Source organism: Ranitomeya variabilis, chromosome 6, assembly GCF_051348905.1.
Source record: "Ranitomeya variabilis isolate aRanVar5 chromosome 6, aRanVar5.hap1, whole genome shotgun sequence".
Taxonomy (NCBI): domain Eukaryota; kingdom Metazoa; phylum Chordata; class Amphibia; order Anura; family Dendrobatidae; genus Ranitomeya; species Ranitomeya variabilis.
In genome coordinates, this window is record NC_135237.1 from 72,692,536 (window position 1) to 72,764,624 (window position 72,089).

The window sequence follows — 72,089 nt, forward strand, 5'->3', positions numbered from 1 at the left end:
TATTATGATGTTCTGCAGCAGCTGGAGTGTGTATTATAAAGTTCTACAGCAGCTGAGTTGTTTATTATGATGTTCTGCAGTAGCTGAGGTATGTATTGTATGTATTATGATGTTCTGCAGCAGCTGAGGTGTGTCTTATGATATGTGTCTTATGTGTATTATGAAGTTGTGCATTAGCGGAGGTGTATAATGAGAATCTTCAGCAGCTGAGATGTGTATTATAAGGTTCTGCAGTGACTAAGATGTAAGATAAGATAAGGTTCTGCAGCAGCTGAGGGGTTTATTACGCTGTTCTACAGAAAATGAGGTTTATGTGTGGGCTAACAGACATATACATATATACACATACTGTAGTTACACACACATATACTTACACTCTCGCACACACATGACTATAGACTTTTCACTTCACAGTAAGTCAGGGGTGATGTGGGGGACATGTGATGGCTGTGCCACCGCTGTAGATGTGATGTGGAGGGCATGATGTGGATGTGATGTGAGGTAGACTATTGCAATACAGTTGAGGACACAGAATTGCTCCACTGTCACTTCCAATGCTGAGATTTAGTGATGGATTTTTTGTGAATGAACCGAGACAAAGTGCCAGCTGACGACTGTGAACGATGGGAGCTGGAACCCCATTGAGAGCCACTGAATTCTCTAAATGGCTCTCACTGGGCGCAAAATTCCGGTGTTCTGCGGTCATAATTCCACCCACCTGGCCCAAATGCCACCCATTCATTATTTTAATTGGCTACCTGTAAGTGGGTGGGGTTTCGGCCATTGGTGGGCGGAGTTTCGGCCTCATTCACTTTTTAAAATACATATTTAATAGAGATCCATTTAGGATCCAAAAAGAGCAGGACTGCCCATCCCCACGTGGGATTGCAGGGGTGAATGACAGAGGTCAGTGCTTGGGAAATACTAACAGTCAATGAGTGTGCAGTGGGTGGGAGGAGGGCGGTGCTGGACACAGGCTGGGGGCTGTGAACTTAGGAAAAAAGCCCAGTTTGCTGCCTGGCCTACAAGACCAGATGTAAACTGAGTACAGGGAATGAAGTGAAATTCAGGAGGAACAAAAGGTAGAAACAAAAAACTAAATTAATAGGGGTGTTGTATATTACAGCACAGCACAGATTAGTTAAAAATAAAAATTTGGATTTGGGGGTCGGACAACCTCTAACAGTAGAACAACAATTGAACTATATTAAATGCTCAATCTAAACCCCGGAAAAGTGAAGCTCCTTTCATTAACTCAGCCATGCTTTATACTTTTAGCCTTGGGTTCAGAGTTCTAATATTTTAGAATATTTACATAGCAATTCGGCAAATATGAGGTGGGTGATAGTGTAAGGGGTTGTCTAAAACTGTGATATACGTGCCTTTAATCTATGTTAGGCTACTTTCACACTAGCGTCGTTTGGCCTCCGTCGTAATGCGTTGTTTTGGACAAAAAATGCATCCTGCAAAAGTGCTTGCAGGATGCGTTTTTTCTCCATTGACTTGCATTAGCGACGCATTGCGACAGATTGCCACACGTCGCATCCTTTGTGCGACGGATGCGTCGTGCTTTAGCGGACCGTCGGCACAAAAAAACGCTACATGTAACTTTTTTTGTGCCGACGGTCCACCATTTACGACCACGCATGCGCGGCCGGAACTCCGCCCCCTCCTCCCTGGACCTTACAATGGGGCAGCGGATGTGTTTAAAAAATGTATCTGCTGCCCCCGTTGTGCGGCGCTTGCACAGTATGGTCGGTACGTCGGGCCGACGCTAGTGTGAAAGTAGCCTTATGTATATTTAATGTTGATTAAAATTTACTGTATGATTTTTATATGTTTCTAAATACTACAAATGTACTGTTTATAATATTTCTGTAGGGAAAGCGTAATACCCTATTTGGCCCACTAAATGGGGATATAGTGATGCTCAGAGTGTAAATAGTTAATGTAGGAGGGGCTAGCTGTGGTTAAGCCGAGGAGCATCCGGCATTTCTGTCAGTTGGGCCAGGGAGCCCTGACAGGGAAGGCAGCCCCATAACGTTTTAAGACAGGAGCTTGCTACATGGACAGATGCCCTTTTGTCTGGGGTGAACTGAAAGCATTGACCAGCCCAGAGGAACCCTGTTGTGAATTTGGATTCTGGGCTCCCCCGGTGGCTACTGGTGGAATTGAACTGGTGTCTTCATCTTCTCTGTTCACCTGTTCCCATCAAGATGTGGGAGTCGCTATATAACCTTGCTGCTCTGTTAGTTTCTTGCCGGTCAACAATGTTATCAGAAGCCTCTCTGTGCTTGTTCCTGCTCCTAGACAACTACTAGATAAGTTGGACTCTTGTCCATGTTTGTTTTTGCATTTTTGTTCCAGTTCACAGCTGTAGTTTCGTTACTGTGTCTGGAAAGCTCTTGTGAACAGGAATTGCCACTCTGGTGTTATGAGTTAATGCCAGAGTTTTAAAGTAATTTCTGGATGGTGTTTTTGATAGGGTTTTCAGCTGACCATGAAAGTGTCCTTTCTGTCTTCTGCTATGTAGTAAGTGGACCTCAAATTTGCTAAACCTATTTTCATACTACGTTTGTTATTTCATCTCAACTCACCGCCAATACATGTGGGGGGCCTCTGTCTCCTTTCGGGGTATTTCTCTAGAGGTGAGCTAGGACTAATATTTTCCTCTGCTAGCTTTATTTAGTCCTCCGGCTGGTGCTGGGCATCTAGAATCAACGTAGGCATGCTACCCGGCCACTGCTAGTTGTGCGTTAGGTTTAGTTCATGGTCAGCTCAGTTCCCATCTTCCAAGAGCTAGTTCCTATATATGCTTATGCTATGTTCTCTTGCCATTGAGATCATGACAGTTTGACCGGCCTGCAAAGTGTTAATTGTTTGGGCTGAAGCAGGAGTAAAAGAAGTGTTGAAGGGAAATTTTTTTTTTTTTTTCTTTCCCCTCAGAGTTTTGCTGCCTAGCCCTTAATTGCTGTCTAGCTGCTTCTTACCTCCTCTTAACCCTTGAATGGCTCTGTGTCCACCTGTTTGTAATGGATCTTCAGAGTGTAACTGCAGGTTTGAATAATCTCGCCACGAAGGTACAAAATTTGCAAGATTTTGTTTGTCATGCACCTGTATCTGAGCCGAGAATTCCTTTGCCGGAATTTTTCTCGGGGAATAGATCCGGGTTTCAGAATTTTCGAAATAATTGTAAATTATTTTTGTCCCTGAAATCTCGCTCTGCCGGAGACCCTGCACAGCAGGTCAGGATTGTGATTTCCTTGCTCCGGGGCGACCCTCAAGACTGGGCTTTTTCATTGACACCAGGGGATCCTGCGTTGCTCAATGTGGATGCGTTTTTTCTGGCCTTGGGGTTGCTTTATGACGAACCTCATTTGGAGCTTCAGGCAGAAAAAACTTTGATGTCCCTATCTCAGGGGCAAGATGAAGCGGAAATTTACTGCCAAAGATTCCGTAAATGGTCTGTGCTTACTCAGTGGAATGAGTGCGCCCTGGCGGCGACTTTCAGAGAGGGTCTCTCTGATGCCATTAAGGATGTTATGGTGGGGTTCCCTGTGCCTGCGGGTCTGAATGAGTCCATGACAATGGCTATTCAGATCGATAGGCGTTTGCGGGAGCGCAAACCAGTGCACCATCTGGCGGTGTCCACTGAGAAGTCGCCAGAGAGTATGCAGTGTGATAGAATTCTGTCCCGAAGCGAGCGGCAGAATTTTAGACGGAAAAATGGGTTGTGTTTCTATTGTGGTGATTCTACTCATGTTATATCAGCATGCTCTAAGCGCACTAAAAAGCTTGGTAAATCTGTTTCCATTTGCACCTTACCGTCTAAATTTATTCTATCTGTGACCCTGATTTGCTCTTTGTCATCTATTACCACGGACGCCTATGTCGACTCTGGCGCCGCTTTGAGTCTTATGGATTGGTCCTTTGCCAAACGCTGTGGGTATGATTTAGAGCCTTTGGAGACTCCTATTCCTCTGAAGGGGATTGACTCCACCCCATTGGCTAATAATAAACCACAATACTGGACACAAGTAACTATGCGTATTAATCCGGATCACCAGGAGATTATTCGCTTTCTGGTGCTGTATAATCTACATGATGATTTGGTGCTAGGATTGCCTTGGCTGCAATCTCACAACCCAGTCCTCGACTGGAGAGCTATGTCTGTGTTGAGCTGGGGATGTAAGGGGGCTCATGGGGATGTACCTGTGGTTTCCATTTCATCATCCATTCCCTCTGAAATTCCTGAGTTCCTGTCTGACTATCGTGACGTCTTTGAAGAATCCAAGCTTGGTTCGTTACCTCCGCACCGAGAGTGCGATTGTGCCATAGATTTAATTCCGGGTAGTAAATACCCAAAGGGTCGTTTATTTAATCTGTCTGTGCCTGAACATGCTGCTATGCGAGAATATATAAAGGAGTCCTTGGAAAAGGGACATATTCGTCCATCTTCATCTCCCTTAGGAGCCGGTTTTTTCTTTGTGTCAAAAAAAGACGGCTCTTTGAGACCATGTATTGATTATCGGCTTTTGAATAAAATCACTGTTAAATATCAATACCCATTGCCGTTGCTGACTGATTTGTTTGCTCGCATAAAGGGGGCCAAGTGGTTCTCTAAGATTGACCTTCGTGGGGCGTATAATTTGGTGCGAATCAGGCAGGGGGATGAGTGGAAAACCGCATTTAATACGCCCGAGGGCCACTTTGAGTATTTAGTGATGCCTTTTGGTCTTTCTAATGCTCCGTCAGTTTTCCAGTCCTTTATGCATGATATTTTTCGCGATTATTTGGATAAATTTATGATTGTGTATCTGGATGATATTCTGATTTTTTCGGATGACTGGGACTCTCATGTCCAGCAAGTCAGGAGGGTTTTTCAGGTTTTGCGGTCTAATTTTTTGTGTGTGAAGGGTTCTAAGTGTGTTTTTGGGGTACAGAGGATTTCCTTTTTGGGATATATTTTTTCCCCCTCTTCCATTGAAATGGATCCTGTCAAGGTTCAAACTATTTGTGATTGGACGCAGCCCTCTTCTCTTAAGAGTCTTCAGAAATTTTTGGGCTTTGCTAACTTTTATCGTCGATTTATTGCTGGTTTTTCGGATATTGCTAAACCATTGACCGATTTGACTAAGAAGGGTGCTGATGTTGCTGATTGGTCCCCTGATGCTGTGGAGGCCTTTCGGGAGCTTAAGCGCCGTTTTTCCTCTGCCCCTGTGTTGCGTCAGCCTGATGTTGCTCTACCTTTTCAGGTTGAGGTCGACGCTTCTGAGATCGGAGCTGGGGCAGTGTTGTCGCAGAAAAGTTCTGACTGCTCCGTGATGAGGCCTTGTGCCTTCTTTTCCCGTAAATTTTCGCCCGCTGAGCGGAATTATGATGTTGGGAATCGGGAGCTTTTGGCCATGAAGTGGGCTTTTGAGGAGTGGCGCCATTGGCTTGAGGGGGCCAGACATCAGGTGGTGGTATTGACTGACCACAAAAATTTGATTTATCTTGAGACCGCCAGGCGCCTGAATCCTAGACAGGCGCGCTGGTCATTATTTTTCTCTCGGTTTAATTTTGTGGTGTCATACCTACCGGGTTCTAGGAATGTTAAGGCGGATGCCCTTTCTAGGAGTTTTGAGCCTGACTCGCCTGGTAACTCTGAGCCCACAGGTATCCTTAAGGATGCAGTGGTATTGTCAGCCGTTTCTCCAGACCTGCGGCGGGCCTTGCAGGAGTTTCAGGCGGATAGACCTGATCGTTGCCCACCTGATAAACTGTTTGTTCCTGATGATTGGACCAGTAGAGTCATCTCTGAGGTTCATTCTTCTGCGTTGGCAGGTCATCCTGGCATTTTTGGTACCAGGGATTTGGTGGCAAGGTCCTTCTGGTGGCCTTCCCTGTCACGAGATGTGCGAGGCTTTGTGCAGTCTTGTGACGTTTGTGCTCGGGCCAAGCCTTGTTGTTCTCGGGCTAGTGGATTATTGTTGCCCTTGCCTATTCCTAAGAGGCCTTGGACGCACATCTCGATGGATTTTATTTCAGATCTGCCTGTTTCTCAGAAGATGTCTGTCATCTGGGTGGTGTGTGACCGTTTTTCTAAGATGGTCCATTTGGTTCCTCTGCCCAAGTTGCCTTCTTCTTCCGAGTTGGTTCCTCTGTTTTTTCAAAATGTTGTTCGTTTGCATGGTATTCCTGAGAATATCGTTTCTGACAGAGGGACTCAATTCGTGTCTAGATTTTGGCGGGCATTCTGTGCTAGGATGGGCATAGATTTATCTTTTTCGTCCGCTTTCCATCCTCAGACGAATGGCCAGACCGAGCGGATTAATCAGACCCTGGAGACATATCTGAGGTGTTTTGTGTCTGCTGACCAGGATGATTGGGTTGCTTTTTTGCCATTGGCGGAGTTCGCTCTCAATAATCGGGCCAGCTCTGCCACTTTGGTGTCCCCGTTTTTCTGTAATTCGGGGTTTCATCCTCGATTTTCCTCTGGTCAGGTGGAATCTTCGGATTGTCCTGGAGTGGATGCTGTGGTGGAGAGATTGCATCAGATCTGGGGGCAGGTGGTGGACAATTTGAGGTTGTCCCAGGAGAAGACTCAGCTTTTTGCCAACCGCCACCGTCGTGTTGGTCCTCGGCTTTCTGTTGGGGATTTGGTGTGGTTGTCTTCTCGTTTTGTCCCTATGAGGGTCTCTTCTCCTAAGTTTAAGCCTCGGTTTATCGGCCCGTATAAGATATTGGAGATTCTTAACCCTGTTTCCTTCCGTTTGGACCTCCCTGCATCCTTTTCTATTCATAACGTTTTTCATCGGTCATTATTGCGCAGGTATGAGGTACCGGTTGTGCCTTCCGTTGAGCCTCCTGCTCCGGTGTTGGTTGAGGGTGAGTTGGAGTACGTTGTGGAGAAAATCTTAGACTCTCGTGTTTCCAGACGGAGACTCCAGTATCTGGTCAAGTGGAAGGGATACGGCCAGGAGGATAATTCTTGGGTGAATGCATCTGATGTTCATGCCTCCGATCTGGTTCGTGCCTTTCATAGGGCCCATCCTGATCGCCCTGGTGGTTCTGGTGAGGGTTCGGTGCCCCCTCCTTGAGGGGGGGGTACTGTTGTGAATTTGGATTCTGGGCTCCCCCGGTGGCTACTGGTGGAATTGAACTGGTGTCTTCATCTTCTCTGTTCACCTGTTCCCATCAAGATGTGGGAGTCGCTATATAACCTTGCTGCTCTGTTAGTTTCTTGCCGGTCAACAATGTTATCAGAAGCCTCTCTGTGCTTGTTCCTGCTCCTAGACAACTACTAGATAAGTTGGACTCTTGTCCATGTTTGTTTTTGCATTTTTGTTCCAGTTCACAGCTGTAGTTTCGTTACTGTGTCTGGAAAGCTCTTGTGAACAGGAATTGCCACTCTGGTGTTATGAGTTAATGCCAGAGTTTTAAAGTAATTTCTGGATGGTGTTTTTGATAGGGTTTTCAGCTGACCATGAAAGTGTCCTTTCTGTCTTCTGCTATGTAGTAAGTGGACCTCAAATTTGCTAAACCTATTTTCATACTACGTTTGTTATTTCATCTCAACTCACCGCCAATACATGTGGGGGGCCTCTGTCTCCTTTCGGGGTATTTCTCTAGAGGTGAGCTAGGACTAATATTTTCCTCTGCTAGCTTTATTTAGTCCTCCGGCTGGTGCTGGGCATCTAGAATCAACGTAGGCATGCTACCCGGCCACTGCTAGTTGTGCGTTAGGTTTAGTTCATGGTCAGCTCAGTTCCCATCTTCCAAGAGCTAGTTCCTATATATGCTTATGCTATGTTCTCTTGCCATTGAGATCATGACAGAACCCTTACAGGAAGTCAATGCCGAGCTGGATCTTTACCAGCAAGTGTCAGAGTGCAACACCGCAGTCATGAAAGAATTCTGTGGTCCCGGGACAGGTGTGGCCAGCGTTCCAGAGCAGAAAAGTGGGAGTGCACCTTGGCCCTTAGAGGGATGTTCTCTGTCTCAGCCCCTCGCTTTGGAAGCTGCGGTACGGCCCCTCATTTCTAAAGGGAGGTCTGCATCTCAATCCTGGACCCCAGAGGCCCAGCCTATCTCCAGCAAAGCCATATCCCTGGGCACCTCCCATTTCCACCACCCAGTGGAGGGCCCTTTCCCTACTCCTGAACAGGTCACTTGGATAGATGAGGTCATTAAAATGAAAAAACAGCGGGAGAAGGAAGTGTGGGCCAAATTATGTCAACCCGGAGGGGGCGCTATGGCTGGCTGACACACCCACGGGAGGCTTGTTTATACTGACATTGACCGCGGATATGGTTTTATCCATGAGGATGGTACCAACGCAAAAATTTATGTCAACTCTGCATCTGTGAAATTCAGAAACCATTAGAAAGGGACCGGGTTTCCTTTTTCAAAGAGGACTGCCCCTGGGGCTATTGAACTGGGCATTACGAGGGCCCAGAGCCGACTCAGTCAGCACCTTGTACCCGGGCCGCTGCTAGGCTTAACCCTGTCTCAGCCACATTTTGGCAACCTACGACTCTTGTGGCTGCAGAGTTGCCCTTGATCCAAACCCGGGTATGGGATTCAGATACCGACAAAGCACGGCACGGGATGCGCGCCATTGAACTGTCACTATTGCTGATTAGAGGACATTGTGTTCATTGCATCTTGTTAATTTCAAAACTGTTTCACGTACCTATGGGCAAAGGAGCCCTAGAGCACCCCTGGAGTCGGGTGCAGTACGACTGGACGGCCAGGAGTGAATGTTAATTTTTTATTTTTTCTTTTCTCTCTTTTTTCTTCTTGCTGATTTTGTTGCGCCAGTTGCGCCTTTTCTGCTGGATAGCAGAACTTTCCCCTTGCAGAGTGACAGGTCCTTGGACTAATGGACCGGCTGTGGCTGTAGCAACAGACTATGTTCTAGGCCCATGCAGCACACACATGGCTATGGGACCGTACTCTACGCAAAGGGAGGGGGATGCCTTCTCCTAAGGACTGTTGACCTAATGAATAGGTCACATGGTTGTACATATGATTTTATCCAGTGGACAGCACCGGATGGGCTAGGAGTGTGACCTGGGGGACTGTGAACCAGGCACCCAGAACCAAAATATGAACTCTTGCTTGAGATGACTCGGCTCGTGTTAAACCGTATTTCTCCATGTGTGGAGTATTGTTTGTATCTAATAAAAATTTTGCATGGCATGGTCGGGGACGACCACTGTTAAGGAGTGTGGGAAATGTAATGGGTTGTCTAAAACCGTAATATACATGACTTTAATCTATGTTATGTATATTTAATGTTGATTAACGTTTACTGTATGATTTTTATGTTTCTAAATACTACAAATGTACTGTTTATAGTATTTCTGTAGGGAAAGCATAGTACCCTGTTTGGCCCACTAAATGGGGATATAGTGATGCTCAGAGTGTAAATAGTTAATGTAGGAGGGGCTAGCTGTGGTTAAGCCGAGGAGCATCCGGCATTTCTGTCAGTTGGGCCAGGGAGCCCTGACAGGGAAGTCACCCCGTAACATTTTAAGACAGGAGCCCAGACATTCAGGGCCTGAGAGCCACAGATGGCAGCACAGATTACAGCAGCGCCGATTATAACAGCGCAGATGGTAGCGAGACAGCTAACAGCAGTACAGGTCATTCATCATGTGGCAGCTTGCTACGTGGACAGATGCCCTTTTGTCTGGTGCGAAGCAGACAGGGGAGTATCTGAGTGTTGTGAAGCTAGACAGAGAGGACACTGTGAGGCCGGACGGGACGACCGGGGTACATGCTGAGGGACAACAGGGAGAGCACAGGGAAAGTGAAGGAGACAAACTGTGTGGAACCCGAAATGTATGCTGTAATTGATGTGAACAGACTGAGAACAGATAATAGTAAAGTTACCCGTTTAAAGTTTAAGCTGGACTGTGTCTCTGTTTCTGAACAAGTGTCTGGAGGAAAGCCTCACCCACCTAGAGGAAACCCTAAGGGTGTGAAGAATGTCAGGTATGCTTACAGAATCGTGAAATGTATGTGAAGGGAGACCAGGGCATGTTGGAGCCGTTTACCTCAGGCATGACTACAGCCCTGGTCGACCCTCACACTAGAACAGGGAGACAAGGGACGATAAAGGCCAGGTAAGGCTAGTTTCACACTAGTGTTTTGAGGAGCTGCGGAGGGTTGCGGACTTCCTCCGTGAAGCCCCGCCCTTGGCCGCTAGCTCCGCCTACTTCTGCATGTGGCCTGCGTATCTATCTTTAACATTAGGTACGCAGGTCGTGCCGCTGTATGCGGATGCTTCTGCATGCGTCGTTTTGACAATGCGGAGAAAAAACAAAATTGCTACAAGCTGCGTTCTACGCTGGTCACCGCATCATCAAAACGAAAAAATGCGGAAGCATCCGCATACAGCGGCACGACCTGCGTACCTAATGTTAAAGATAGGTACGCAGGCTGCATGTAGAAGTAGGCGGAGCTAGCGGCTGAGGTACGGCCGAGGGCGGGGCTTCACAGAGGAAGTCCGCAGCTGTCCGCAACGCAAATGTGAAACCGGCCTTAATTGTACTTTAGTTCAAATCAGGATGATTTCTTAGTTTGTTCTACTAGATGTTGATCTGCTTACCCTGTAAGGCTACAATTTGTCAGCTTGGATGTTACAAAAAAGTCCATGTGAAAAGTTTTTATTGCCCTTTTACAGAATTAGCCATGTGAATTTCAGACACGTTGTTCCTCTGAACTTGACAAAACACAATAAAACAGCAGATAAAGAAATGTTGTGGGCACTTGTCAGTTGTATAGATCAGCTGTTATGTGCTCAGAAAGGTGTGGGCTCAGCATCGGAGCCTGCACCAAACAGGGAGTCCGGCATCAGCATACTATTACATCTGATGTCGGAAAGGGGTTAAATAGAGCCCCAATGGAAGGACCCTACATATGCAATATTTATGGCATTTACTAAGCACATATCATACATGTCAATTGTTATGAAAATCCTTTGAAGCTTCGTATGATGTATCTTGTCCCTTTAACAGCTAATGGAATCGGCCAGTTCAGGTTTTAGAAATGCTGCACAGGTTTTCATATGCAGCTAATGAAATGCATAGAAATATTTCTCCCCCATGATCCCACAAGATCTCAAAAAACTGTAGACCTGAGGCACTTTAGAAACCTCAAGGTTTAGTGGTCAGTCATCTGCAAAGTTTCAATCTGCATAACCGAATTGCAATTTTCCGTGTAAAATTTAAGAAAAATATTTCCTGCCATTGAAATGTCATTGCAGATATTTGTCATCAAACAGATCAATTTCTATTTGAGAGCATTATGGAAAATGTTATTACGTGTCCCACATGAGTACTGGAGCCAAGACCCTAGCAGAACTTGGCAGAGATGGCTTTAGTAATCGAGGAAAAAAGCGAAGCGAGAAATATACACTCCAGATGGGAAATAGTTTTTACAATTTAGTTTCTCACCAAATATTACAAAACAAATGTGTAGGATGAGTGCTCCATACTGCAAATGGTTTTGGACCAATTTAGCTTGAAATCATTTGTGATGCTTTTGAAAATCCATGACAGATTGACAACATTCTCATACTTCCTGCAAACTGTATCAGAATTAATCTGCACATTGGCGCCTTAAAGGTGGAACACATGGCAGATTATCCTATAGAGACATTTCTGCATACAGTATTTACTACAGTGGATTTTCTGCAAATTTAGACAAATACTGAATACTCGATAAATACAGGACACAATGGATATAGAAGGATAAGCATGACTATTGCATTGTGCTATTGGTACACATTGCAACATATAGAAGTTTGCCAGGCTTTCTGCCAACATAGGGAAGATCATCTTGCCTTTTGACCAAGCAGATAAGCCTCACATGGTGCTAGTAATCCATTCAACAGAAGTGATTTGTTACTGCCCATTCCCAGCAATGACATTATCCAACCATATTCGGCACAAGTAGAGGAAATTATATGAAGGAGTAAGCCCTTCACATGTCACATTTTGGCAGAAAGCAAAGATACCGATGAAAGAGTACTCTACTTGGTCCAACATTTAAAGGCAACAGCCTGAAAAGCTAGAAGTTACACCAAGGCCATGAAGCTTGAAGTTGTCCAAAAGTCCATTTGTAATATAAGAAATGGCACAAGATATGTGTATCAAATTGTTACTTATTACCTATTGTTGGGCTAACAAATATTGGCCAAACAGCCACCTCCATTGTTAGGTCCCTGTCCTGATACCTTTCCTCGGCAAGACGCCTACAATTTATGGGGCAGGAGGGAACCACCTAACTACTTAAAATCACTTGAGGCTGATGGGAGTAGGAGTGCACATGTCAAAAAAGGCTTGCTACAAATAGAAGAAAATGACCTGCACATCCAAACTAGTGTGAACAGGTGCAAACTACAAAAATATAACTATAACTTCAAAAGGAACCTGAAGACCCACCTCTTCCGAAAAGCCTACAACCTGCAGTGCTCTTCAGTCTACTGAACCACTGCATGACCAGCACTTCCTTCTCCTAGTGTATTCTCACCCATCTCCTTTAGACTGTGAGCTCTCGCGAGCAGGGTCCTCTCTCCTTCTGTACTTGTCTGTGCATTGTATTGCTCATGTTTGTTGTACTTGTCTATGTATGACCCTTTCCACATGTAAAGCGCCATGGAATAAATGGCGCTATAAAAATGAATAATAATAATAACTATAAAAAAAGATTAAGAGCAGTACTATGCGCTAACTACCTTCTTTTTTACTGTAATTTTTCATAGCAATTTAGCAGTTTCATTTTCCCAATATGCCATATATACATAATGTAGCGTTTTCCTATCTTAGTAATGCAGTTCTAATGTTCTATAGTTATCATTCTTAGCAATTCAGGGTGCAACCTAATCTTTTTCTATAGTTATATTTTTTTTAGTTGCCATGTGTTACCACTAGTTTGGATTTGCTGGCCCTTTTCTTCTGTCGGTTCCATTTTTGTTAAATATTTGTATCTCTTTTGCTACAGTATTCTGACTCATAAGTAAATCTTTGCTGATTTTCTTTTAGCCATCGCCTTTCTTATTGAAATAAATAATTTTCTCAGGACTTGTTACATTTCTCTTCCACATGGAGCCATTGCTGATAGGATGAAATGGGAAGGGGTTTTCATCTGGCGAAGAGTACGCATCATAAGGTCACAGTGCATGTCGTGACGCTGTTGCGATTTTACAACGTCCTTGGCCTGGTCGCAGCTGGAAGTCCCAGCTTAAAATGCATGACTAGGCCTGGGACATCTCTGCACTTACGCGTTGTAAAGTTGTGTGCCTGACTTTACAAAGGGCACTTTATTCCAGCCTTGTGTGAAGATGCAGTATGCGGCGGCAATAAGAAGATGCATCCAGGACCACATGGGGGATAGTGGGCAGCAGAGTTGATCGGTGAACTTTTTATTAGTTGTGGGTTTTTTTTCAACATCTTATGTTTATTATGCCCTAGGATCTTTCCACACCCCAGAGCAATAACAAGAGACATTCAATTTGTGGAGAATAAATTCACAGCAAATCAAATTTTCCAGTAAAATTTGCATGATTTGTTGAATTCTAATCTCGTCAGATCCTCTCATCTCTAATATCAAGTGAAAAAGCTTTTTGTGGAATAATAAAGGTACAATGATTAATGATACATTAGCAGCGCCAATGTGACACCTTGAGCTTCAGTTTTTTTGTATAGCCGCTACCTCTTTGACATTCAAATATTCTTGACTCTTGAAAGGCAAAGCGGCTTAATTTCAAAGTCTTCTATGCCTTACCTCTGCGGCACTACATCACTTGGAGATGAATCCTTGTAAAAAGAAAGCAACTCAAGATAGAAAGTACTAAAGTGGGTTGAATGTTCTGAGCAGCTTTCATGAATTATGTTAATAAAGTTGACATATTTTACTTAGAAAAGCTTCATTTGATGTGTTCCCCTGGCATAGCCCAACAAGGCTAGAACATGTGCTAGTATGACATATTCCCATACTTCTCTATGAGCGTTGTGCAGATACAACAGTGGCATCTGTGGCTAGAACATGCAAAACAATAAGTGTAATCCTTTGGAATAATTTATTAACATACTATATGTGCAAAATAAAAGATCATCATCCAGTGTTGATCTGCTACATCATCTATATAAAGCAAAAGAATAAGTATCTGACAACTGAGGAAAGACCACTGCGGTTTCTTAGATGGGACTATGGAAAAATATAATAATAATAATTTTATTTCTATAGCGCCAACATATTCCACAGCACTTTACATTTTAGAAGGGATTTGTACAGATAATAAAAGACATTACAGAATAACAATAATCACATAAATCAACAGAGGAATGAGGGCCCTGATCGCAAGCTACAATCTATGAGGAAATAGGGGAGACACGAAAGGTGGAAGGTAACAATTGTATTGTACGTTCCAGCCATCAAGATAATTGAATAAATACCAACAAATGAAACAAGATCTCGCATTTATGAACTATATGAAGATATATGAAGAATCCCAACCATTTATAAAAAGAAAATCTTGTACATACAGTACAACAAATATTTTACAATAACAACATACGATATTTAGAACACAGTGTAAGGCATAGTAACATTCAAAATATACCTGAGTGTTGGCTACTGGATCACTCCATCATAACCACCTTTAAAGAACAAAAGCCACCAATACTTATTCATATCTTTAAGTCACTGATGATTTGCTTCCTAAAGCCTTGTTCAGACATTCTCCTAATTACTAAATATCCATCAAGAAGAGCTGAAGGGCAAGCCTATCCTTGGATAGACATTTATTAGCGCTAGAAACATCCACTAAATTATAAAATGGTATATGCTGTGCATAAATTGCTCACGAAGAGTCATCTGGGTGGTGTTATTGTGGTGAAGAGTCACAATGGCCGGGCAGATAGCACGCCCAATTGGCCTTACATATCAAAAACGTGCAGCAGCGCACTGTAAGCGCCAAGATATATGCAAACATTTAATATACGAGGAGTAAACTGCTTTACTTCTATATACTTACAAAACTGAGATAATTAACGTACAAATGGGCCAATTAGTGTGTGCCCACTAACCACTACTAGATGACATGGGCATTTGACATAAGTACAGTACTAGTTCTGCCAAACAGGACATCAATCAAAACAGAATGGGTATGCTGCGACATAGGGACATAACTATGGTGGATGAAGTTGCCGAGGGTCGACCCAAGAGGCCCATTAAGCCCATAGGAGAAGACCAACACTATTAAATGGAACCTGTCAGGTCCGAGAAAGTGCTAAACTGCAGGTTAATAGCATTATGAAGTGGCTCAACCTCTGTACTGAAAGCGTGTCTGACCCGGGGGAAAATGAACTTTATTCCTCCTGGGAGTCACTGGCTTTCAGTCGCGTTTGGTGTGGGTACAGTGATAGCTCATTATACTGTGATCTATGGCTGTAAGCACGCCCTGGCACTTGGACTAACAGTCGGCTCTTCCCTAATGCACTGGATAGCCGGCAGTCAGTCCAAGTTCCGGGGTGTCCTTGTAGCTGCCATCCTCCGTATATTAGCCGTCACAGCACGCCTGCATGACTGAAGGCCATTGGCTCCCTGAAGAATAACATTAATTTTCTCCTGGGCGCTGCACCTTCAGTACAGCCAGCCACATTCATAACGCAATTAACCTGCAAAATAACAACGTTATCAGACATGACGCGGGGGGTACACTTGACTCATAACCGCCTTTGACGTCTACACCTTCCCCCAATCCCTTTTTTGAAACAACCTTCCCAACTCAAGAGAGATTTAATTGCAAACACCCAATGAATGACATGAGACCAAATTTTGGATTAAATGGCCACAGCAGCCTTTTTATTAACATACATAACAACAAATCAACAATATTCCAAACCTAGGAAGGGGTGGTCCTCAAAGCCACAATTAAGCATTGCCAATGTGCAAATTTCTTTTTCTTTGGCCTCCAGGCTTAGTCTTACCCCCAGCCGCAAAGCACCAGCTCGGAGGCAGATAGTGACCAGCCCGGCCAAACCAACCAATTGCCAAGTCCCCTAATCATCCGTTCCACGGAATGATCTACCACATCCAGTCCAAATCCACTCAGGGGGAGTCCAGGACCAATAGAGATCCCCCCCCCCCTGCAATCCGCAGTCCCCCTTTCCACCAACTTCGAGGACCTCCCTCCCCCGCCACTAACATAAATATTCTGACGCCTCAAACATTTATGTCCCGCCACACTCTCAAGCCTGTTTAGATACCCTCTTGAATGGCCAAACACCACATGTCAGTACCGATCGCGTTCAAGTGGACACCATCTGACCTCCAATATTCGCCTTCTCCCGATTCTAAATTTACATGGCGCACCACCAATGCTCCGTTTCTTGACATAAAGTGCAAAACTGCTCTATTCACTTTTATTCTTGCCTTGTTTATGCCTTCAATAGAGCGCGCCCCTCGCCACACTTTCTTAGGGACAATGTCGGACTAAATAACTAGCACTTTTGGAACAAAACCCATAGCCATAACATGTAAAATTTCACGTCCCTTATCAATTCTCTACAGGGCCTATTACCCAAATCATTCCCTCCCAAGTGAACTACCACAACATCCAGAGCCCGATCTAAACGTACGAATCTGTGAAACTCCAGCAAAAATTGATTCCAGACCACCGCAAGATCGCAGTATCTCTCGGGAACCCCAGCTGCCGCCCATCGGGCCGAACTGCTGCCCTCAGTGCTGCCCAAAAAACGAAGGAATGGCCCATAATCCAGACCAGCCAGTGTTCACCGCCTGAAACAAATAATAAAACATTAAAACAAAAACTTCACACGACTAGCAAACTCTTATTAAACTAGATTAGGGCGAATGTAAGATCTGAATCTGATCGATTCCCACCGCCCAATCCTCTTGACCACATCTTCGCCCAGACCTCTCTTAGCTGCCTCTGTCGCAGCCCCAATCCTAAACGAATGCCCGCTATAATCTCTGGGCAAAATTCCTCCCGATACCAAACACCGTTTGAATACCGCGATGAATTCAAAACGGGATAAAAATGAGCCGTCTTCATGAACCAAAAAGGGGTTGGATAAAATGCCGCCTCGTCTCATGAAATTATTTGCACACAAAACTGGACACATAGGGGAACCCGTTACCGAAAACAAGGCCACTTTACAACCTTTACCTTGAACATCGGTCTTAGAGGATCGTATAAAAACCTCCAATCTATCGCTAAACACATTAACGTCCTCCCTCCGTACACCCCCCTTCTTTAATTTAGAAGGGCTAACCAATTCCCCTAAGCGAAATGCTCCAAAGAAAGCTAGCGCAAAAGCTGCCCTAAAAAGGTCAACTTCCCATTGTGATAAACAAACTGTTGACAACTGTGCACCTATAATCAGTAACACTTCATAAGAAACAGGGCATCTCATGTCCTCAACTTTCCACCCTTTTCTCTACCCTTTTAATGCCTGAATCACCAAAAAAGACTTAGTGAAATCCCTAATACCACGGGCCTTAAAACCAAAAGCTAACCCTGCTAACATCTTATTCAATTTTGACACGGACCAGCCCGTTTCTTTAAGGTGTCCGATCAACAATAGCAATCTGGGTTCATCCTGCAACCCCTCTCCTAAATACCCCTTCCAATCCTCCCAAACACCCCATGCTTGATCATATTGTCTCCAGAACCTAACGGACAAAGTGTTCACCAACAAATGATCTACAGCCCGCCAGGAAGATTCCACAATTCCGCCGGGCATTCCAGGCTTGTTGAATCCGCTTGAGGCACCAGCTCTCGAAAACGGTCCTCCTGGAGATGAGAAAGAGCAACAACAACCAAGTTACACACCAATGACCTGACTTCAGCCACAATCCACAAGTTAAAAGATAAACCCAAGAAAACCAGGCGCTGCAGAATTTTAACCACCAATTGGGAATCCGCTGACAAGGAATTTATCACCGTTGCCACCCCCTTTGACAAGCATGGAAAGCAGATTTTTTTATTCGCGATTTCCTTGCCCCACAATGATAAAGCTACCACAATAGGAAGCAAATGAATTAGCACACGATTCGCCAACCATCCTTGTTCTCTCCAAAAATGAGGCCACTCCGCCAACAATCAAGAGCCATGAAAAAACAAACCAAAACCGCGTCCATCTATCACTGCCACGAACAGACCCAAAGCATCCGCATCCACCACCGGATCGATCCATATGGATTTACCATTGTAATCCTCCAATAATCTCGACCAAACTGCCAAATCTTCCCGTAACTCCTTTTTTAACCTGATGAAATGAACAGGAGATTTGACACCTGCCGTTGCTAACGACAGCCTCCTGCAAAATGCTCGGCCCATCGGCATGATCCGACAGGCGAAATTCAACTTTCCTAATAGAGATTGTACCTCACGTAACCTCAATTTCTTTGCAACGAGTGCTTTAAAACACCTCTTCACGCAAGGCGCTAACTTTATCTCCAGGTAATCTACAAACCATTTCAATCGTATTAATTTCAATACCTAAAAAACTCAAAACAGTAACTGGTCCCACTGTCTTATCTCCCGCTAATGGGACCCCAAAACTCTTTGCCACCCTCTCCATGGAATGCAATAACAACAAACAGTCTGCATTCTGAGCCAGACCTATAAACAAAAAATCATCAAGATAATATATACATGACTTTAAACCTGACACATCTTTTACCACCCATTCCAAAAATGTGCTGAAGGTTTCAAAATACGCACAAGAGAGTGAACATCCCATGGGAAGACAGCGGTCAACAAAATATCCCCCGTTCCAATAACATCCCAACAACTGCATACTATCAGGATGGACAGGTAGAAGCCTAAATGCCGCTTCAATATCTGTCTTTGCCAACTTGGCACCCTGACCACAAAAACGAACCCAATCCATGGCTGCATCAAACGAAGTATAAACAACTGAACATAACTGAGGATCAATACCATCATTTACCGATGACCCTCTCGGAAAAGACAAATGATGTATCATCCTGAATTTATTGGGTTCCTTTTTTGGAACTATACCTAAACGGAGATACCCTCAAATTATGCATGGGAGGAAATGCGAACGGACCAGCCATCCTACCCAGCTTCACTTCCTTCTCTAACTTTTCAGTAACTACCTCAGGAAACTGCAACGCTGATTTTAGATTTTTCTTAGTAAAATTAACTGCCGCTTCAACTGATGGGATTCGAAAGCCCTCCCTAAAACCGTCTTCCAGAAAACTGGCCGCTGCCCTATCAGGGTATTTATTTAGAAAATGCACCATCTCTTCCAGCCGAATTGGTGTTATTCCTTTTCTCAGCTCCTTCTCCTCCCTTTTGTCTGCTTCCCCTAAAACATTTTGATGATCCATGCGTGCCTCGGCACGATGCACACTCGTGCTTGAATTTGCATTTTGCTCCAAATTTACAAGTCCTCTCTGCATGGCCGCTGAATGACCTGACTGGTTTGAACCCCGGACGCTCCCTGGAAAGGACGGAGTTCCATACCCTGTCCGTGATGGGACCATCACCCACATCCAGAGGGCTATATCTTTATGGTCTCACCGAATGCTAGGCCTAACTGCCTTCCTCTGGCGAAATTGCACATCATATCTCAACCAACCTTGGCCCCCATACACTCTGTAAGCTTCACCTATAGCGTCCATATAACAAAAAAGGCCTGAACAATTCTCAGGGGCCTTTTCTCCGATGACACGGGCCAGAATGGCGAATGCCTGTAGCCAATTCTCAAAAGTTCTCGGAATTAATCTATACCTCCTCCTTTCCTCATCTTCCTTTTTTGACTCGTCCTTTCTCAATCTATCCAAATTAAATCGTTCCAGAGGTAACAGAGAAAATATTTCAACGTATTCCCCTTTCCATATTTTCTCCCTGGTCTCGTTTTTAAGATGAGCCCCTAAAGGGCCCTCAAAACAAACATAGACCTCCCCACGTGCCGTATCGTCTAATCTCACAGAATCTTCCTTTTCTTTCTCCCCATCCCCTGCCTGACTAGCCATTGATACCGAACCTGAGGGGGCAGCGACCCCTGCCCCTACACTCTCATTCCTTGAACTGTCTGATAATATGTCTATCACAGACACATTGCAGCCCTCACCAAACATACCCCCATGCCCGGAAATCCTCTCAATATTCCCCAGCCAGGCAGCAGACGGGGCCGCCCCTGCTTGCCCACCCCCGGACCACAAAGTCGGTAAATCTCTAAGCCCGTGCATAAGTAAGCTCAACCCCCCGCTAACCCCCCCTGTAAGCATATCATGACTACCACCCTCAGGCGAGGTTAACAAAGGGGATATGATAAAAAGGGTTATTCTCACCAAGCTGCCCGAGCGCTGTGAACCCGGCAGCCGACGGTCCTGTAGCCTGGGGTCATCTTTCTTCCTCTGTTATCCTTCCGTGCTGCTCATTAGATCCTCAAGCCAGATGAATGTTGCCTTGCATCGCCCATACCAATGGAGCAGAAGGACCTGCAATTGCCTGCTCTGGGTTCTGGGTGACTGAGCCGGACGGAGGTTTTTCGCGCTGAGTATCCCTGCTGACTTGAGGGGGGGATGTGGCGTGCGCTGCACTCCCTGCTGGCCTATGCACTTGCACCACAATCAACCCTGGGATGCTTTGCTCTGTCCCAGGCAATGTGCCGCTGTCTGGGCCGGCGTGGCACCGCCCGTGCTGCGTTCCCAGCTGAGGGGCCTGAGGATCAGGCCCCTGTCATGTGGCTCTCCCTGTCACTGCGCGCTGAGCCGGCTCACCTGACCTGGTGCTGCCAGCCATTCCTGCTCTGGGTACCACACATGCTCTGGATGGTGCAGAAGAGACCGACGCCTCTCCCTGCTGCAGGCTCCGAGTGGCTGGATTCCTCCCACCTCTGCCGCGAGACACGGCTGTCCCGCGGCACATGCCACCAGCTGGAGGGTCCCTGGAGGGGCTCCTAAGATGGCGCCAAATCCGGGGGGTAGCTTCGGGGCTCAGGCGCGCCGGAGGCCTGGACCTCCATGGCCGGCGCCTTTCTGGGGGAACCTGGGTAGGTCCCGTCGCCACCCCACTCAAAAGGCTGCTCACAGACTGTTGCAGCCATGCCATGCCCTGCGTACTCGCCGCCTCACGAAGGCTCTGCAGCAAAGCATCAACCTTCATAGTACCGGACCGCTGCAGCTTCGCTTGCTCAGTCAGGTGAGTGCTCCCGCAGTGTACAGCAAAATTGGGGGTTTCTTGATAACTGCCCTAAACCCACTTCCCCTAACTCCTCCTAACCTCCCCCTTTTATCCCGCCCCCCCATTTAAAAACTAACAGCAAGGATTTTAACCCCGTCTTGCCCTATTCATCCCTAAGGCTCCTGTATTCGCACGTGACCCCGTCATGTCGGCCTCCCTTGATGGCCAGGGGCCCAGTACGGCCTTTCTTGACATGTTCCCTTTAAAGATTTGAGATTGTTGGGGGCCCTGATGAAGATGTCGCCTTGGGGGCCAATGAGTTTCTAGCAGATTGTGACTCCTCATCACTCCTGAATTACCTAAACTCTTGTTTGGTGAATTATATATAGATTGTATAATTTTATAACACAGAGGGAAAGCCCTGTCAGTCCAGCAGAGCTGTGAGGGGAGAAGCAGATGGAGACCCGCCCTGTTCACTAGTTCTCAGTCTTATTTTTCCTGACCCCTGTGTAAAGTAATGCATGTGTATTAAGTATTAACATTATTTTATAGTTTTTCTAACTTCATCTATTTTACTTCAAGGATGTATGATTGCCTGTGCCTTTTCTATTTATCTATTTTTAATATAGAACCAGTACAAGTTAGTTTACAATTGGCTTCCTATATTTTTGGGGAGTCCTTGCACTAGTGAGATATTTCATCTGTAATTCACTGATAGTGGTGGGCACCTTACTCTTTCTCCGCAGGCAGTGCTTGAATACATAAGAATCATATATACCATGTCAAACGCATCTCGTCAACATTTGGGAATTGTCTTCAGTAATAGAGAATTTTAATATAACCAAACGTTTTATAAATGACATTTTGATAAGAGAAAGAACATTCAGAGAGAAGATTTTCAGTGGCATTAAAATAATTGTAGAAATTTGTCACTTTCTACAATTACCAGCTTTTAGCAATCATATTTTTTTTTTCTCGGAGTCACGTTCAAATTGATATTATAACGTCATTTTGTACATAATGGATTGACTACTACTAAAAAAAAAGAAGAAATATGTGAAATCCAAACTAGCAGTAAGTAATTAGACAACACAAAAAACAACTTGAAATAAATCTTGGGTAATTAAACTCATATAGATTAGCACTAAGCATAAAAACGGTTAAATAGATAACCGAAGAATATATACCCATTAAAAAAATACTTTTTTTTTTAAATATAACATACCGTATTTTTCAGATTTTAAGGCTCAATTTTTTCCCCCCAAATATGGGGGGAAAATGGGGGTGCGTCTTATAATGCGGATATACCTTACCGGCCGCAGTGGAGCAGGGTCCCAGGGTCGCTGCTGGAGGAGGAAAGAGTGGAGCGTTGCTGCAGGCCACAGGCTGGGATGAGGGGGTGTTCCGATGTGCGCCGCTGCGGGTGTTCGGTGGTGCAGGGGCTCTGCCGACATTTTGTGAAAGCCCAGAGCCCCCGCACTTACAGTACATGGTTTACTGTGCAGTCGACTCCAGGAAAATGGCTGTCGGGGCGGCGCATGCTCAGATGGAGATCTTGGCACCAAGATCTCAGGAGATTTTTTTCCTATTTTTCTCCTCAAAATTTGAGGTGCGTCTTATAATCCGGTGCATCTTATAATCCGCAAAATATGGTATTTAATAACAGAATAGAAAAAAACATGCAAACTACTGGACAGACAATATTGGGAAATGCTAAATAGTGCAAATAGAGCATAGTAAAGTGCTTATCGCATCATGTAAATCAACAAAAGCAATAGTACATGGGGTAAAACATCCACAACCGTTTAGCCAGATAGATTACAGCATGAGAGCATTACTTACATAGGATTTAGTTTATAAATGCGTCCCCACTGCCCCAACGCACGTTTCATCTCAGTACTTCATCAGGAGTAATAAAATGTTCCTGTGCTGAGATAATCTTATAAATGTGCCTCTGCTGTGTAATGGCATGGTCTGACTATACCACATCTACTGGGCAGGGAAGAAAGGAAAATAATACACAAATAGCACAGCACAGAATCACAGCTGATTCTTTTTGTGAGGTAAAGCATTTCCGTGCCTGTTTTTAAACCATGTTTTACTTCAAAGAAACAATCAGCTGTGATCCCCTACTGTAAGGTCTGTATCCTCTCTTTTGCTTCCTCCCCTGCCCAGGAGCTGTGGTATGATCAGACACAGCAATTACATAGTGCACAGCAGGGGCACATTTATAAGATTATCTCAGCACAGGAATATTTAATTTAAACACATCCAATTGTGGAAGTTATTATTAATCCAAGATCTATAGATTAAAATGAACTTTTGTTCGTGGGAACACCCCATTAAGAAGAGGTTGATCGAGTAGTGGACAATGTCATTAAGGGGTTTAACATACAACTTACAACTTTACCCACAAAAGCCCTCATATGGCTACGTAGGCTGAAAAAAAAAACTTTTATGGATATGAGAAGATAGTAATAAAAATATATATATTAAAGAGTACTAAAATCTGCATCCTTAAGTATTTAATGTAGCTGCTTTCACACTTGCCATTTTAATACAGTGTGTATTTTTTTACACTAGAAGTTAATTTTAAAAAGTAGACTCTTTCCTACATATTTCCTCTCCCATTACTTTACACTTCTGGCTGTGCTGTCGATAAATCCAAAGTCAAAAAAGATGCTTTACCACTCACCCCTGGAAGTTTTAGAAGTTACAAACACTCTTACAAAATCCTGCAACAAAGACACCTTCAAAAACTTAGTTCAAGAATCTCCCCGAACTGCATGTTGTATAATTTATCGGCCTTCTAAAAATAAACAGCTGACAAAGGGCCGCATAGACGAATCCATGTATTTAGTATTGGGCATTTGCACAGTTGTGTTGCCAGAAAATACTGAAGTTATATCCCAGATCCCGGATGAAATATTTATAGCACCTGCAGCTTATGCAGCTACTGACCAAAATGTCATAAAAATTAAATCACAACTCTTACGCAATGGGGTTTATCTTCAATTCAGTTTCTTTGTCTAGTGTGCATGCATCCAGTGTCTAGACATCTAGAACCATTAAATGTTTTAAACATGTTTGAAAACTTAAAAAAGTGCATAGAAAAATTATATTACACATTTCCTCATAGTCATTAAACATTAACTACAAGTGGGGTAGTTTACACTTTAAAAAAAATATGTAAAAAAAGAATCAAGGAAAAAGAAATTCTGATAAATTCCATTTTGTATGCCTCCAGAATTTAAATCATCATGATCTGTAACTTTTTGTTCTATCGCACAGGAAAGCATTCTTACCGGTGTACATACATGTTCATAAAATTTGTGTGCCATTTGTCCTTTATGAAGAGATGCCTCTACTCAATCCAATTTAGTGAGAAAAGATAATTGTATCTAAAATAATGTCCTTTACGACCTTGGATGTATCCATGCGTCCAGGTCTCTAGGTACTTACTTACCTATGGATACGTCATGGCAATTTTGCGCCACAGAGGCTGTGTGCGCTCCATCGCATCTGGGTGGCAGCTGATTCTGACAGCTGACACCCAACACTCACGAGTGGTGCCCGCACTGCTCCAGGCACTTTAGCCCCCTAAGTACTGCGATTGCAGCATTTTGCAGGCACGAAGATGGAGAAGATGGAGGGAACCCTCTCTGCACTCCAGCAACATCATCATGGGGGTCCGATCATTGCCATGGTGACCCGATGTTGTCATGAAGACAGCCGGGTCACCAGGCACTAGCAAGTTGGTTAGATCATGCAAACTGCAAGGTATTCTAGGAAAATCTGCACTCCAAGAGGCAAATAGCCCTCCGTCCCTCCCGAGTCTCGACATATGGCTAAGCAGCACTGTACAGCCACATATGAGGTATGTCTACATTCAGCAGAAATTGTGGGATACATTTTGGTGCCATTTTTGCCCATTTTCTATTACGAAAATGTAAAACCTGGGGCTAAAACTAAATTTTGGTGGTAAAAATGTAATTAATTTTTTCTTCACTGTCCAACAGTATAAAATTCTGTTACACACCTGTGGTGTCAATATGATCACTGCACTCCTAGATGAATTCATTGAGAAGTGTAGTTTGTAAAATGGGGTCACATATGGGGGCTCTGTTGTTCTAGCACCTCATGGGCTCTGTGAATGTGACATGGATCCCTCAAACCAGTTAGGAAAAATCTGAACTCCAATATGGCGCTTCTTCGCTTCTGACCTTTGCACTGTTCAACAAAAGTAGTCTTCGACCACACATAGGTGCTCAGAAGAAACTGCACAACAAATTGTATGGTGCAATTCTTCCAGATACCCTTGTGAAAATGCAAAATTTGGGGCTAAAAAAACATTTTTATGGGAAAAAATTTATTTTTTTATTTTCATGTCTCTACATCTTAAACTACATGTGCTCACCACACATCTAGATACATTTCTTGAGGGGTCTATGTTTCAAAATGGGGTCACTTGTGGAGGGTTTCCACTGTTTAGGCACATCAGGGGCTCTCGAAATGTGACCTGTTTGCTTGTAATCAGTGTGCTTGCGTAAAAGCGGAGTGAGTTTCTGGGATCCAGATAGACTCTTGCATCTTTCATCCAGCCACTGACGTTTCTGGATTGTGAGTCATGGGGAAAGCAAAAGAATTGTCAACAGATCTATGGGAAAAGGCAGTTGAACTGTATAAAACAAGAAAGGGATACAAAAAGATATCCAAGGAATTGATAATGCCAGTCTGCAGTGTTCAAACTGTGATTAACAAATGAAAAATCAGGGGCTCTGTAAAAACAAAACCACGGTCAGGTAGACCAACAAAAATGTCGTCCACAACTGCCAAGAAAATTGTTTGGGATGCAAAGAAAAACCCACAAAAACCATCAGCTGAAATACAGGACTCTCTGACAACTAACGGTGTGGCTGTTTCAAGATGCACAATAATAAGGAAGCACTTGAAGAAAAAAGGCCTGCATTGTCGAGTCACAAGAAGAAAGCCATTACTGCACAAATGCCACAAAGTATCTCTCTTACAATACGCAAAACAGCACAGAGACAAGCCTCAAAACTTCTCGAACAAGATAATTTGGAGTGATGAGACCAAAATTGAACTTTTTGGCCACAATCATAAATGTTACATTTGGAGAAAGGTCAGCAAGGCCTATGATGAAAGAAACACCATTCCTACTGTTCATGCTAGACAGCCCAGGAATTTACAGGAACTGGAGGCTTTTTGCCAAGAAGAGTGGGCAGCTTTACCAGCTGAGAAAATAAAGAACCTCATCCACAACTACCACAAAAGACTTCAAGCTGTCATTGATGTTAGAGGGTGTAATACACGGTATTGAGAAATGGGGTATGTGAACTTTTGATCAGGGTCATTTGGATGTTTTGGGTTGTCATTATGATTTAAAAAGAGAAAACACAGTAGTTTGACAATAAATGGCTTCACCCAACCACGAACCATTAGTAGAGAAAAAGTTGTTGGTGTTATCATTCATATTCTCTGAAAAAAGGCCAAGAAAGCAAAAATTCTGCCGTGGAATGTAAACTTTTGAGCACAACTGTATATAGTGTGATGCAGTGACCCCTGTTACAGCTAGGGGGCGCTGCATGTGCTCCTCAGGATATGCATGGAGGCATATATGTAGTTGTAATGGTTGAAATAGCCACACACACCTCCCACCTATGGGAGTGGCTACAAGTATATAATGTGACCATATGGGTCACATGGGAAAAATGGATGGATCTGAGTGGTCTGTGCGCCAGGTCCTGGTGGGCCTCTGTGTTGGGAGGTCTTGGGAGTAGGACTAGATCCCTGAAGAGCACATGGGGAGGCCTTGGACCTGGGGGCCTGTGTGTTGGATGGTCCCAGATGGGGATGGACATCCTGAATAGTGCACAAAGAGGACGCGTGTGCAGAGTCCGTGATGACACTGCATTTGGGGAAGCTACAGCCCGTCTGAGGATGAGGACTGTCAGGTGGCCTGGTGAGCAAGGCATTGCCTGGGATGGTGATCCCAGTTCGGCAGCTTCCCTGAGAGAGAGAGTACTGACAGGAGTCAGCGTATGGAGCAGGAGCTCCTGAAAGGTAACCCTGACTATGGGGTGCTGTGCAGTCACCCATGGTAACTGGACGGAGTAAGGTACAGCATGATTAGAGATTGCAACCGTAATGTCGTATGTTGGTGCCTGTTGTGCTCCATGGACATTAATGAACTGTATGGTGTGCGGTCACCCACGATAACTGTACACAAAGGTTCGGCGTGTTTAGTGACCTAGTTTCAAAGCCGTATACTATGATGTGAAGATTGATGTAAAGACTGTTTGTTGATGTAAAGACTGCTTGTTGTTCATATTTCTGTGACTTATGACTCCATAATAAACAACATGGACTGTAAAAGTGCCTGACTACGTTAATCCGCTGCCAAATGAGTGTCCTCCAATACACTCAGTAAGTGCAATCTTACAATAGATATATTATATATATCCACACTGCATACATAGCTCTGCTCCTTGCAGTGGCGTAACATCCAGCTAAAAAGTATTGTACTACACAGACCTATTAGTCCGTGCGCCACAATACAGTCCGTGCGCCACAATACATGCTGCCAGCCAATCAAAGGCACCGCAGGGGAGCAGAGACAAGTTGAGTATTTATATATTTATTTTTAAATCAGTGGTCATACTACTATATGGATGACTATGGGCTGTGCATTATACTTTATGGATGACTATGGGCTGAGGATTATACTTTATGGGTGATTATGGGATGTGGATTATACTTTATGTGTGACTATGGATTGTTCCCTATCATTGTTAGGAAAGCTCAGGTGATGCAAATTTCAGCTTTATAAAAGCCCTGCCTTCTAACCTTGTGCCAAAAAAACAGCAGCCATGGGTGGAGACCCACAAAGGAGGGGAAGGCTATAAGAAGACAGAAAATTGTTTTTAAGTTGTCCTTCTCTCAGTTCAAAATGTAACTAAGAAATGTCAGTTAACAAGAACAGTGGAGGTCAAGATAAGGTCTGGAAGACCAAGTTAAATTTCAGTGAGAGCTGCTGGTAGGATTGCTAGAGAAGCAAGTCAGAACCCCAATAGATCTTCAGAAAAAATGTAGCAGACTCTGAAGCTGTGGTACATTGTTCTACTGTTCAGAGACACCTGCAGAAATATGGCCTTCATAGAAGAGTCGTGAGAAGAAAACCTGTTATAAACAATCACCTAGGCAGATTAACGCTGGAACTATTTTTTATTCCTTATATCCATGGTCTTACAGCAATTCTGGGTAGATGGTCACAATCCAATGTCCCAAGTCCACAAGATCCAATCCTAGGGCCGATGGCTTCACTGCCCCGTAACAGGCAATACCCACTGTCTCCCAACTTTTTGTTGGTCCAGAGTGTTTGTATCTCCCGCCAGTATAGTCTATAATCACAGTCCATGCTTTATACCATGACCATAGTGCATGTATCCTGCTTCAGCTGGCAGCAACAGTGCTTAAAGGGAACCTGTCAACCGCTTAGGCTGATATGAGATACAGCCACCACTTTTCAGGGCTGATATACAGGATTCTATAATGCTGTACATCTGCCCCAAACCCGACCTCGAAGAACTGGTACGGTCCTAGGGGTGTCGCTCTTCTTGGTCACGAGTAATGGAATGATTGCTTTTACCTTTATCTTATGGATTTGGAGCGCCCCCATGTAAGGGCAATGGGGTACTCGGTACCGGGCCCTTCGGTTCTCAGTGGGGATGTCACGGTGGCCTGACCCGGTCCGTGGCCTTTTGAGGGGTGTCCAATAAAAGGAAGTTTTTATGGGATAATGTTCGTGACGCCACCTGTGGTATTCGGTCAGGGTGACCAACGCTGTTTAGGGGTCCGCTGGGGTGATGTGATGGCAGCTAGATGGTATACCTTCCCACAGGTGAAGTGTATCCCCAGGGCTTCCCAGAGGTGTAGATGGTGGATGGTGTGAGGTGCAGTGAATAACGAGGACACAAGGTTGCAGTCTCTTTACCTTTACTGAAGGCTTCAGCATCCACAGTCCAAGGTACAGACCACAGGGTAGGCAGAGTCCAGCCGGTCTGAAGGCAAATCCAGAGTCTCCTTATCCAGGTGGAAATCAGTAGCCTTCCTCTAGCGCCTGTGTGTTGTAGTACCTCCCTGCTGAGCTTCTCGGTTAAGGTCCTCACAACTATAGTAGATGGAATATCTCTTTCTCTCTGTCCCCCAGATGGTGTGGATAGGACAAACCCGTATGACTGGTGGCCTGAGGCTTTTTACAGGGACCCTAGAGACGCCCCGACCCCCACAAGTTGCCACCGTGCCTCCTGGGTATATGGTCGGGCAGCTAACGTGGAATTGACTGTCCTGCCGGTCTCTGAAGCAAGGCTTGGAGACGATTGCTCCCTCGGTGTTCCGGCTACCAGATTCTGCGCCTCAGAAGGAGGCAGCCTTTTGCAGGGCAGAACTTCCTCTGGATTCCTCTCCTTGTGCTATGACTTCGTTTCTCACCCGCTACAATACAATTCTCTTTCGTGTCCTTCCTTAGGATGCTGCCGCACGTGGGGCAGGCACAGCTCCGTGGCCCTCTGTCTAGGCCTCTGACAGGATCCCACCCCTGTCAGGGACCTCTCTGTCTGCAGCTCTGTGATGTTCCTCCTTCCCCTCTGTCTGCCTGACAGGAACTGCCTGGGAGAAGCCCAGTCAGCGTCTGACTAACTTCCTATCCAGCCCACCAGTTTTACCTAATTGTGAGGAGTGCCCTAGTGATTAGGAGCAAGGCTCCCCCTGGTGGACTGGAGTGTGAAGTGTGCTGTATGGTTTGTGATACCTGGCAAAGAGATCTCCTTTATTGCCTTCAGAAGTAACATCACTCCCCCTAGTGGAAGAATAATATCACTGCAACGATCAGGACTCTGGGGCGCTGCATATACATAAGGTCCAACCTGCATGTCTTTCTCTGCTTACTGTCACTGAATGGAAACAGAGCTGTGTCTGCAACATCTGTGTGTGTAACATGGCTATATATTATACAAGGAGCAGAGCTGTGTGTGCAACATGGCTATATATTATACAAGGAGCAGAGCTGTGTGTGTAACATGGCTATATATTATACAAGGAGCAGAGCTGTGTGTGTAACATGGCTATATACTATACAAGGAGCAGAGCTGTGTGTGTAACATGGCTATATATTATACAAGGAGCAGAGCTGTGTGTGTAACATGGCTATATATTATACAAGGAGCAGAGCTGTGTGTAACATGGCTATATATTACACAAGGAGCAGAGATGTGTGTGTAACATGGCTATATATTACACAAGGAGCAGAGCTGTGTGCGTAACATGGCTATATATTATACAAGGAGTAGAGCTGTGAGCGCAACATGGCTATATATTATACAAGGAGCAGAGCTGTGTGTAACATGGTTATATATTATACAAGGAGCAGATCTGTGTGTGTAACATGGCTATATATTATACAAGGAGCTGAGCTGTGTGTGTAACATGGCTATATATTATACAAGGAGCAGAGCTGTGTGTGTAACATGGCTATATATTATACAAGGAGCAGAGCTGTGTGTAACATGGCTATATATCATACAAGGAGCAGAGCTGTGTGTAACATGGCTATATATTATACAAGGAGCGGAGCTGTGTGTGTAACATGGCTATATATTATACAAGGAGCGGAGCTGTGTGTGCAACATGGCTATATATTATACAAGGAGCAGAGCTGTGTGTGTAACATGGCTATATATCATACAAGGAGCAGAGCTGTGTGTGTAACATGGCTATATATTATACAAGGAGCAGAGCTGTGTGTGTAACATGGCTATATATTATACAAGGAGCAGAGCTGTGTGTGTAACACGGCTATATATTATACAAGGAGCAGAGCTGTGTGTAACATGGCTATATATCATACAAGGAGCAGAGCTGTGTGTAACATGGCTATATATTATACAAGGAGCGGAGCTGTGTGTGTAACATGGCTATATATTATACAAGGAGCAGAGCTGTGTGTGTAACATGGCTATATATTATACAAGGAGCAGAGCTGTGTGTGTAACATGGCTATATATTATACAAGGAGCAGAGCTGTGTGCGTAACATGGCTATATATTATACAAGGAGCAGAGCTGTGTGCGTAACATGGCTATACATTATACAAGGAGCAGAGCTGTGTGCGCAACATGGCTATATATTATACAAGAAGCAGAGCTGTGTGTAACATGGTTATATATTATACAAGGAGCAGAGCTGTGTGTAACATGGCTATATATTATACAAGGAGCAGAGCTGTGTGTAACATGGCTATATATTATACAAGGAGCAGAGCTGTGTGCGTAACATGGCTATATATTATACAAGAAGCAGAGCTGTGTGTAACATGGTTATATATTATACAAGGAGCAGAGCTGTGTGTAACATGGCTATATATTATACAAGGAGCAGAGCTGTGTGTAACATGGCTATATATTATACAAGGAGCAGAGCTGTGTGTAACATGGCTATATATTATACAGGGAGCAGAGCTGTGTGTGCAACATGGCTATATATTATACAAGGAGCACAGCTGTGTGTGTAACATGGCTATATATTATACAAGGAGCAGAGCTGTGTGTGTAACATGGCTATATATTATACAAGGAGCAGAGCTGTGTGTAACATGGCTATATATTATACAGGGAGCAGAGCTGTGTGTGCAACATGGCTATATATTATACAAGGAGCACAGCTGTGTGTGTAACATGGCTATATATTATACAAGGAGCAGAGCTGTGTGTGTAACATGGCTATATATTATACAAGGAGCAGAGCTGTGTGTAACATGGCTATATATTATACAAGGAGCAGAGCTGTGTGTGTAACATGGCTATATACTATACAAGGAGCAGAGCTGTGTGTGCAGCATGGCTATATATTATACAAGGAGCAGAGCTGTGTGTGCAGCATGGCTATATATTATACAAGGAGCAGAGCTGTGTGTAACATGGCTATATATTATACAAGGAGCAGAGCTGTGTGTGTAACATGGCTATATATTATACAAGGAGCAGAGCTGTGTGTGTAACATGGCTATATATTATACAGGGAGCAGAGCTGTGTGTGTAACATGGCTATATATTATACAAGGAGCAGAGCTGTGTGTAACATGGCTATATATTATACAAGGAGCAGAGCTGTGTGTGCAACATGGCTATATATCATACAAGGAGCAGAGCTGTGTGTAACATGGCTATATATTATACAAGGAGCAGAGCTGTGTGTGTAACATGGCTATATATTGTACAAGGAGCAGAGCTGTGTGTGTAACATGGCTATATATTATACAAGGAGCAGAGCTGTGTGTAACATGGCTATATATCATACAAGGAGCAGAGCTGTGTGTGTAACATGGCTATATACTATACAAGGAGCAGAGCTGTGTGTGTAACATGGCTATATATTATACAAGGAGCAGAGCTGTGTGTGTAACATGGCTATATATTATACAAGGAGCAGAGCTGTGTGTAACATGGCTATATATTACACAAGGAGCAGAGATGTGTGTGTAACATGGCTATATATTACACAAGGAGCAGAGCTGTGTGCGTAACATGGCTATATATTATACAAGGAGTAGAGCTGTGAGCGCAACATGGCTATATATTATACAAGGAGCAGAGCTGTGTGTAATATGGTTATATATTATACAAGGAGCAGATCTGTGTGTGTAACATGGCTATATATTATACAAGGAGCCGAGCTGTGTGTGTAACATGGCTATATATTATACAAGGAGCAGAGCTGTGTGTGTAACATGGCTATATATTATACAAGGAGCAGAGCTGTGTGTAACATGGCTATATATCATACAAGGAGCAGAGCTGTGTGTAACATGGCTATATATTATACAAGGAGCGGAGCTGTGTGTGTAACATGGCTATATATTATACAAGGAGCAGAGCTGTGTGTGTAACATGGCTATATATTATACAAGGAGCAGAGCTGTGTGTAACATGGCTATATATTATACAAGGAGCAGAGCTGTGTGTAACATGGCTATATATTATACAAGGAGCACAGCTGTGTGTGTAACATGGCTATATATTATACAAGGAGCAGAGCTGTGTGTGTAACATGGCTATATATTATACAAGGAGCAGAGCTGTGTGTGTAACATGGCTATATACTGTACAAGGAGCAGAGCTGTGTGTGTAACATGGCTATATACTATACAAGGAGCAGAGCTGTGTGTAACATGGCTATATATTATACAAGGAGCACAGCTGTGTGTGTAACATGGCTATATATTATACAAGGAGCAGAGCTGTGTGTGTAACATGGCTATATATTATACAAGGAGCAGAGCTGTGTGTGTAACATGGCTATATACTATACAAGGAGCAGAGCTGTGTGTGTAACATGGCTATATATTATACAGGGAGCAGAGCTGTGTGTGTAACATGGCTATATATTATACAAGGAGCAGAGCTGTGTGTAACATGGCTATATATTATACAAGGAGCAGAGCTGTGTGTAACATGGCTATATATTATACAAGGAGCAGAGCTGTGTGTAACATGGCTATATATCATACAAGGAGCAGAGCTGTGTGTGTAACATGGCTATATATTATACAAGGAGCAGAGCTGTGTGTGTAACATGGCTATATATTATACAAGGAGCAGAGCTGTGTGTAACATGGCTATATATTATACAAGGAGCAGAGCTGTGTGTGTAACATGGCTATATATTATACAAGGAGCAGAGCTGTGTGTGTAACATGGCTATATATTATACAAGGAGCAGAGCGGTGTGTGTAATATGGCTATATATCATACAAGGAGCAGAGCTGTGTGTGTAACATGGCTATATATCATACAAGGAGCAGAGCTGTGTGTAACATGGCTATATATTATACAAGGAGCAGAGCTGTGTGTGCAACATGGCTATATATTACACAAGGAGCAGAGCTGTGTGTAACATGGCTATATATTATACAGGGAGCAGAGCTGTGTGTGTAACATGGCTATATATTATACAAGGAGCAGTGCTGTGTGTGTAACATGGCTATATATTATACAAGGAGCAGAGCGGTGTGTGTAACATGGCTATATATTATACAAGGAGCAGAGCTGTGTGTAACATGGCTATATATTATACAAGGAGCAGAGCTGTGTGTGTAACATGGCTATATATTATACAAGGAGCAGAGCTGTGTGTGTAACATGGCTATATACTATACAAGGAGCAGAGCTGTGTGTGTAACATGGCTATATATTATACAAGGAGCAGAGCTGTGTGTGTAACATGGCTATATACTATACAAGGAGCAGAGCTGTGTGTGTAACATGGCTATATATTATACAAGGAGCAGAGCTGTGTGTGTAACATGGCTATATATTACACAAGGAGCAGAGCTGTGTGTAACATGGCTATATATTATACAGGGAGCAGAGCTGTGTGTGTAACATGGCTATATATTATACAAGGAGCAGTGCTGTGTGTGTAACATGGCTATATATTATACAAGGAGCAGAGCTGTGTGTAACATGGCTATATATTATACAGGGAGCAGAGCTGTGTGTGTAACATGGCTATATATTATACAAGGAGCAGAGCTGTGTGTAACATGGCTATATATTATACAAGGAGCAGAGCTGTGTGTGTAACATGGCTATATATTATACAAGGAGCAGAGCTGTGTGTGTAACATGGCTATATACTATACAAGGAGCAGAGCTGTGTGTGTAACATGGCTATATATTATACAAGGAGCAGAGCTGTGTGTGTAACATGGCTATATACTATACAAGGAGCAGAGCTGTGTGTGTAACATGGCTATATACTATACAAGGAGCAGAGCTGTGTGTGTAACATGGCTATATATTATACAAGGAGCAGAGCTGTGTGTGTAACATGGCTATATACTATACAAGGAGCAGAGCTGTGTGTGCAGCATGGCTATATATTATACAAGGAGCAGAGCTGTGTGTGTAACATGGCTATATACTATACAAGGAGCAGAGCTGTGTGTAACATGGCTATATATTATACAAGGAGCAGAGCTGTGTGTAACATGGCTATATATTATACAAGGAGCAGAGCTGTGTGTGTAACATGGCTATATATTATACAAGGAGCAGAGCTGTGTGTGTAACACGGCTATATATTATACAGGGAGCAGAGCTGTGTGTGTAACATGGCTATATATTATACAAGGAGCAGAGCTGTGTGTGTAACATGGCTATATATTATACAGGGAGCAGAGCTGTGTGTGTAACATGGCTATATATTATACAAGGAGCAGAGCGGTGTGTGTAACATGGCTATATATTATACAAGGAGCAGAGCTGTGTGTAACATGGCTATATATTATACAAGGAGCAGAGCTGTGTGTGTAACATGGCTATATATTATACAAGGAGCAGAGCTGTGTGTGTAACATGGCTATATACTATACAAGGAGCAGAGCTGTGTGTGCAGCATGGCTATATATTATACAAGGAGCAGAGCTGTGTGTGTAACATGGCTATATACTATACAAGGAGCAGAGCTGTGTGTGTAACATGGCTATATATTATACAAGGAGCAGAGCTGTGTGTAACATGGCTATATATTATACAAGGAGCAGAGCTGTGTGTGTAACATGGCTATATATTATACAAGGAGCAGAGCTGTGTGTGTAACACGGCTATATATTATACAGGGAGCAGAGCTGTGTGTGTAACATGGCTATATATTATACAAGGAGCAGAGCTGTGTGTGTAACATGGCTATATATTATACAGGGAGCAGAGCTGTGTGTGTAACATGGCTATATATTATACAAGGAGCAGAGCGGTGTGTGTAACATGGCTATATATTATACAAGGAGCAGAGCTGTGTGTAACATGGCTATATATTATACAAGGAGCAGAGCTGTGTGTGTAACATGGCTATATATTATACAAGGAGCAGAGCTGTGTGTGTAACATGGCTATATATTATACAAGGAGCAGAGCTGTGTGTGTAACATGGCTATATATTATACAAGGAGCAGAGCTGTGTGTGTAACATGGCTATATATTATACAAGGAGCAGAGCTGTGTGTGTAACATGGCTATATATTATACAAGGAGCAGAGCTGTGTGTGTAACATGGCTATATATTATACAAGGAGCAGAGCTGTGTGTGTAACATGGCTATATATTATACAAGGAGCAGAGCTGTGTGTGTAACATGGCTATATATTATACAAGGAGCAGAGCTGTGTGTGTAACATGGCTATATATTATACAAGGAGCAGAGCTGTGTGTGTAACATGGCTATATATTATACAAGGAGTAGAGCTGTGAGCGCAACATGGCTATATATTATACAAGGAGCATGTGCATATAGCCATGTTACACACACAGCTCTGCTCCTTGTATAATATATAGCCATGTTACACACACAGCTCTGCTCCTTGTATAATATATAGCCATGTTACACACACAGCTCTGCTCCTTGTATAATATATAGCCATGTTACACACACAGCTGTGCTCCTTGTATAATATATAGCCATGTTACACACACAGCTCTGCTCCTTGTATAATATATAGCCATGTTACACACACAGCTCTGCTCCTTGTATAATATATAGCCATGTTACACACACAGCTCTGCTCCTTGTATAATATATAGCCATGTTACACACACAGCTCTGCTCCTTGTATGATATATAGCCATGTTACACACAGCTCTGCTCCTTGTATAATATATAGCCATGTTACACACACAGCTCTGCTGTTCCCTTCCACCTGACGCCCAGCTCTGTCACCTCCTCCTTCCACCATCACCAGCAGCTGACAGATCACATGACCGATATAGCCTCTCCTTCTCACACGATCACATGGTCATGACGTCATAGCCGTATCCTGCGCTCTGTAGACCCTGCAGCTTCTCCCGGTTGCTGAGCTCTGTGTGGCAATGAGCGATGACTTCCGGAAAGCAGAGTCCGGCACCCAGGTAACCTCCGATCCGGAGCAGTGCGGCCCGTACAGGAGGAGGCCATACAGCTCAGCTGCAGGGAACTAAAGCGTCCGTGTCCTCATGAGCAGCTGAACAAGTAGTTCCGTTGCTCGTTACACCGCTATGTTTTTCCAGCAGTCTAGGGAAGAAATTTAAGGACTGGAATGAAGCGATCACTTTACTTTCATTTTCGGCCACGTGACTGCAAGAGCCGCAGCAGCTCGTCCGCACAGGCCAGCTATGTGACATGCGATGTAATCACGTGATCTCATCTTACCGTCCATCGGCAGGATTAGCGCTTGGACATGTAAACAGCATGTCACATGACCATAACATGTGACGTCATATGGACGAGCTGTGCCCTGCGCAGCTATCCCTCCCTATACACGCATGTATGCCCTACACAGTTATTCCCCCCTATACATCCATGTATGCCCTGCTCAGCTATCCCTCCCTATACATCCATGTATGCCCTACAGTTATTCCCCAACCCCCATACATCCATGTATGCCCTGCGTAGCTATCCCTCCCCATACATCCATGTTTGCCCGGCGCAGCTATCCCTCCCTGTATATACATGTATGCCCTGCACAGTTATTCCCCCATCCCTATACATCCATGTATGCCCTGCGCAGCTATCCCTCCCCATATATACATGTATGCTCTGCACATCTATCCCTCCTCACCCCCATACATACATGTTTGCCCTGCGCAGCTATCCATCCCCATATATACATGTTGCCCTGCACAGCTACCCCTCCCCACCCCCATACATACATGTATGCTCTGCACAGCTATCCCTCTTCACCCCACACATACATGTTTGCCCTGCGCAGCTATCCATCCCCATACGTTCATGTATGCACTGCGCAGCTATCCCTCCAAGTTGTATAAAAATTCAAATCGCCCCTCTTTTCCCTCAATAAAAATAAATTTACAAAAAATAATCGTATTTGGTATCTCTGCGTTCACAAAAGATCAATATAAAATTGATAAAATTAATTAATCTATAAATATTATAGAGAGAAAAGCAAATCACAATGTCACCGCAACACAAAAAAAAAATGTAATAAGAAACAACTAAAATGTCATATCTATCCCAAGATGGTAAACACTTCACCACACAAAATCCAAGCCTGCACACAGCTCCATTGACATAAAAATGAATAAGCTACGGGCAGGGCTGTGTAGTCGATAAGCCAAAGCTCTGAGTCCACCAAAATGGGTTCTGAGTCCATGACTCTGACTCCACAGCCCTGGTTACGGGTCTCCAAAAATGGCAACATTGGACATTTTTTACTAATGTTTGAGTTTTTTACCACAATTTAACCAAAAAAAACCTGTATAAGTTTGGTATCGCCATAATCTTGCTGACTGTAATCATACAATCAACACTGTAAAAATAAAACCTGAAAACTTCAGAATTGCATTTTTTAAGGATTTTTTTTGTTTTGTTTGGCTTCCTGTACATCAAATGGTGTCATTCAAAACTATACAACTCATTCCACAAATAAAACTTAATACGACCATGTCAATGAAAAAATAGAAAAGTTATGGCCCTTGGAAGAAAAGGAGTAAAAAATGTAAGCGCAAATGTAGAAAATCGCCCTGTGGGTAAAGGGGTTAAAGAGGATCTGTTACCAGATTTCACTCCTACGTTCTTTAATAGATGTCTTAGACCTGATGAGACAGGTGTACTTACTCCTTCAAAATCCATTTCAGGATGCTTGTATGCACTCTGGAAAAAAACGAAGATACTTGGCGCACGCATAATTTGGCCAATTCATGTATGCCCAGCAGCCAACGACAAGGTGATCTTCTTATGCTGGGAACTTGCCTAATATGATTCCCCTCCTGATGTATACATCACTTGATGCATTGAAATGTGGTTCGTGTTTTCTTCTGCTCTGAGCAATACAGTTCTGCAATGTTCAGTCTGGTATATGTGTTATAGCCAATGGTTATTTCAGGTGTGTTTTTTGTAATGTTTTTAAGCTTCTTGCAAGACTGGAGGGACGCGCTTCTCTGAAGGAACTGGAGCCTTTGCTTTTTGCCAATGGAGATTGCCCTTTGCATGGTAAACTATTCACAATATGCATTTGCTATATTTCCGTATTTTATAGCGTATTATTCCTGGAGCACATTTTTGTGCACTTTATTTGGTCTTCTTCATGCCATCATACAGGTACAGCTGACTGCTGTATTGTTAGTTAGACGGGCAGAGGACGGTCACACTGTCGCCTTCTGAAAAGCAGTCACCAGAAAACTAATGAACATTTGCACTGCATTGTCAAAACAATTTTCTGTGCATCCTGTGTCAGCGCCGTCCGGCCGTACATCAGAGCACAGCGGTGACGTCACCGCTCTGCTTTACGGCCGCGCTTACACAGGATGCAGGAGGAGTGCAGGGAAGCGGACGCCCGGGGACGTGACAGGCACCGGAATGTGAGTATGTGTTTTTTTTTTTTACATTTACAATGGTAACCAGGGTAAACATTGGGTTACTAAGCGCGGCCCTGCGCTTATTAACCCGATGTTTACCCTGGTTACCCGGGGACTTCGGCATCGTTGGTCGCTGGAGAGCTGTCTGTGTGACAGCTCCCCAGCGACCACACAAGGACTTTCCAACGATCACGGCCAGGTCGTATCGCTGGTCGTGATCGTTGGAAAGTTGCTGAGTGTGACGGTACCTTTACAGTTCCAGCAGAGTGGATAAGATTTATAGAAATCTGATTCCTACTGTGCGTCTTTTTAACCCTCTGTATACTGACCTACGGTGCATGTCACTTCCTCTTGCAGTGACTCAGCGTTTTCTATGCAGATTTTCCCCAAAGACTTACATTATATGCGGAAAATCTGCAGCAAAAAAATGCACAAATGCGTTTTTGGTGTGTTTTAGCCACTGAAACGCATCAAAACTGCATGGAATCCTCACCTAAAAATATAGCGTTTTGTCAAAGCAAAAAACCAAGAAATATAAAAAATAAAGCAACTTTTATTTAAAGCATAACACGGAAAAAACACATTGTCAAAAACAAGACAAAAAGAAATGAGAAAAAATCGTTGCAATTTTTAAACTTTTTTTTTATTTATATGCCCTTAAATCAGAGCGTTATGTCACACAAAATAACATTTCCCACATGTCTACTTTACATCAGCACAATCTTTTAAATATCTTTTTTTTTTTTTTTTGGTTAGGAAGATATAAGTGTTAAAAGTTGACGAGCGGTTTCTTATTTTTTCAACACAATTTACAAAACCCTTTTATTTAGGGACCACATCACTTTTGAAGTGACTTTGAGGGGTCTATATGACAGAAAATACACAAAAGTGACACCATTTTGGTTTTGCTCCAGATTTTACATCTTCACACTGGGGAATGGGTAAAAATGGCACCAAAATTTTTCCCACAATGTAGAGATACCCCATATGTGGCTGTACAGTACTGATTAGCCACACGTCTAGACTCGGAAGGAACAGAGCGCTATTTGCCTCCTGGAGCGCAGATTTTCATAGAATAGTTTTTGGACTCCACATACAGAGCCGCTAAGTGCTAGAAGAGCAGAATCCCCCTTCAAGTGACCCCATTTTGGAATCTAAAACCCCTTTGGAAATTTATCTACACTATCTATAGTGACAATTTTGACTTCATGGGTGTTTTTCAGAAATAAGCATTAGCGGATGTTACGAGTGAAAATTACAACCTGCTGTTGTAGTGACCAGTGCGTTGTAATGACCAGCTCAGGCTTCTGGTGATGGGCACCTCAATTTTGCCGGGCTGTCATCACTACAGAAATGACAAACTATTTCATTAAAAATATATATTTTAACTTTTTTATTTTTCAAATGATTTGAGCTGTATGGCGGCTTGTTTTTTGCTGGAGATGGCTTTTTATCAGCGATTCCATTTTTATTTACATTGGTCTTTTTGATCGTGTTATAATCCAGTTTTTGTTCAGCAATATGATGAAAAACCATCATTATTTACCTCGTTTTTTTTAATTTATTTTAAATTTTTTAAACGGTGTTCACTAAAGGGGTTAACTGGTGGGACAGTTTTATAATAGGTCGGGTCATTCCGGAGGTGGCGATACCAAATATGCATACTCATTTGTGTTTTGGTTTTTTTTTTTTAAATAAAAATATTTATTTCATATTAAAATATGCCCCATATAATGCTGCACAAAGTTTGATTATGGCCCCATAAGATGCTCCATTTAGATATTTGCCCCATATAATGCTGCACATGGCCCCATACAGATATTTGCCCCATATAATGCTGCACATGGCCCCATACAGATATTTTCCCCTGTGATGCAGTGACCCCTGTGGCAGCTAGGGGGCGCTGTGTGTGCTCCTCGGGATATGCATGAAGGCGTATCTGTTATAATGGCGGTGAAACAGTGACTGGCAGAATTGTAAGTGGCCGATATGTGTCGCAGAGGGAGTCTGCGTGGTAAGTCTGATGTAATGTTGTGGGACCTGTAGTCCCACAAGTGTTCGTATAGTTGTGAAGGGAGACTTACTAGGCTAGTTATGAGAGATGGGCGGGTCGAACTAGCCACACACACACTCCCACCTGTGGTAGTGGTTACAGCTTCATAATGTGACCAGGGTGTGGGTCACATGGTCGCTGAGTGGCCTATGTGGGAAGGTCCTGGAGAGCCTACGTGTTGGGAGTGTCGTCTCCATGAAGAGCACATGGTGGGGCTTTGGACCTGGTGGCCTGGGTTGTTGGACAGACGTCCTGAATAGCACCCGGACAGGTCACATGCCTGTGTGTTGGACGGTCCCCAGTAGGGACAGACGTCCTGAATAGCACACTGAGTAACCTGTGTGGATAGACCTGGGAGTAGACTTCCTGAAGAGCACAACCTGTGTTGGATGTCCTGGGAGTAGGTGTTCTGAAGAGCACATGCTGAGTTGTAAGATTGCTCTTACTGAGTGTATTGGGGGACACTCGCTTGGCTCGGGATTAATGTAGTCCGGCACGATTTTTGAACACAAAACAGTCCATGCGGTTTATTAAAGTGTCATAAACCGGGTTATGCACAGTTCATTATATACATTTCATGAAACACAACAGGCACCAACTGGTGATATTAACTTGCAGCTTTGTCTTAAACACTTCATTTATGGCTTTGACTCAAGGACACTAAACATGCTGGACCTCTCACTTCGCCCAGTTACCATGGGTGTCCGTACGCTGAACAGTTCACCAATGTCCCAAGTCACATACAGCACATATGACTCTGGGTCGCGGTCTCTAAACACGATGAACCTCACTCCGTTCAGTTGTCGTGGGAGACCATACAGTTAATAAAACAACACAAGCACCAACAGTCTGTATAGGTACCTGACGGGAGCTCCTGCTCCACCTGCTGACTCCTTGCCAGTCCTCTCTTCCGGGTAAGCTGCCTCACAGGGATCACCAACTTGCCTGGCCGGCACACATTAGTCAGTCCAGACCCACCGAAGGACTGTAGCTTCCCCACGCAGCTGTCACTGGCTCTGCAGATCCCGGTCCTCACCTCGTGCTGTTCAGGGATCCGGTCCTACTCCCAGCACCTCCCAACACCCAGGTTACACAGGATCACACAGGTGGCCAGTCCGGGTACTATTCAGGACGTCCATCCCCAGCTGAGACTGTCCAATACCCAGGTCACCAGTAGCGAAGTCCCACCATGTGCAATTCAGGATTCCTACTCCCAGGAAATCCAACACAGGCTGCCCAGTGTGCTCTTCAGGATTCCTACTCCCAGGAAATCCAACACAGGCTGCCCAGTGTGCTCTTCAGGATTCCTACTCCCAGGAAATCCAACACAGGCTGCCCAGTGTGCTATTCAGGATTTCCTACTCCCAGGAAATCCAACACACTGGCATGTGCTCTTCAGGATTCCTACTCCCAGGAAATCCAACACATACTTCCAGGACCTTCACCACTCAGGTCCAAACACTGGAACCATAGAGGAACATGTGACCCACAACCTGGTCACATTATATACCCTTAACCACTCCCACAGGTGGGAGTGTGGATGTGTGGCTAGTTTGTCTAGATGTGTGAGGCCCCGGACCGCAACGCCCATTGGACCGGACCGCAGCGGGACCGCCCCTGGGTGAATATAATCTAACCTCTTTTTCTCATCTTTCTGGATACATCGGGGGCTTATCTACAGCATTACAGAATGCTGTAGATAAGCCCCTGATGCCGGTGGGCTTAGCTCATCTTTGATTTTGGGGGTGACAGGTTCTCTTTAAAAGATTTTCAAGCATATATAATTAGTTTGAAGGGTGAAATCCTGCTGACAGTCCCTTTTAAGAAGTGGTGGTCAAAGTAGCATCCAACCATTTTACGCTACCTCAAGGATGAGCAGCTTTGGTTTATACCATTGCTGACTGCCTACTAGAGCCAAACTGCTTACACGATCTTCTCATTTCCATTGTAAAAGCAGCAGGAAAAAAAGAGCCACTTGAAGAAGTAGTAATTAGTATGCTTACTGCCTGGGCGCAATAAGTTATTTTGACATTGTGCATATGAATATTTAAACAGTAAACATACTACAAAAACTACTACTACTTCCTTTTGTTTAAAGGCATTCTCCAAAAATTAGATAAAATGAAGTCCCTGATAATTCAGACATACAGCTCCCGAGACATGTGTCTCAACTGCTCACCATATGAAACACAGGTGCACCGAAGTCCGTTCTGGTGGAAGTGGAGTTGTAGACAAAATAAGGACAAATTCTTTCAGCTCCTTAAGATAAAATATCTGTTCCTTTATTCAAAAAGACATTAAATTTCCGTATAGACATCCGGGACAACAAATGACAGATAAGCAGACGGAGGGACGCGTTTCGATCACTACGATGATGTTTGTGTGAAAGCTCTGACAAAGATCACCGTAGTGGTCGAAGCGCGTCGCTCTGAAGAATTTTTTATTTTGTAAAAAAAAAAAAAAATCACACGTCAAATGGAGGTCTGTCTTACAATCCTGAATTCAGCTTACCCAGGGAGATCAACAGTGCTGGTGGAGCGGAGTCACAGGGGTTTTTTGGTGGACCGGCAATGTGACCGAGACTGGTGCGCAGGTTCGGCTGTGCGGGGGACTACTGCGACATTTTGGGAAAGCCCAGAGCCCCCGCACATCCATTGCTGCAATGTGGTGGTCTCCGGGAAATCCCATCCCAGTGCTGCAGGTTTGGCAGTGCACGGTGTTGCGGGGGCTACAGCGACATTTTGTGAAACCCTGAAGCCCCCAGCACTTCTATTGCCTCGATGCTGTGGCCTCCGGGAAAATGACCGCCAGAGGCGGCGCATGCACAGATTGAGATCTCGGCACCAAGATCTCAATCTGTGCATGCGCCTCCTCCGGTGTCCATTTTCCTGGAGGCCATAGCATTGAGGCAATAGACATGCGGGGCCTCCGAGCTTTCACAAAATGTCACCGGAGCCCCCCGCATCACTGAGGACTGCCGAACGATCCGCACCAGGCTGGGATGGAAGCAAGATCATCGCCCTGCAGCGTGGGACCACCGAAAGAATTGCCTGACTCCTGCTGCCACCACGATAACTGTAAGTACATTTAATTACATTCTGACTATAAGATGCACCCCCGTTTTCCCCAAAAAAATTTTTGGGAAAAGTGCGTCTAATAGTCCAAAAAATACGGTACCTCCTTGGTAGCAGTGCACAAAAACTGGCTGCACCTAACTGGAAAGCAAACATTCAGGAGAATGAAGCTAGAGATAACCTACTATAGTAACTGTCGTCTCCTATCTCAGTAATGTAAAAACATGTATTCACCAAATAAACATTTTACCCACGAATTGAGAATTTTGGAATAAATGATCAGTTCTGGCAGAGAAAGAAGCAGATTTCTCTGACAAGATATATTACAAAGTTGCTTATTTTCATGTGTAATAATGATTTATGAAATAAAAATTAAAATGATGGTTACTCTTTAAAATATATGCATCCTATATCTGCAAAAACAACAATATTTTAATTCGGAATCTTGCCCCTCTCTGGATTATGGCCGATTTAGACAAATAATCTCTAGATCTTTTGAGAACAAAATATTAAAAAAAAAAATAAAAAAAACTCATTTGTTGGTTTTTCTCTTGTTTGTGCTTATTATGTGAAGTTCAGTAAGTCAGATTGGTAATAATGGTTGTTTTATGTGTTTTCAGAAGAATAGATGTGAATAAACTTTTCCTCTGGTTCTTCACATACAGGTGATATAATTGAATTCCATGGTCCAGAAGGCTCTGGAAAAACAGAAATGTTTTGTCATCTAATCGCCCGATGTATCTTGCCAGTTTCAGAGGGTGGTTTACAAGTCGAGGTGGTCTATGTAGACACAGACTATCACTTTGACATGCTTCGTCTGGTCACTATACTCGAACACCGATTGTCCCAAAGTGAAGAAGAGATGGTGAAGCAATGTCTGAGCAGATTCTTCTTGGTCTACTGCAGTAGTAGTGTACAGCTGCTCCTCACACTTTACTCCCTCGAGAACATGTTTTGCAGCCGCCCTTCTCTGTGTCTGTTAATCATAGATAGTCTGTCATCTTTCTACTGGATCGACCGCAATAATGGAGGAGAAAGCATTTCTAGACAAGAGTCGAATATCAGGAAATGCATAGAGCTTCTTGATAAATTGATAAAGGAGTACAAGCTGGTTCTTTTTGCTTCCACACAAACTATAATGCAGAAGATGTACAATGAAACCAGTGAAGCATCTCATTCTGAGAAGCAAGCGTCTTCTGCTGTAGACTTCAAACCCTATCTGTGCAAACTGTGGCAGCATGTCACTACCAACCGAGTATTTTTCTCAAAAGAGAAAAAACATGAAAGCAATATCACAATGTTTTCTGTTACATCCTGCCACCTGAAGGGCAAAAATGTCATCAGGCGCTCATTTGTGGTAACTGAAGCTGGAGCTAAGTTCATCCCATGATCCAGAGAATGTTCTTTGTTTAATGGAAGCTCTCTGTATGGCTCCAAAAGAAAAATATTCACAGTATCTGTGAGGGTTTAGTTTTTTCATTATTTTATCTACAATGTAGTCAAACAAGCTTTGATAATGATAGTTATTTTATCTGACAATAAAGTTCTTTTTTTTATTATTTTTGTGCCTAGACTTCTCTTTACTAAGCTAAATGAAATAATACCTATCACCTCTAGTGATGAGCGAATATGCTCGTTACTCGAGATTTCCCGAGCACGCTCGGGGTCCTCCGAGTATTTTTTAGTGCTCGGAGATTTAGTTTTCTTCGCCGCAGCTGAATGATTTACAGCTATTAGCCAGCTTGATTACATGTGGGGATTCCCTAGCAACCAGGCAACCCCCACATGTACTTAGCCTGGCTAATAGCTGTAAATCATTCAGCTGCGGCGATGAAAACTAAATCTCCGAGTACTAAAAAATACTCGGAGGATCCCTGAGCATGCTCGAGAAATCTCAAGTAACGAGTATATTCGCTCATCACTAATCACCTCCCTATGACTGTCATTTTTATACAAATGTTAGCCCCAGCGTAAATTATTTTCTAAATATAAGGGATTATTCCGACCTATAAACACCCCAGCAGAAGTTGGGCCCGAACATCTGAGTTGTAGGATCCCAACATGTTTAGCGGCCTCCCACAACCTTCTATGGCCAACTTTATTCTCAGTATGTGGGATCTCCTGTGTTATAACAATATATTGTGCTTTTAACTGCAGGAGCCTTTTCTGCATCATTAAAACAGCAAGTGAGAACTGAGGTAATAATGTCGCCAAGCAGAAACTGAGGTAATAATGTCGCCAAGCAGAAACTGAGGTAATAATGTCGCCAAGCAGAAACTGAGGCAATAATGTCACCAATCGCTAGCTGCTGTGATTATGTCACAAAATGGTAACTGAGGTAATAATGTCGCCAAGCAGTAACTGCAATGATAATGTCGGCAAGTGGTAACTGCTGTGATAATCTCACAAAGCGGTAACTGTGGTAAAAATGTCGCCAAGCGGTAACTGCTGTGATGTCGCCAAGCGGTAACTGCTGTGATGATGTCGCCAAGCGGTAACTGCTGGGATGATGTCGCCAAGCGGTAACCGTGGAAATAATATCATCAAGCTGTAACTGCTGTGATGATGTTGCCAAGCAGTAAATGCTGTGATGTCGCCAAGCGGTTACCGAGGTAACCCTGGAATACTCTGTCTGACTCTGAAGCTCTGGCTTTCCCTTATGGAAAGTGATACAGGTACTGTACTTAATCGGGTCGTAGACCCCGGACATCTTGGGAAGGTCCGCTAAATTTAGTGGCGGCTGTCTGTATGCTGCCCAAAAGTTCGTATTCTTGTGATTTTCAGCCCTCTCTCCTTGGACTTCACTTATCACTCTATCCAACCTAAACTCATCTCCTAACGCAGGAAGTGTTTCCCTTTTTAACTAACTCTGTCTCCCCCATGTTGGGGGTGTTTCCGAACACTTTAACTGTTCCTAATTTCATACCCGAATACTTTTGCTATGTTTAATTTGTTAACACATTATAAGTTGACGTTAATAATATTTTAAACATTCTATGAAATTGTTCTTATTATACCATTCACATTACTTACGTAAATTTGTTAACATTAGTGCCCGTAATATTCTATGCAGTTAAAATAAATTTTTAATACACAAAAACACACCCATTATATTAGAAATAGAGCATGTTTATCCCTGACACACGCTTACAACCCCATCACCTCTCCTTTTGTAACCTTAACTTTTTAACCTTGGCTTATGTCCTATGACATGTCTGAAAGTTCTCACGTTCGCAGTGCAGTCAGAAAGATCCTGGGAGTTCACAGCCAATTAACTCGCTTCACCTAACTGATGTAAGTTAGGTGAAGTGGTCTGAGTGCTGTGCGTTTTTTTTTTTGTTTTTTTTTAACGCACCCATTGACTTCTGTTGCCGAATGTGATCTGATTTCCAATTACAATCGCAGCATGCTGCGATTTCTTACCAGTCCGATCGTGATCGGATCCGAGCTGGAAAAAAATCACAGATGAAGACACAATGATAGAATAGTGCTAGGCAGTTGCTTAGAAGAACCCATGGCTGCTGTTTTTATACACCGTGTTCCAAATTATTATGCAAATTGGATTTAAGTGTCATAAAGATTTAATTGTTTTGTTTTTCAAATAAAATCAAGGATGGTATTGTGTCTCAGGGCTCAATGGATCACTGAAATCAATCTTAAACACGTGATAATTAGTTTTCCAGGTGATTCTAATTAAAGGAAAACTACCGTATATACTCGAGTATAAGCCGAGATTTTCAGCCCAAATTTTTGGGCTGAAAGTGCCCCTCTCGGCTTATACTCGACTCACGGTCTGTGGCAGGGTCGGCGGGTGAGGGGGAGAGGGCGCTGAGGCATACTTACCTAGTCCCGGCGATCCTGACGCTCCCCCTGCCCGTCACACTGTCTTCGGGTGCCGCAGCTCTTCCCCTGTACAGCGGTCACGTGGGACCGCTCTTTAAACTTATGAATATGGACTCCACTCCCATAGGGGCAGAGCCGCATATTCATTTCTCTAATCAGCGGTGCCGGTGACCGCTGACAGGAAGAGCTGCGGCACCCGGAGACCAGCTGTCCGGGGGAAGGAGCGGGACGCCGGGAGCAGGTAAGTATCGCATATTTACCTGTCCACGTTCCACACGCCGGGCGCCGCTCTGTCTTCCCGGCGTCTCTCCGCTCTGACTGTTCAGGTCAGAGGGTGCGATGACGCATATAGTGTGCGCGCCGCCTTCTGCCTGATCAGTCAGTGCGGAGAGACGCTGGGACCGGACGCTGGGGAGCTGCAAGCAAGAAAGGTGAGTATGTGTTTGTTTGTTTTTTATTGCCGCAGCAACACCAGCGTTAGATATGGCACAGATTTATGTGGAGCATCTATGGGGCCAAACTGAACGCTGCAGAGCATTCCATATGGGGCAGCTTTATAATGAGCATCTATGGGGCCAAACTGAACGGTGCAGAGCATATAGGGCACAGCTTTATATGGAGCATCTATGGGGCCATAATGAACGGTGCAGAGCATATATGGCACAGCTTTATAAGGAGCATCTATGGGGCCATAATGAACGGTGCAGAGCATATATGGCACAGCTTTATATGGAGCATCTATAGGGCCATAATGAACGGTGCAGAGCATATATGGCACAGCTTTATGTGGAGCATCTATAGGGCCATAATGAACGGTGCAGAGCATATATGGCACAGCTTTATATGGAGCATCTATAGGGCCATAATGAACGGTGCAGAGCATATATGGCACAGCTTTATGTGGAGCATCTATGGGGCCATAATGAACGGTGCAGAGCATATATGGCACAGCTTTATATGGAGCATCTATGGGGCCATAATGAACGGTGCAGAGCATTGTATATGTGGCACAGCTTTATATGGAGCATCTATGGGGCTATAATCAATGGTATGGAGCATCTATTTTTATTTTTGAAATTCACCGGTAGCTTCTGCATTTTCCACCCTAGGCTTATACTCGAGTCAATAAGTTTTCCCAGTTTTTTGTGGCAAAATTAGGGGGGTCGGCTTATACTCGGGTCGGCTTATACTCAAGTATATACGGTACTTAAAAATGATGTTCCACATTATTAAGCAGGCCACAGTTTTCAAGTAACATGGGAAAGAAAAAGGATCTCTCTGCTGCCGAAAAGCATCAAATAGTGCAATGCCTTGGTCAAGGGATGAAAACATTAGATATTTCCTGAAAACTTGAGCCTGATCATCGTACTGTTAAGGCTACGTTCACATTTGCGTTGTGCGGCACAGCGTCGGCGACGCAACGCACAACGCTTGCAAAACGCAGCTTTTTGTGACGCATGCGTCCAATTTTGGCATGATTTTCAGCGCAAAAAAAATGCATCATGCAGCGTCCTGTGCGCCCTGACGCTTGCGCCAAAAATGACGCATGCGTCACAAAACGCAAGACAACGAATGTCCATGCGCCCCCATGTTAAATATAGGGGCGCATGACGCATGCGCCGCCGAACCTGCGCCTGACGCAACGCAAATGTGAACGTAGCCTTAGAGATTTGTGGCTGAATCTGAGCACAGATGTGTTTGTGCTGATAAAGGCATAATGAGGAAGGTTGCATCGGATTAAGAGAGCAGCTGCTAAAAAGCCATTACAAACCAGCAAACATATTTGAAGCTGCTGGTGCCTCTGGAATCCCTCGAACCTCAAGGTGTAGGATACTTCAAAGGTTTGCTTTGGTTCATAAACCTACTATTTGGCAACCCCTAAACAGTGTTCACAAGCAAAAATGGTTGCAGTGGGCCCAGACGTACATGAAGACTAATTTTCAAACAGTCTTGTTTACTGATGAGTGTCGAGCAACAGTGGATGGTTGGTGGATGGCCACCATGTCCCAACAAGGCTGCGACGTCAGCAAAGAGGGGGTGTCATGTTTTGGGCCGGAATCATGGGGAAACAGCTGGTAGGGCCCTTTAAGGTTCCTGAAGGTGTAAAAATGACCTCTGCAAAGTATATAGAGTTTTCCCTTCACCATGACAGCACCATACATGAGAGATGGCATCCATCCCCAGGAACAGGAAACCTGCAGCAGAGATAGAAGGGGGCGGCACCTCTCTCCTCAGTTTGTTCCCCCAATACCATTAATCCCGACAGTCCTCAAGAAAATTCGGGAATACAAGGCACGAGTAATCCTTATAGCTCCTTTTTGGCCAAAAAGGGCATGGTTCACATGGCTCAGACGCATGTCTATCTCTGACCCATGGATACTCCGAACCTCCTACACCAGGGACCAGTACAACCCCCTCAAGTACACAGGCTACATCTCACCGCCTGGAACTTGAGAGGGGGCTCCTATTAGCAAAAGGATTCTCGAACCCTTTGGTGACCACGTTGCTCGCCAGCAGGAAAAAGGTCACGTCAGACAAATACCAGAAAATTTGGCAGAAATTCCTGGAATTCTCGGGATGACAATTGTCCAAAACAAGCCAAGAAATTCCGGTAAAAGAAATTCTAGAATTTCTTCAAAAAGGGTTAGAAAGGGGGCTATCTACTAGCACCTTAAAAGTGCAAGTCTCCGCCCTGTGTGCGCTGTTTGATCAAAAATTTGCTGACCACCCTTGGGTCTATAGGTTCATCCGAGCCTCCTTTGCATCCAGACCCTCAAAATCACTACCTAAGGTGGCTCCCTGGTGTCATGGTCCAGTCCGGAGTTTATTTTCATCTTTCCTCTTCTGAGACTGGTCATGCGGGGGTTAATCTCAGCCTCGTTCTTGAGCTAGCTGGGCTATTTCAGTCCCTCACAGCCTGCCTACCACTGTTAGTGATAGTTCATGCTTCTCAGCTTGAGCCCCTGACCTGTATCCTGATTTTGGTTATCCTTGTGTCTCTGACTGCCCGTACCCGTGTACGACTCGATCTGTTCCCTGGACTTCGGCTCTTGTTTTCTGTCTCTGATACCACGTTGCCTTCCTGGTTCTGACTTTTGCTTGTATCCCGACTTTGTCTTACATCTCACGTTTTGGTTACCACGTTCCCGGTAGGCTCTGATTCCTTGCTTGTCCCTGACTATTCTCCTGACTGCCCCTGTGTACAATTCTGATATCTCTGTGTATGACTTTGGCTTTCCTTACCTCGCTCTCGCCACTAGGTGGCGTCTGTTCAGTTGCTCTGTGTGTGCAGTCTGGCTTCCCTACCAAGCTCCCCCTGGTGGAGGTTGCACTGTACTGCACTGCAGCTGCATTACATTATCACTAACCTAACATTTAAACGGGGTTTTGCATTTTTTTTTCTCTGGTCATGTATCCACTGCATAACTTGGCGGATCAAGTGTCCAGTTTGACACAGATGGTGCGGGATGTTTCTGTGAGACATCAGTCCCTTGTCACATCTCAAACCCACCTACAGAAAAAACTGACTGAGACTGTTATGACCATGCAGGGAAACACCTCTCATGTTAGTCTACCTGGTGACTGTGGATGTTGTTTTGCACTCTCCAGAACCCTCGGTTAAGCTTCCAGACACGTTTACTGGCGAAAAAGACAAATTTCACATTTTTAGGGAGAGTTGTAAATTATGGTTTTCTCTTAGACCTCGATCGTCTGGGGATGAGACTCAGCGGGTAGGGATTATTATCTCCCTACTTAGAAAGGGTCCTCAATCCTGGGCTTTCTCTCTGCCCCCTACTGCCCCTGAACGGAGGTCGGTGCATAGGTTCTTTGAGGCCCTAGGACTTATTTATGACGAACCGGACCGTGTCAGGGTGGCAGAGGCTACCATTATGGATCTGGTTCAGGGGAAGCATTCAGCTGAATGGTATAGTTCCGAGTTCCGTTGATGGTCCACTGAGGTATCTTGGGATGACTCCGCACTGAGATGTCTATTCAGAAAGGGACTATTGGATTGCTTGAAGGATGCTCTGGCTCTCCATCCAGCTCCCAGCTCTTTGGATGAGGCTATTACTCAGGCTATCCGTATGGATCGGAGGCTACGGGAAAGAGGTCTTACGCAACAAGGGATTCCGTTGTTCCCTGTTAACCCTGATGTTTTGCTTCCATCTGAACCTATGGAGGTGGGAGCCACTGACCTCAAAGAGAAAGAGAGGAAACGGTGGCGTGATGGAAAGCTGTGTTTTTCCATCATACATGACGGCACCACGAGAGAGGGGATCCGCCCATCAAGGACAGGAAACCTTCAAGATAAAAGGGGCGGCTCCTCTCTCCACATCAGTTGGTTTCCTGTCCTTGACGGGGAACCCTCAAGATGGATGACGTCTGAAGATTGAAGAGGATGCCGGGGCCTGGGTCGGGTGAATATGGGCAGGCGCTGCTCTGCTGCACCCGTCACCAGGTACCCGTAGTCGCCTCGGGGGTCAATGTATACCATGCCCCCCCTGAGCGAAGCATGGCCACAGCCCGTGAGGCAAACGCCCGGGTGAAGATTGGAGCTGTTGCAAAAAAAAAAAAAAAAAAAAAATCCACCTGCCTATTGTCCTCGGAGGTCACAATGGTGCTCCCTCCCTGTTGACTATGGTGGCCATGCAGCCTGTGAGGCACATCGGTGCCCAGGCTAGGTAAGGCTCCTCGGTGGTATTATGCCATCCCTGTTGAGCACTGCAGATGGTCCCCCCGCCCCCCTCCTCCTCCTTCCTTTTTGGTACCTGATACAATCGGAGAAGATATGGAAACGGTATCTGCAGCATGGATCTGGGGGGAGCGTGGCGTGTCGGACAGAGTGGACACTGCAGCTTTCCTGCCTGGCCGGCGCCATCTTCCCAGGAGGCGGCCGCGCGTGCGCACATCGCCGGGCAGCAGCGCTCGGAACGCTTGTGCAGGGCACTGGGGCAGGAGGATCGGAATCTTCAGCGCGCACCGGAACTAAAAGCCGGGTGCGCGCCTGGAAGGTGAGTGCAAGCGCGCACCGGAAGTGACTCCGGGTGCGCGCACAGGCCGTCGGCAGGATCAACCAGGTAGATGGGAGCGTGGGGTGCCCTCTCAGACATCACCCTACTGCGCAAGCGCGCAGGGCGGCCGGCAATGAAGCCAGATAGATGGTGGCTCTAAAAGCGCGCACCGGAAGTGGTTGCCGGGTGCGCGCTGGCATGATTATACAGCGCAGGCATTGCGCTAGTGACGGCAGGATCAACCAGGTGATTGCACATAGAAGCACCGGAAGTGGTGCAGGCACGATCAGCCAGGTAATCATTCAGGACAGGTGCGATTATACACCTGATCACTGAAGCAGCCAGTAAGGCAGGATCAACCAGGTGATTCATTAGGAAAAAAAAAAAAAAAGTGAAACTATTTAAACAAGCCAGAAACGCTGCCCTGTGTCACTAAAACCAGGCCAGGTTGAAGGTGACTACTCTTGCTAAGTGTTAACGTGTATGATGGAGAGTCTTTCACCAGAGCATTTGATGCCACAGCAAGAGATGCAGGAGAGGCGGTCTCGCTCAAGCGAAAAGAGCCAGTCCCGCCATGGCAGCAGCAGAAGCCGCTCGGACAGCGTGCGGACGGATCGCCGTGCCAAGGAGGGGTCCCTAGTCTCAGTGGGAGACATGGAGAAATCCAGCCAACCTCCGGATCCGGTACCCGTACTTTGAAAGCGTCCGAGTGGTGAGTGATCTGCGAGAAAGTCCAGCACGCTAATGTCTGTTCTTTTCTCTTCTCTTATCTCCGTCTCTCCCCTCTTTTCTTACATACATTGCGGGGTGGAGTATAGGAGGTCCCCAAAAAGCGTCAGGGGAAAACTAAAAATAAGGAGTGCCCCTTATGTAAAAAACCCTTAAAGACATCTTGGGGTAAAAGACTGTGTCAGGAATGTATCAACCAGACTGTTGCGGAGGAAACACCCTCCTTTACGGACAGCCTAAGGTCCCTGATTCAGACCGAAGTCTCTAGGTCCGTAAACGCATTACAGACAGCTGACACAGATGCCAGATCTAGGGACAGATCCAGCCCTTCAGTAGGATCCCAAAGAGATTCCTCGGGGTCAGAGCAGGATTCCGATACAGGCCGCTGCTCTGATAGTAGCTCAGAGGAAGAAGACATCTTTCCAGCAGAGGCTACGGATAGGCTTATTAAAGCTGTTCGCTCTACCATGGGGCTGGTAGATGAGAAGGCCAAAAAGACAGCCCAGGAACTCATGTTCATTGGCCTACAAAAGAAAAAACGGAGGTCATTCCCTGTTAATGAGCAGCTACAAGAACTAATTAAAAGGGAATGGCAAAAGCCAGAAAAAAGGTCCCAGTTAACTACCTCCCTAAAAAGAAGGTACCCTTTTGAAGAGGAGGCGTCCTCATCTTGGGACAGAGCCCCAAAAATTGATGTGGCGGTCTCCAAAGTTGCCAGGAAATCCTCCCTGCCATTCGAGGACCTAGGTTCTCTAATAGAACCTCTGGATAGGAAGGTGGACAGTTCCCTGAAGACAGCTTGGGAAGCCTCAGCAGGAGCACTAAGGCCAGCCATCGCGGCCACTTGTGTAGCCAGATCTCTTAAAATCTGGATAGACAACCTGGAGGAACAGGTAGAGAAAAAAGTTCCCAGGGAAACTATCCTGGAGGCAATACCAACTATGAAAGCAGCGGCGGTGTTTCTAGCTGAAGCATCAGCGGACTCGGCTAGGCTGGCAGCAAAGTCAGCAGCGTTAGCCAACACAGGACGCCGTGCCGTATGGCTTAAATGCTGGCCAGGAGATACTCAGGCGAAGATGAAGCTCTGCTCTTTGCCTTGTGAGGGGAACTTCCTCTTCGGACCGGCTTTAGACGAGGTGTTGGAGAAAGCCGGGGATAAAAAGAAGAACTTCCCGAAACAGCCGTTTCAGCCCTTTCGTCGCTCCTTTCGGAGAGGTCAAAAATTCCGGAGACAGCAGTACAGAGACCGAGACAGGAGCAACCTGGACAAGCGACCCAGGGGAGGAAAGGGCTTCTATTTCGGCAAGTCCCCCAGAGACACCAAAAAACCCTCCCAGTGACGGTCCTTCTCAGGTGGGAGGGAGGCTCTCTCACTTCCTTCCAGCCTGGGAGAGGATCTCATCCAGCATATGGATCCGGCAGATCGTAGGATCAGGCCTAAAACTAAAGTTTCACCACTGGCCTCCAAGAAGGTATATGCAGACCCCAGTACAATCCTCTCAGGAGAAACAAGACAGTCTGGAAGGAGAAGTAACATCACTCCTAGACAAACACGTCTTGGAGGAAGTTCCTATAGAGGAAAGAAGGGAAGGATTTTATTCCCCTCTTTTTCTCATAAAGAAACCAGACAACTCCTGGAGGACAATAATAAACCTAAAAGGCCTCAACAAATTTCTTGTAATACCATCATTCAAGATGGAGACCATAAAATCAGCGGTGAAACTTCTCTATCCCCAGTGTTACATGTCCGTCCTCGACCTCAAGGACGCTTATTATCACGTCCCAATCAGACAACAAGATCGTCGGTTTCTCAGAGTGGCAGTCCAGATGGGGTCCCAGCTGCGTCACTTCCAGTACAAGGCTCTGCCCTTTGGGATAGCAACAGCCCCACGGGTATTCACAAAGCTGATAGCAGAGGTCACAGCTCATCTCAGAGAAAAAGACACTCTGATAATACCCTACCTGGACGACTTCCTGATAGTGGGGAAGAACTTTTCTCACTGTCAGGAACAGGTCAGGATAGTGATGGACACTCTTCAGACACTGGGATGGCAACTAAATCTCAAGAAGTCCAAGCTGGAGCCAGCTATGGTCCAGAAATTCCTGGGGATAACGGTAGACTCCGTGGCACAGGAGTGTCGCCTCCCAGAAGGAAAAGAGGAAAAATTCAAACAAATGATTATGACCACTTTAAAAAAACCGGAAATGACTTTAAGAAGGGCCATGTCGGTGTTAGGATCCCTAACCTCCTGCATACCGGCAGTAAAATGGGCCCAGTTCCATGCAAGAGAACTGCAATGGTGTGTGCTGCAGAACGACCAGGAACTTCAGGGGCAGTTAGAGCAGAAGCTCACTCTCCCACTCTCTGTGCTCCAATCTCTCAGATGGTGGTTACAGATAGAGTCATCCCCGAGAGGAGTTCCCTGGACATTCACAGCCTCCAAGGTGATCACAACAGACGCCAGTCCGTGGGGGTGGGGAGCCCACTCAGACACACTATGGGTCCAAGACCCCTGGGCTCAAGAGGAGAAAGATCTATCCTCAAACGAGTGGGAGCTCCTAGCAATAGAAAAAGCGCTAGAGAGATTACTTCCTCACTTGGCAGGACATCATGTGAGAATCCTATCGGACAACCGAACAGCGGTCGCATACGTGAACCACCAGGGAGGCACCCGCTCTCGGGCTCTGATGCACGTAACCACAAGACTCATGTCTCTAGCCGAAAGGCACCTCCTGTCATTATCGGCCCTGCATATCCGAGGCGTGGACAACATAAAGGCAGACTTTTTAAGCAGGAACCACTTGAGGCAAGGAGAATGGTCCCTAAAAAAGTCCGTTTTTCAACGGATAGTGCACATGTGGGGAAAACCCAAGATAGACCTCTTTGCCTCAAAAGTCAACAAGAAAGTCCAAAAGTTCTGCTCCCTGAACCCAGCAGACAGGCCGTTGGCAGTAGACGCCTTCAGCATAGAATGGACGTCAGGACTCCTGTATGCCTTCCCACCGATATGTCTAATCCCAGTGGTTCTGAGGAAGATCAGGGAGGACAAGGCCAGGGTAATTGTCATAGCTCCCTTCTGGCCGAAAAGACCGTGGTTTTACTGGCTGAGAGTGATGTCAGTGACGGACCCATGGGTTCTCCCGGAAGACCAGGACCTTCTAACGCAGGGTCCCTTCAACCACCCGCAGAACTCCGGGCTTCATTTGACAGCCTGGCATTTGAGCGGTCGTTACTAGAGAAAGAAGGGTTCTCGGCTGGGCTAATATCCACCTTGCTCAGCAGCAGAAAGCCAGTAACGACCAAGATCTATGGGAGAATATGGAAGAAATTCCTCTCCAGCTCAGGGCCAATACGGGAAGGGGAGGTCCCAATAGTGGCAATACTGGAGTTCCTGCAGAAGGGCTTAGATCTGGGGTTAGCTGTTAGTACCCTCAAAGTACACATTTCAGCCTTAGCAGCCCTATTTAACTGTGACCTGGCAAGTAATAGGTGGGTGGTGAGGTTTGTCCGAGCCTGTAGTAGAGCTGACTCTGTTCCATCTCCTACTCCTCCACCATGGGATCTAAATCTAGTGTTAACAGCCCTGACGGAAAGCCCCTTTGAGCCATTAAATACAACTTCTGATAAAATACTAACATTAAAAACAGCTTTGTTAGTGGCCCTTACATCAGCCCGTAGGGTGGGGGATTTACACGCGTTGTCAGCTGACCCCCCTTACACACAAATCATGGACGATAGGGTTGTATTAAAATTAGATCCGGCATATCTCCCCAAAGTGGTATCGAGATTTCATAGGGCTCAGGACATAACCCTACCCTCTTTCTGTCCCAATCCCAGTAACCAAAAAGAGGAGAGACTCCATTGCCTAGACGTTAGGAGATGTATCCTACAGTATCTAGAGGTGACAAAATCCTGGAGGAAGCATAGGGCTTTATTTGTTTCGTTCCAGGGGTCAAGGAAGGGCCTTAAAGCCTCAAAACAGACTATAGCTAGATGGGTGAGAGAGGCCATTATTCTAGCGTATAGTAGTGCAGGCAAGGTTGTTCCACAGGGTCTGAAAGCCCACTCCACGAGGGCCATGGCGACGTCGTGGGCGGAGAGAGCAGATGCTACCATCGACCAGATTTGTAAGGCGGCCACTTGGTCCTCTCCGTCTACGTTCTTTAAACATTATAGGCTAGACCTATCTGCTACCTCTGATCTCACATTTGGGAGAAGAGTGTTACAAGCAGTGATCCCTCCCTAAAGAGAATACAATCTCTGTAACTCTCTCGTGGTGCCGTCATGTATGATGGAAAAACACGGGTATTACATACCTGGTAATGTGTTTTTTCATGAGACATGACGGCACCCTTATATTCCCACCCTTTTGATCACGTCATTAGTTGGGTGCATTATTAGCATTATTTGTATTATACACTCCCTGGGGTATCGGTGAATAGAACCGTATAGGATGTATTATTTATGTGTACACTAACCAGCGGAGTTCCTCTCGTACTCTGTAAACAACTGATGTGGAGAGAGGAGCCGCCCCTTTTATCTTGAAGGTTTCCTGTCCTTGATGGGCGGATCCCCTCTCTCGTGGTGCCGTCATGTCTCATGAAAAAACACATTACCAGGTATGTAATACCCGTGTTTTTTCTGCGGAGATCCCGGACAATGGAAAAAGGACTGCCCCTCCTGTCCTTCGTCAAACAAGCGGCTGAGTCTGGGTGATCATCGTGGAGGTCACGCAGACTCTCAGGTACCATTTTCTTCATTTGCAAAGATACTGTTAAAAGTGGAACTTGGTGTGGAGAACAGCTTGGTTCATACTTCGGCTTTTGTAGACTGTGGGTCATCCCTGAACCTGATTGACTCTAAGCTGGTGGCCCGCTGTAGATTAGGGACAGTTAGGTTGGAGACTCCCTTAAAAATTGTGGCTATTGACTCTACACCTCTCACAAAGGATGGTCTCCATTTTATTTCTAAAGAATTCACCCTCAGGGTGGGGGCCCTGCACCAGGAGCGTATGACATGCTTTGTTTTGGATAATCTCCCTGCTGGCCTGGTGTTGGGGTTTCCCTGGTTGCAACGGCATAACCCAGTTATTGACTGGGGGTCCCGGGATATTGTTAAATGGGGATCTAGTTGTTCTGAAAATTGTCTTGCTACTGTGTCTGTCATCCGTCAGTCTGGAGGGTATTCCGGAGTACCTGAAGGACTTTGAGGATGTGTTCTCCGAAAAGCAGGCTGAGGTTCTACCACCACACCGCCCATTCAATTGTGCCATTGATCTTGTTCCCAGTGCCAAATTGCCCAAAGCCCGTCTGTACAATCTCTCCGGCCCTGAGCGGGCTGCTGTGAAGGAGTATATCTTTGAAAGCCTCCGTAAAGGGCATATTCGGCCATCTGTCTCTCCCGCAGCGGCGGGGTTCTTTTTTGTAAAAAAAAAAAAAAAGATGGTGGTTTATGCCCATGCCTGGATTTTCGAGAATTAAATAAGATCACTGTGAGAAACACTTATCCTCTCCCACTTATACCTGATTTGTACAATAAATTGTCGGGGGCTAGGTTGTTTTCTAAGTTGGACCTCAGGGGAGCATACAATCTCATCCGTATGCGGGAGGGGGATGAGTGGAAAACTGCATTTCTCACTTCTGAGGGTCTGTTTGAAAATTTGGTCATGCCGTTCGGTTTGACTAATGCACCAGCGGTATTTCAGAATTTCATTAACCATGTTTTTTCTGACTTTATTGGGCGCTTTGTGGTAGTTTATCTTGATGATATACTCATATATTCCTCTGATAGACTAAGTCACATGAGTCATCTTCGTGCTGTTCTCCAGAAACTCAGGGAGAACTCACTCTTTGCCAAACTGGAGAAGTGTTCATTTTTCTCTCAAGAATTGTCCTTTCTAGGGGTCATTTGTCCGCTGAGGGGTTTCGTATGGACCCTAGGAAGGTACAGGCCATTGTGGATTGGGTGCAACCCAGAGATCTCAAGGGTCTTCAGCGATTTCTGGGTTTCTCCAATTACTACAGAAAATTCATTAAGGGGTTTTCTCAAGTGGTCAAACCTCTCACTGATCTCACTCAAAAGGGGGCTGATCTCAAAAACTGGTCAGCTCCAGCGGTGGCGGTGCTTTCTTCATTAAAAACCTGTATCATGACTGCCCCTGTACTGATTCAACCTGATTTATCTAAACCATTTATCATAGAGGTGGACGCCTCTGAGGTGGGAGTGGGAGCTGTGTTGTCCCAAGGTCCCATCACATTAACTAACTTAAGACCCTGTGCCTTCTTTTCGAGAAAATTTTCCTCTGCTGAAAGAAATTATGATGTAGGTTACCAGGGAGTTATTGGCCATTAACTTGGCGTTTGAAGAATGGAGGCATTTTTTGAAGGGGGCGGTCCATCGTATAACTGTCATTACTGATCACAAGAACCTGTCTTACATCGAGTCCGCCAAACGTTTAACTCCAAGACAGGCACGGTGGTCACTTTTTTTTCCCGATTTCAGTTTTCCATCACTTTCAGACCAGGGTCCAAGAATGTGAAGGCGGATGCCTTGTCTCGCAGTCTAGATCCAGTATCACCGCCTGAGCCTCCTTCCTCCATTCTTCAGCATGGGGTAGTGGTGGCTGTGGTGTCCCCGAAATTGGAACAGGAGATTCGTGAGGCCCAATCCCTTGCTCTGTCGTCCATACCTGAAAATAAGCTCTTTGTGCCCCAGTGTCAGTTGAGGGTGCTTCAGGAGTTCCACGACTCTGCTTTGAGTGGGCATCCTGGAATCTCGGCCACTCGTAAAGCCATCACTAAGCTGTTCTGGTGGCCCTCGTTGACTTCTGACGTCATAGGGTTTGTGTCGTCCTGTGAAACTTGTGCTCGTGCAAAAACCTCCCGCGGCCGGCTGGGGAATTGGTACCACTGCCAATTCCAGATAGACCATGGACTCATCTGTCCATGGATTTTATCACTGATCTTCCCCCCTCTAATGGAAAAACTGATCTGAGTAGTGGTTGATAGGTTCAGTAAACAAGCACATTTTGTACCATTAACTGGCCTTCCTAATGCTGAGACTCTATCTAAACTATTCATTGAGCATGTTATCCGGTTGCATGGTGTGCCTGTCAGTGTGGTGTCTGATAGAGGGGTGCAATTTGTGGCAAAATTTTGGAGGGCTTTTTGTAAAAGGCTGGGCATCAGTCTGACCTTTTCATCGGCGTATCATCCCGAGACCAACGGTCAGACTGAAAGGATCAATCAGTCTTTGGAACAGATTTTACGGTGTCTTGTCACGTCTAGACAGGATGATTGGTTCTCTATAATTCCTATAGCAGAATTCGCTTACAATAATCGTGTCAATCAGTCCACTGGTACGTCTCCATTCTTCTGCAATTATGAATTTCACCCTCATTTTGGTGAGTTTTCCCGGCTGGATTCGGGGTGTCCAGGGGCTGATTCGGCCTTTCTGCGCTTGGAGATCTGGAGGGAGATCCAGAGAAACATTGGGGAGGCTCAGGGTAAATATAAATTTTTTGCGGATAAATGACGTTCTGTGGGGCCGGCTTATCAGGTGGGGGATAAGGTATGGTTATCCACTAAAAATATAAGGCTGAGAATTCCCTCTGCTAAGTTGGACCCCAAGTTTATTGAAATTTTAGAGGTGATTAATCCGGTGGCCTTTCGCCTGCGTTTGCCTCCGTCTTTGCAGATCCCCAATGTGTTCCATAAGGCACTTCTGAAGCCCTCGGTGCCCTCCTCTAGTGAGTCTCCCTCGCACCCGTCGCCTGTTGTGGTAGATGGCCAGACCGAGTACGAGGTGGAACAGGTGGTGGATTCTCGTATGCTCCGCTGTTCACTTCAGTACTTGGTCCATTGGAAAGGTTACAGTCCTGAGGACCGGTCATGGGTGCCGGCGCGTTCGGTCCATGCTGATTGCTTGGTCCGGGCCTTTCACGCTCGTCATCCAGGGAAGCCTGGGGGTCCGGTGGCCCCCCATTGAGAAGGGGGTACTGTCATGGTCCAGTCCAGTCAGTTTATTTTCATCTTTCCTCTTCTGAGACTGGTCATGCGGGGGTTAATCTCAGCCTCGTTCTTGAGCTAGCTGGGCTATTTCAGTCCCTCACAGCCTGCCTACCACTGTTAGTGATAGTTCATGCTTCCCAGCTTGAGCCCCTGACCTGTATCCTGATTTTGGTTATCCTTGTGTCTCTGACTGCCCGTACCTGTGTATGACTCGATCTGTTCCCTGAACTTCGGCTCTTGTTTTCTGTCTCTGATACCACGTTGCCTTCCTGGTTCTGACTTTTGCTTGTATCCCGACTTTGTCTTACATCTCACGTTTTGGTTACCACGTTCCCGGTAGGCTCTGATTCCTTGCTTGTCCCTGACTATTCTCCTGACTGCCCCTGTGTACAATTCTGATATCTCTGTGTATGACTTTGGCTTTCCTAACCTCGCTCTCGCCACTAGGTGGCGTCTGTTCAGTTGCTCTGTGTGTGCAGTCTGGCTTCCCTACCAAGCTCCCCCTGGTGGAGGTTGCGCTGTACTGCACTGCAGCTGCATTACACCTGGGATCTATATTTAGTTTTAAATGCCCTAACCTCCCCCCCTTTTGAGTCTCTCTCTTCCATTTCAATAAAGGCTTTAACCCTAAAAACAGTCCTCCTGGTTGCCTTAACTTCAGCTCGATGTACCTGCGAGCTGCAGGCTATTTTGGTAAACCCCCCTTACACTACCTTTCAGGATGACAAAGTGATTATTAAAACTGACCCGGCCTTCCTTCCAAAGGTCAACTCAAAATTCCATAGAGACCAGAAAATAATTTTGCCCTCATTTTGTCCTCAGCCAAAATCCCAGGGAGAATAAACCTTCCATTGTCTTGATGTCAGACACTGCCTGCTTCAATACATAGAAGCCACAAAAACTTGGCATCAGTCATCAACCTTTTTTGTCTCCTTCCAGGGGACAAACAGGGGAAAAATGGCCTCAAAGTCAACTATTGCACGGTGGTTGCGTACGGCTATTTCACTTTCATATTCTTCCTCTGGTCAAGTTCCCCCACTGGATGTTACGGCTCCCTCCACGCGTGCTATTGCCACATCCTGGGCAGAGAGGGCAAACGCTTCCGTGGAACAGATTTGTAGAGCGGCGGTATGGTCTTCACCGTCCACCTTCTTCCAACATTATAGGCTAGACTTAGGTCTGTCAAACCTTTCTTTTGGGAGAAAAGTTTTATCTACTGTTGTCCCACCCTAGGAATCTTCTATTTCTTCCTCTCACGTACGGTGCTGTCATGGTGAAGGGAAAAAATAATTACTTACCGGTAATTTGATTTTCCAGAACCATGACAGCACCGCATTAATTCCCTCCCTATCTTGGTGATGGATGTGTGATTCACAAAAAAAAAAAAAAATATATATATATATATATATATATATATATATATGAATATACATATATAGAAACAAATAACTGACTATATAAAATGAATGCGACATAAGTGTGTGTACTAACAAGGTGGTTATCTTCCATACTGTGAAACAAACTGAGGAGAGGTGCAGCCCCCTTCTTTTATCTCTGCTGCAGGTTTCCTGTTCCTGGGGGTGGATGCCATCTCTCACATACGGTGCTGTCATGGTTCTGGAAAATCAAATTACCGGTAAGTAATTATCATTTTTCTGACTGACAACTTTCTTCCATGGTATAAAAAGCAGAAACTTGCCTTCAGGAGCAAAATCATCATGCATGACAATGCACCATCTCATGCTGCAAAGAATACCTCTGAGTCATTGGCTGCTATGGGCATAAAAGGAGATAAACTCATGGTGTGGTGTCATGATCTCCATGGCCAGAGAACTAGCATAAGCCTCTATAGGAACAAGCTCTTGGAAGATGTAACTGTACTGACCATGAACTAAACCTACCGCATCATCTAGAAGTAGCCAGGTAGCATGTCCTACTTTTTATCCCTATATGCCCAGCGCCGGCCGGAGAACTAAATAATGCTAGCAGAGGGAAATATAAGACCTGACTCACCTCTAGAGAAATGCCCAAAAGGAGACAGAAGCCCCCCACATATATTGGCGGTGATATGAGATGAAACAACAAACGCAGCAGGAAAATAGTTTTAGCAAATTTGAGGTCCGCTTTCTAGATAGCAGAAGACAGAAAGCATACTTTCATGGTCAGTAGAAAACCCTAACAAAACACATCCAGAAATTACTTTAGGACTCTGGCATTAACTCATAATACCAGAGTGGCAATTCCTGATCAACAAGAGCTTTCCAGACACAGTAACGAAACTGCAGCTGTGAACTGGAACCAAAATACAAAAACAAAACATGGACGAATGTCCAACTTATCTAGTAGATGTCTGGGAGCAGGAACAAGCACAGAGAGGCTTCTGATAACATTGTTGACCGGCAAGCATCTAACAGAGAAGCCAGGTTATATAGCGACACCCAGATCTAATCAGAACAGGTGAACAGGGAAGATGATGTCACAAGTTCAATTCCACCAGTAGCCACCGGGGGAGCCCAGAATCCAAATTCACAACAGTACCCCCCCCTCAAGGAGGGGGCACCGAACCCTCACCAGAACCACCAGGGCGATCAGGATGGGCCCTATGAAAGGCACGAACCAGATCAGAGGCATGAACATCAGATGCAGTGACCCAAGAATTATCCTCCTGGCCGTATCCCTTCCACTTGACCAGATACTGGAGTCTCCGTCTGGAAACACGGGAGTCTAGGATTTTTTCCACAACGTACTCCAACTCACCCTCAACCAACACCGGAGCAGGAGGCTCAACGGAAGGCACAACCGGTGCCTCATACCTGCGCAATAACGACCGATGAAAAACGTTATGAATAGAAAAGGATGCAGGGAGGTCCAAACGGAAGGAAACAGGGTTAAGAATCTCCAATATTTTATACGGACCGATGAACCGAGGCTTAAACTTAGGAGATGAGACCCTCATAGGGACAAAACGAGAAGACAACCACACCAAATCTCCAACACAAAGCCGAGGACCAACACGACGGTGACGGTTGGCAAAAAGCTGAGTCTTCTCCTGGGACAACTTTAAATTGTCCATCACCTGCCCCCAGATATGATGCAATCTCTCCACCACCGCATCCACTCCAGGACAATCCGAGGATTCCATCTGACCGGAGGAAAATCGAGGATGGAACCCCGAATTACAGAAAAACGGGGAAACCAAGGTGGCAGAGCTGGCCCGATTATTGAGGGCGAACTCCGCCAATGGCAAAAAAGCAACCCAATCATCCTGGTCAGCAGACACAAAACACCTCAGATATGTCTCCAGGGTCTGATTAGTCCGCTCGGTCTGGCCATTAGTCTGAGGGTGAAAAGCAGACGAAAAAGACAAATCTATGCCCATCCTAGCACAAAATGCCCGCCAAAATCTAGACACAAATTGGGTTCCTCTGTCAGAAACGATATTCTCAGGAATACCATGCAAACGAACAACATTTTGAAAAAACAGGGGCACCAACTCGGAAGAAGAAGGCAATTTGGGCAGGGGAACCAAATGAACCATCTTAGAAAAACGGTCACACACCACCCAGATGACAGACATCTTCTGAGAAACAGGCAGATCTGAAATAAAATCCATCGAGATGTGTGTCCAAGGCCTCTTAGGAATAGGCAAGGGCAACAATAATCCACTAGCCCGAGAACAACAAGGCTTGGCCCGAGCACAAACGTCACAAGACTGCACAAAGCCTCGCACATCTCGTGACAGGGAAGGCCACCAGAAGGATCTTGCCACCAAATCCCTGGTACCAAAAATTCCAGGATGACCTGCCAACGCAGAAGAATGCACCTCAGAGATGACTTTACTGGTCCAATCATCAGGAACAAACAGCCTATCAGGCGGACAACGATCCGGTCTATCCGCCTGAAACTCCTGCAAGGCCCGCCGCAGGTCTGGAGAAACAGCTGACAAGATAACTCCCTCCTTAAGAATACCTGTGGGGTCAGAGTTGCCAGGTGAATCAGGCTCAAAACTCCTAGAAAGGGCATCCGCCTTAACATTCTTAGAACCTGGTAGGTACGATACCACAAAATTAAACCGAGAAAAAAATAATGACCAGCGCGCCTGTCTAGGATTCAGGCGCCTGGCGGTCTCAAGATAAATCAAATTTTTGTGGTCAGTCAATACCACCACCTGATGTCTGGCCCCCTCAAGCCAATGGCGCCACTCCTCAAACGCCCACTTCATGGCCAAAAGCTCCCGATTCCCAACATCATAATTCCGCTCAGCGGGCGAAAATTTACGGGAAAAGAAGGCACAAGGCCTCATCACGGCGCAGTCAGAACTTTTCTGCGACAACACTGCCCCAGCTCCGATCTCAGAAGCGTCGACCTCAACCTGAAAAGGAAGAGTCACATCAGGCTGACGCAACACAGGGGCAGAAGAAAAACGGCGCTTAAGCTCCTGAAAGGCCTCCACAGCATCAGGGGACCAATTAGCAACATCAGCACCCTGTCTAGTCAAATCGGTCAATGGCTTAACGACATCCGAAAAACCAGAAATAAATCGACGATAAAAGTTGGCAAAGCCCAAAAATTTCTGAAGACTTTTAAGAGAAGAGGGCTGCGTCCAATCACAAATAGCTTGAACCTTGACAGGATCCATCTCAATGGAAGAGGGAGAAAAAATATATCCCAAAAAGGAAATTCTCTGAACCCCAAAAACGCACTTAGAACCCTTGACACACAGAGAATTAGACCGCAAAACCTGAAAAACCCTCTTAACTTGCCGGACATGAGAGTCCCAGTCATCCGAAAAAATCAGAATATCATCCAGATACACTATCATAAATTTATCCAAAAAATCGCGGAAAATATCATGCATAAAGGACTGGAAGACTGAAGGGGCATTAGAAAGACCAAAAGGCATCACCAAATACTCAAAGTGGCCCTCGGGCGTATTAAATGCGGTTTTCCACTCATCCCCCTGCCTGATCCGCACCAAATTATACGCCCCACGGAGATCAATCTTAGAGAACCACTTGGCCCCCTTTATGCGAGCAAACAAATCAGTCAGCAACGGCAATGGGTATTGATATTTAACCGTGATTTTATTCAAAAGCCGATAATCAATACATGGTCTCAAAGAGCCGTCTTTTTTTGACACAAAGAAAAAACCGGCTCCTAAGGGAGATGACGATGGACGAATATGTCCCTTTTCCAAGGACTCCTTTATATATTCTCGCATAGCAGTATGTTCAGGCACAGACAGATTAAATAAACGACCCTTTGGGTATTTACTACCCGGAATTAAATCTATAGCACAATCGCACTCACGGTGCGGAGGTAGTGAACCCAGCTTGGGTTCTTCAAAGACGTCACGATAATCAGACAGGAACTCAGGGATTTCAGAGGGAATAGATGATGAAATGGACACCAAAGGTACGTCCCCATGAGTCCCCTTACATCCCCAGCTCAACACAGACATAGCTCTCCAGTCAAGGACTGGGTTGTGAGACTGCAGCCATGGCAATCCCAGCACCAAATTCTCATGTAGATTATACAGCACTAGAAAACGAATAGTCTCCTGGTGATCCGGATTAATACACATAGTCACTTGTGTCCAGTATTGTGGTTTATTATTAGCCAATGGGGTGGAGTCAATCCCCTTCAGAGGAATAAGAGTTTCCAAAGGCTCTAAATCATACCCACAACGATTGGCAAAGGACCAATCCATAAGACTCAAAGCGGCGCCAGAGTCGATATAGGCGTCAGTAGTAATAATAGATGACAAAGAGCAAATCAGGGTCACAGACAAAATAAATTTAGACTGTAAAGTGCCAATGGAAACGGATTTATCAAGCTTTTTAGTACGCTTAGAGCACGCTGATATAACATGAGTAGAATCCCCACAATAGAAACACAACCCATTTTTCCGTCTAAAATTCTGCCGCTCGCTTCTGGACAGAATTCTATCACACTGCATGCTTTCTGGCGTCTTCTCAGTGGACACCGCCAGATGGTGCACAGGTTTGCGCTCCCGCAGACGCCTATCGATCTGAATGGCCATTGTCATGGACTCATTCAGACCCGCAGGCACAGGGAACCCCACCATAACATCCTTAATGGCATCAGAGAGACCCTCTCTGAAAGTAGCCGCCAAGGCACACTCATTCCACTGAGTAAGCACAGACCATTTACGGAATCTTTGGCAGTAAATTTCAGCTTCATCTTGCCCCTGCGATAGGGACATCAAAGTTTTTTCTGCCTGAAGTTCCAAATGAGGTTCCTCATACAGCAAGCCCAAGGCCAAAAAAAACGCATCCACATTGCGCAACGCAGGATCCCCTGGTGCCAATGCAAAAGCCCAGTCTTGAGGGTCGCCGCGGAGCAAGGAAATCACAATCCCAACCTGCTGTGCAGAGTCTCCAGCAGAACGAGATTTCAGGGACAAAAATAGCTTACAATTATTTCTAAAATTCTGAAAGCTAGATCTATTCCCTGAGAAGAATTCCGGCAAAGGAATTCTCGGCTCAGATACCGGAGCATGAATAATAAAATCTTGCAAATTTTGTACTTTCGTGGTGAGATTATTCAAACCTGCAGTTACACTCTGAAGATCCATTATTAACAGGTGAACACAAAGCCATTCAAAGATTATAAGGAGAGAGAAAAAAAAGAAAGACTGCAGCATAGACAGACTGGCAAGTGATCCAATTAAGAGCACAGAGGAAAAAAAAAAAAAAAAAAACTCTCAGCAGACTTCTTATTTCTCTCCTTTCTCAGCCAAGGATTTTAACCCTTTAGTGGGCCGGTCAAACTGTCATGATCTCCATGGCCAGAGAACTAGCATAAGCCTCTATAGGAACAAGCTCTTGGAAGATGTAACTGTACTGACCATGAACTAAACCTACCGCATCATCTAGAAGTAATTAGCATAAAGCACCAACCCATTTCCTCAGATAAAGGATGGGTCACACTCCAAATAAACTATGAACATACTGACCACTGAGTCACGAAGTGTATTAAATCTAAAAACCAACCTTTATTAACACATAAACAATAACAAACATTAAAATGGTGCCTCAAAATCAGAATATATATATATTCAAGGTAAGCGACGGAAACAGCCAATATCTCTTATCCACCAAATGCAAACAATATGCCTCTGTGCAACTCAATATAAGCACACCAGCCATGCATGTATCCTCCTTGAGCTGTCACTGTTAGAATCCACAGCAAATGGGCAAACAGCCCAATACATATTACCTTAGTGGATCGCTGCTCCCAGCCTCGTGGCACGCTATCCCTTGACAACCCCGACGCGCGTTTCACATCCGCTTCCTCCTGGGGGCGTGTCAAGGATCAGGCAACATGAGTCTTTAAAATCCGCGTGCACCAATCAGATTACACAAATAGGGATATTCCTAACGCGTCACCCGGGGGTACCCACCGCTACATATCGGTCCCGCCTCCGGATCCGCCTTCCACCCATCTGCCAATGCAAAAAGTGGGCTGACCCTGGCTCCTTTGCCGCAGCGATCTTACACCCAGCCTTTGATGACACACAGGGGAATGGCCCCGGCTCTTTAGCCAGTCAAATGCCGAGGGCCGCTTGGCGTAATGCAGCCAGACACGCCCATACGCCGGCTAAGACCGGAGGCGTGCAAGGACATCTACAACAATATATCTTCCAGATAAATATTTACAAGGGGGTAACTACCCAGCACATCTAGACTATATCTATACGCTACCCCAACCGCAAAGGAATAGCGAGGGGCATCCGCACCCCACCTGCAGAACAGGGTGCAAAACACCACCATCGCCCCCAAAGCGCCCGGGAGTGGCGTGACTCACATAGAACCCAATATCAAAATGACACAGGGCCTTACCCATATAAGGCTAGTAGGTACCCCCACACCCCTGAGCATTCTTCACATGATAAAGCCACCAACCCCATGATTAAATAGAAAACATCACATGGACATTAATCATTATTCATAACCATACTGGCCACTCCATAATCCATATCTTGTAAACTTTCACTGTAATCATAAATAAAGGTGACTCAATGTCCCAGATGGGATTAATTAAACATAAATGTCCCAAGTGGGATCAATTACACATCAATGTCCCAGATGGATCATCCCTTGTATATCAACATCAATGGAAACATCCTATGCCATACATTCCAGGATGGCCACTACAAGTGAGGTTCCCCATCCTCCAGATTATTTGTCCAAACAGCATAAATGCAACGATGGTGATTTCTCAATCCGTGATGAAACATGGGATGTCCCTGGAACCATAATGCCCTCTTGATGTTACATCCGACCAGGACGCTGTCATTAGACTCCAAACATCTCCTCATAGTATTTGGCTCTGAGGAGACCCTTTAGTCTTATCTCATGAACTCATGGTCTCCACTTAGATATCCAGACCCATCAACTGATGAATGAACCATCCTGCCACAAAAGGGTGTAAGATGCGAAAATCTGAAAAGTAAACACGCACAATTAAAACCGAACACTTGACTCTTGACCCTTGCAATAAGGTACAGTTAAAAACATAACCTAAACCCGACACATAAAAACAATTAAAACGACTGAACACACCACCCATGCCTATATCAATGTATATGTACACAAGTAAACAAAAGGTATTTAAAGGAAGGACCCAAATCCCATGTTTTCGTTTAATCCCTGTGGAGCCAGGGTACCTAAACGGTATATCCACCGACTTTCAACCTGGGCCAACAATTTACCAAGATTACCACCCCTTGGACCCAAGCTCACTATGTCTATACCCTTCACTTTCATCATCCGAGGATCACAACCATGATGTTTTTTGTAGTGCCTCGGAATAGTCTTGAGAGTGGAAATATCCTCCACCGTTCTTGCCTTCTCAATGTCCAGAAAATGCTCCCGGACACGTACTCTCAATTCTCTGGTGGTAAGGCCAATATATACCTTACCACAGGGGCAGGTCGAGTGGTAAATCACCCCCTTAGATGTACATGAGATAAATTTCCTAATCTCAAAGGTTTTAGACCCATCAAAATTTGTGAACCTCTTACTCTTAATACAATTAGCGCAGGCTTTGCAGCGACCACACGGAAAGAAACCTACCAGGTCCTTGCTTATGTCCTGTTTTTTACTCGGCTCATAATGACTGTGCACCAAAATATCACGCATGTTTCTAGACCTTTTGGCTACTATGGCGGGCTTTTCTGGCAGAATCTGTCTTAAGACCGGGTCAGTGTGTAACACTGCCCAATGTTTTTCCACGATCTTTTTAAATTCAAACCATTTATTATGATAACCCGTGATCAAACGTATCTGGTCTTTGCCCTCATTTTTAACCTTAGGGTTGTTGTCATATAATAGAGCATTTCTAGACGTATTCCTTGCTCTCATCAAACCCCTCCTAATGGTTTTTTGGCCATAGCCCCGTTGTGAGAACCTCTCCACCAATTCTCCAGATTGGGCCTCAAAATCCGCATTATCCGAACAAATGCGGCGGACCCGGAGGAATTGCCCAATTGGTATTCCTCTAATGGTGGAGGGCAGATGTGCAGACTGGGCATGCAGAAAAGAGTTCGTGGCAGTTTCCTTCCGGAAGACATTAGTAATGATTTCCCCCTCCGGACGGGCACATATCTGCAAATCCAAAAAGTCCACCGATCTTCCAAATTTGAAGGTGAGCTTGATGTTAATGGTATTCTGATTTAAGTTGGCCATAAGGGCATGGAGGCCAGCTATGCTCCCCTCCCACACAAACCAGATATCATCA

At 45.1% G+C, this 72,089-nt stretch overlaps 1 protein-coding gene across 1 annotated transcript; it reads left to right on the forward strand.

Moving 5' to 3' along the window:
• The first annotated feature begins 37,001 nt into the window (after positions 1-37,001).
• XRCC2 (X-ray repair cross complementing 2) lies at positions 37,002-46,289 on the forward strand. The gene is made up of 3 exons (XM_077268633.1): positions 37,002-37,158; positions 39,157-39,238; positions 45,396-46,289. The coding sequence occupies exons 1-3, from the start codon at positions 37,120-37,122 to the stop codon at positions 46,118-46,120; spliced, it is 846 nt and encodes a 281-aa protein (XP_077124748.1). The 5' UTR covers positions 37,002-37,119; the 3' UTR covers positions 46,121-46,289.
• The last annotated feature ends 25,800 nt before the right edge of the window (positions 46,290-72,089 follow it).

Excerpts from the sequence above, each read along its gene's own strand:
- XRCC2 (XM_077268633.1), top strand. The coding sequence starts at position 37,120 with ATGAGCGATGACTTCCGGAAAGCAGAGTCCGGCACCCAG. Across the intron at positions 37,159-39,156 it reads AAGCAGAGTCCGGCACCCAG|CTTCTTGCAAGACTGGAGGG; the intron begins GTAACCTCCGAT and ends AATGTTTTTAAG. Across the intron at positions 39,239-45,395 it reads TGGAGATTGCCCTTTGCATG|GTGATATAATTGAATTCCAT; the intron begins GTAAACTATTCA and ends CTTCACATACAG.